This window comes from Lolium rigidum, unplaced genomic scaffold, assembly GCF_022539505.1.
Source record: "Lolium rigidum isolate FL_2022 unplaced genomic scaffold, APGP_CSIRO_Lrig_0.1 contig_12949_1, whole genome shotgun sequence".
Lineage (NCBI taxonomy): Eukaryota > Viridiplantae > Streptophyta > Magnoliopsida > Poales > Poaceae > Lolium > Lolium rigidum.
In genome coordinates, this window is record NW_025899830.1 from 266,366 (window position 1) to 338,454 (window position 72,089).

The 72,089-nt window shown below is 43.4% G+C and overlaps 3 protein-coding genes across 6 annotated transcripts; all 3 read right to left on the reverse strand.

The window, feature by feature from the left end:
• Positions 1–23,753: 23,753 nt before the first annotated feature.
• Positions 23,754–28,729, reverse strand: LOC124680326 (ankyrin-3-like). Its single transcript, XM_047215394.1, has 9 exons — positions 28,612–28,729; positions 27,675–27,809; positions 26,806–26,945; positions 26,006–26,116; positions 25,769–25,894; positions 24,965–25,066; positions 24,245–24,415; positions 24,080–24,159; positions 23,754–23,790 (listed from the first exon to the last, which is right to left on the reverse strand). Exons 1-9 carry the CDS (start codon positions 28,727–28,729, stop codon positions 23,754–23,756), a joined length of 1,020 nt encoding a protein of 339 aa, XP_047071350.1.
• A 6,033-nt stretch (positions 28,730–34,762) lies between these two features.
• LOC124680319 (phosphomethylpyrimidine synthase, chloroplastic-like) lies at positions 34,763–40,144 on the reverse strand. 4 transcript variants are annotated; one of them, XR_006995476.1, is made up of 8 exons: positions 40,050–40,144; positions 38,945–39,252; positions 38,708–38,835; positions 37,141–37,967; positions 35,827–36,502; positions 35,297–35,326; positions 35,106–35,195; positions 34,763–34,948 (listed from the first exon to the last, which is right to left on the reverse strand). XR_006995476.1 is itself a non-coding variant. In XM_047215391.1 (7 exons), the coding sequence occupies exons 2-5, from the start codon at positions 39,247–39,249 to the stop codon at positions 35,828–35,830; spliced, it is 1,935 nt and encodes a 644-aa protein (XP_047071347.1). In that variant the 5' UTR covers positions 39,250–39,252; positions 40,050–40,144; the 3' UTR covers positions 34,982–35,195; positions 35,297–35,326; position 35,827. The 4 variants fall into 4 exon arrangements, 2 of the variants coding, with proteins under 2 accessions (XP_047071347.1, XP_047071346.1); XR_006995475.1 differs by lacking the exon at positions 35,297–35,326; XM_047215391.1 differs by lacking the exon at positions 34,763–34,948 and having other exon boundaries at positions 34,982–35,195.
• An 11,070-nt stretch (positions 40,145–51,214) lies between these two features.
• Positions 51,215–52,282, reverse strand: LOC124680327 (probable galacturonosyltransferase-like 1). The gene has a single exon (XM_047215396.1). It carries the CDS (start codon positions 52,280–52,282, stop codon positions 51,215–51,217), a length of 1,068 nt encoding a protein of 355 aa, XP_047071352.1.
• Positions 52,283–72,089: the final 19,807 nt, after the last annotated feature.

The window sequence follows — 72,089 nt, forward strand, 5'->3', positions numbered from 1 at the left end:
TATGATGAGACCTTCAGTCCTGTTGTGAAGCCCGCCACTATTCGCCTTGTGCTCAGTCTTTCCACCTCTCACTCATGGCCCATTCATCAGAGGGATGTCAAGAATGCTTTTCTCCATGGTGATCTCCAGGAAACGGTATATTGTGAGCAACCCTCTGGCTTTATTGACTCCTCTCACCCCACACATGTGTGTCATTTGCGAAAATCTTTGTATGGTCTCAAACAAGCACCCCGCACTTGGTTCCATCGCTTTACCACGTTCATATCTTCCATTGGTTTTTTTGGCTTCCAAGAGTGATTCCTCATTGTTCATCCTTAAACATGGCTCTTCTCTCGCATATTTACTTTTGTATGTGGATGACATTATTCTTACCGCCAACACCACCACTCTCCTTCACTCCATCATTAATTCGCTTAACCGTGAGTTTTCTATGAGTGATCTTGGAGACATTCATCATTTTCTTGGCATTAATGTGCACCGCACAGGGCTGGTCTTTTTCTTTCGCAACAACAATATGCCTTGGAAATTCTAGAGCGAGCCAACATGCTTAACTGCAACCCCATACCCACACCCAGTGACACCAAATCCAAAATTTCTGCCCACGATGGTTCTCGCGTGAGTGACCCCACACTTTATAGGAGTCTTGCCGTGCTCTTCAATATCTCACACTCACTCGCCCCGACATTTCATATGCCGTTCAGCAGGTGTGCTTGTTCATGCATGATCCTCGAGAGTCTCATCTTCAGCTTGTTAAGCGCATTTTGCCCTACACCAAAGGGACATCTCATTTCGGCCTCCAACTGCATCGGTCTTCTACTCAGGAGCTTGTTGCCTATTCCGATGCTGATTGGGCCGAGTGTCTTGACACTCACAAATCTACATCAGGGTTCTGTGTGTTTTTGGGCAGCAATGTGACTCATGGTCCTCTCGTCGGCAGCACACAGTGTCATGATCAAGTGCGGAGGCAGAATACAGGGCGGTGGCCAATTGCATTGCCGAATCTTGATGGCTGCGGCAACTTTTGCATGAACTACATCATCCTCCAAGCCGGGCCACCATTGTATATTGTGACAACATCAGTGCTATGTACATGTCCTCCAATCCGGTTCAACACCAATGAACCAAGCATGTCGAGATAGATCTTCACTTCTTTCGTGACAGGGTCGCCCTTGGAGAAGCTCGAGTTCTTCATGTTCCCACGAGCTCTCAGTTCGCCGACATCTTCACCAAGGGGCTGCCCACCAGTGTGTTCCAAGACTTTCATTCCAGCCTTAACGTCGCCTCCAGCGTCGTTCCGACTGCGGGGGGCTGTTGAACACATGTACTCTGTCACGTTTATATTAGTTTTACCTAGTCATGTATAGGGAGATCAGCTTCAGTACTACAGAGTATCACCGATGACTAGGGACTAATCGTGATTTCGGAAGGAGCCCGTCTCCCAACCCCCAACCCTAGCCCAACGCACCCCGTCTCCCAACCCTCCCGCCGCCGCCGCCGCCGGCAGCGCCACCGGGGCAAAGATCTCGGGCGTGGCGGCGGCGGGGGCTTTCCCTCGTGACGCGTCGGGAACGGCGGCCATGGAGCCTCTCACCCGCGGCGGCGGCCCTTCCGCCTCCCGGGGCGGCGACGGTCGGACGAGGATGGAGGGGCGCGGCGGTCCTCCCGGGGACGATGCTGCGGGCTGCGGCCTCCCCGCCTAGCGGCGGCGGCCGTCCCCGCCTGGCGGCGGCGGCCCTCCCGGGGGCGATCCAGGTGCGGGCTGCGGCCTCCCCGCCTCCCATCGGCGGCATGCCGGTGGTGGTGACTGGTGGTGGCGGGCATCGCCTTTCCCTCCGCCTCTCGCCGGTGAGGGGCGATGATCTTGGGCTTCTCCCGCGGTACGAGGACGCCTAGGGCAGCAGCCTTGGGTTCGACGGTGGAGGTGACCCTCTTCTTCGCCGGAGAGGATCGGCCTGCGGTTGGTGGTGGTGGATCTATTGATCTCTCACCGCGTTCCGGCGGCGAGATGGAGGTGCTTGGAAGCCGGCGATGGTGTCGCCGGTGGAGGGTTGGAGTGGCCAGCCCAGGGTGGTCGCCGACGTGGGGGTCCGACCTGAATAAAGGCGGCGGTCCTAGGGCCTCTCTTGCGTGAAGAGAAGGACCTACCGGAGGCCTGGACTCGTGATCTGGCCGGAGTGTTGAGTTCCGGAAGGCTCCACCGGCGAATGTAACAGTGCTTTTGCCTGGAGTTTGCTGGATCGGTGGTATTCGGTCGTGCGCACCCATGCTTTTATTCCGACCGATTGGTTCTGGAGGGAGCGGCGCGAAGCTCTTTTTCTGTGTTGACATCAAGTGACTATGGATCCATGATGAAAGTCGGAAGAAGAGAATTTCATGAAGGCCGGAGGGGAGGACTAGCTAAGGGAGGTTCAAGTCTCCGCGCTGTTGAGGGACTTGCTTGGTGTTCCGGGCTTCACAGCAGCGGTATGAAAGTGGGGGCGACAACACAGGTGAAGTTCAGAGTCCTACCTTTCAGGGTGAAAACCCAATGTCTGGCCTTAATTGGTTGTGCCTGGCAATGACCTTCTTGGAGGCATTGTTTTGAGAGCGGGGACTATCTTCAGGGTGAAAACCTAAGATCTTTGATCGGGCGACGACGGTGTTAGAACACTGTTCCTTTCTTGGAGGCGTCGTTTTTGGAGAGTCTGTATTTCAGGTGTTGTCTTGGCGATGGATGTATTGCTGTTGTTAGGCCCGAGATACTGTAGCGGGACTTTTGTTTTTTAGTTTTCTTTTCCTTTTTTTCTGGCTGTGTGCATCCGTAGTGCCATTAGGGTGGTGCGTTGTTGCAGAGGCTGGGTGTAATTGGTATCTTTTGATATTAATATATTCCCTTTATCGAAAAAATGTATAGGGAGATTAGTGCCTGATATTTAGGATCGCACGATGTGCGTCTCTGTACTCTTATGATGTAACCCGCTTGACATGCAATGCAATCCCAACATTCTCTCCGTTCTGTTGAGGGGATAGGCGGCTTGCACTGTACGAGACATTGAGGAATACTATGAAGCTTTTTTTTTTTTACTCCGGGAAGATGAAGCTTGAGTGTGGCCAGACTGGGAGCGAGGAAGTGGTCTATTAGCTGGTGCAGGTCTTTTTCTTATCTCCACAACATTATACTGATTTTGGATAGTTCCTTGGAAGGCCAAAACATCGTTAAAATCCAACACCTGTTGAAATAGCTTAGCCAAGAAAATACTACCTCCATCCCAAGGCTTAAGACCTATATTTTTTTTTCAGAAAGTCAAACTATGCTAAGTTTGACTAAGTTTTTATAAAAAATTATTAACATGTTAAATAAAAAATTAATATTATTAGATAGATAATGAAATATATGTTCATGTGTTATCTACAAAATATCATATTTATTGATAGATTATTCTAAAATTTTGGTCAAACTTTACTTGCTTTGACTTTTTAAAAAAATATAAGCCTTAAACTTTGGGATGGAGGTAGTAGTAATTAAAAAACAACTCACTTAAGGAGGTGGCTTAGCCAAGAAAAGTTATTTTTTATTTTAAAGACGTGCGTGCGCACGTACTAGTACGGTCCAAAGGGCCGAGCTGGATCTCCGTTTGGACTGATGGGTATTCATTAAAAAAAAAGGACTGATGGGTATTCATGAGGAAGCTTAGGTGATGTCAGTTTCGCAAATCAGGTGGGATTAACGCCGTTAATTGTGGCCGTCTGTCTGCTTTGGAAAACATGCAAAAGAAAGTCTCCGAAAGCATAGGAGCACTCTTCTGATAAATTTACCCCAAAATTACTTCTCTGGAGGAAAATTGAGATATTGAGGAATCTGGAGGGATACAGGTAGGCTTGGAAACTTTTTTCTTCAGGCATCTAGAAACTTCTAGAGGGTTCTTAAATTTGCCTCATCATATGCAACAATCTGTCCATAAGTCAAGGTTTTCAGGTTTGACCATGTTATGCGACTGCTCCTGTCCAAGCCGATGTGCGATCCCGGCCACATCGGTGGCCCACCCAGCTTACGCCCCGCCCATCATGCCCAGCTCAGCCCCTCCCGCCTCCACGACCACGTCCGTGCAGGTATGCGGTATGCGCATGCGCCCCGTGGTCGCCCGCTTCTCACTAATCACTATAACATGATTCTTAATCTCAACTCTCAAGAGATGCATGTAAACTATGATGCACAACATACGGAATAGATTATCAACTAGCAAAAGTGCCCGTGCGTTGCACCGGGAGAAAACTAAGCGTTCTACAGTTCAATTTTATTAGGGTATTATGTATTTTTTTTAAAAATACTTTGACTGTTCATTTGATGAACAAAACCTTTAGAATTTTTTATTATTAGTCTAATAATATAATTTTTTTGTCATATATATGTCATATTTTTATTGACCAAATTAATGGTAGAAAATACAAAATATATCTGGCGTTTTCAGTTGCGTCCGGATCCACCAGAGCGTGGAACGTTCTAGAGATGAGAGAGGAGGCATCTCATGAAAAACCAATCTAAGGTTTTGTTCGTCTGCCTCGTCTCCGTTGGCCTTGTGTCCTTGGAAGTGCGCCAGACCACGATCTCTCATTGGCGAGATGTTTCAATTCTTTCTTTTAGGTATTTGCAGTGTCTTCTTTAAGATGGTGATGTGGCGGCTCCATCCTAAATCATAGTAATAAGGTTCTCCTCGCTCTATCCCTATTTCGGCGATGCATCTAGGACCGGTGGAGGGCGTGTGGAGTTGTCTTTTCGGCGGATCTCCTGGGATTCGGTCGGTTATCGTGTTAGTTGGTGTTGTTGCAAGTTTGACTCTTCTGATCTATTGTTTCATATTTGATGATGGTTGTTTCCCTGGTGTACTGATTCTTTTGGTCATTAGCACAATGATTTATCTATACTCCTATATAGTGTGCGAATATCCAATCACGTAGGCCGTTGGATCGTTCCAATCAAACGGCTCACATTTGCTACCTTTAAGTAGATAGCTTCGTGGCAATATGTATGCCGTCCGATAGGCCAATCTAACGGCCAGCAAAGAAGGGATTCGCTCACCCACCTCTACCCTGCCACCTCTCTAGATACTTCTATATGGTCGTGGTTCTGCCAGGCTCTCCAGAAGTTTCTCTACATCACGTGAGCGAGACCAGATGCAGTACTACAGTAGCAACCCAGCAGTCAACATTTGTTTGCTAGCGACCAGGAAACACGAAGACAAAAAAGGCATGCAGCCTAGGTACATGAGCGGGGATAATTGATTGGATGAGAAAGGGCAACTAATAAAAAAAGTTAAAAAATGTATAATTACATGGAGGCGATTGTATGTTCTTTTACGAACCTGCAAATGTGTACAACTAACTCTGATCCAATATATTTGTTCAAAAATAAGTGAATCTATAATATAAGACATGTTTACATATACATGTATTTTTAGATACGTATTTTAGACCGGATGGAGTATTATTTTATTTTGGATACGAAGGGGTAAGGCATTGATGTTTCTTCTTTTTAATAGAATGATGATCCGTGCACTTATTTTTCATTACTGAGCGTAGCGACTCTCACTCATCATAGTAAAAAAGCATGATGCTTACAATTTAGTATTTTTTTTTTGATAAAACAAATCAATATTTATGTTCACGCGTTTACTTTCACAAGAATTCCGTGTGATTATCATACTGTCTATGCATGCGTTAGGAGAAAGCACTTATGTATTCAACTTGTATTTGTCTCATCATGCGAAGCATGTACCCTTAACTAGTATGTGTTTAGTACAACAAACTCTACTACGACAAGCTTTGACCAATTGTAGTGAGGGAAGGGCGAGGAAAGTGGCGCGCCTTCAGCTCGCTCTAGTGCTTGTAGTCTTTGATAGATGATCCAATAATCTATTTTTAATTTGTTTAACTTTTAGAGCTCTTTATAACGTTGTTGATTATTAATAGATTGGTGGATTTTTCCCCGAAGAAAAACCCCATAAGATCGGAATAAAGAATGGTAAATGAGTGGCCATTTTTCTTTAAAAAAAGCAGAGCTACGTGTATCAAAGAAAGTGCAAAAATTGCTAGCTATCGCAACATTTCTCGTATTTAGGTACTCTAGATATACGAATTATCAATTTGTCTATTAAAGTTGCGCATAATATGAAGTCACAAACAACATCAACAAATTTAATCGTTTAATATAAAAACCCTAAAACGTCACAACAATTATCTACTTGATCATACTATACATAGAAAGTAAGAGATCGCTAGACTGTGGAAGTACATATATTCTAATTTATTAACTGAAAAAGGGAAGTATGATTCTGTACTAAAGAAAAGATTTCTCGCCCTATGCCAAAGAGTTTGATTTCTTCATCACAGGTAGGATCCATATCAATCAACACATTATCTCTCACATCATACTACGCCCGAACTTAGGTAGCTCCGGGGCCACTATATTTCCAGATTGATTCACATTTGCAATAGAAAAGCTCGGCATCAATTTAATCAGAGCTCTAATGTCTTGTACAGTCCCAGATATAGCTGACTTAGAGGAATTTTTTTTTTTGAAAGGTGACTTAGAGGATTCAGCTATACTGAGTTCAAGCACTGCACATTCATAAAGCCATAAAAATTATTCATCAGAGATGCATTATAGCTGCTCGATGGAGGATCTCCCGGAGCCTTGCTTGTTGTGCAATGACGAGTCAATGAACTAAACCGTCGCTATTCTGGATGTAGAAGCCCCAACTTCCCAGACCAGTAGAATACTGAAGGCACCGTCTGCGCTAATCTTCAGAAAACAAGTGGCCTGCACCATGAGCTTCCAACGGAGGAAGTGACACGCCATATCCACATTGTTCTGTATCTTCTGCTTTCCCCATCTTTCTCGTTAGTTCACCGCTCCAAGAGGGTATCAGTATCACAGCTCCTCATATCAATCATCTACGCATCAATGATAGGCACCTGCTGGTGCAGCTGTGCAGCATGAAAAGGATGCAGACGAAGGCGCCTGCCTGCTCTATGACCTCCAGCCGCCAGCCATGGCAACTGACTCCCCTGTTCCTGATGTTCCTCCCGAATCCAGTAACTCCCTGCGTTTTTCTTTACCGACAAACCTCTCCCTCTCTCTGACCAGATCGAGACCTGCCGGCGCTCCTATCCCGGCCGGCTGCGGCGCATAAAATCTCCTGAACCGCACGGGAGTTCATATAGAAGACGGAGAAGAAGGCTCTCCTCGAAATCCCGCTCTTCCCCGGGCCGCCTCGTCCCGTCCGTGTGACACCGAGCAAAGCGCCTCCCGCTGCCAGCCTCCCGCGGCGAGTTTAAACGATCAATTTGTTGGGAATTTTTGCTTTGTAGAATCGCACGCAGAGGGGAGGGGTCATATATATGAGCAGATTTTCGCGAGGAAGGAGCAAGAAATCCGGATTCGATTTTGTATGAATCGAAGATTGAGTTCGATACGAACTGGGTCTAGCTTTTTTTTTACACGACGGGAACAGAGGAAGGGTAGGCTGGACTACGGGTTGATATCCAGTTTTTCAGGGACTGCAGTGCAAATTGCCGGACGGACGACGGAACCCCTTTTTGCTTTATTATTAGGTATAGACTAGCAGAAGTGCCCGTGCGTTGCTACGGTGCGTCGTGACATTAATAAAAGTACCTAAACATAAAAAAGAGATTTAAAAGCTCCACTAAGAAAAACTGATAATTTATGAAAAACCTAAACACAAAGGATGCGTGTGTACATTCATGCGTCTTGCCTGCCGGTGCGACTCATAGATGGTTTATAGGGGTTTTGGTGGCGAAGCCTTGACAACTTTCCAACATGACAATTATTTTATATAAAAAATGTCAATTGTCACATAATTTTCAGTAAAAAAATAGCTTGGAAAATAATCTCTAATAAAATAGCACATACAATTAAAAATTGAACTTTGCATCCACACTCTTTTATTTAACTGCAAATTGAGTTGTCTTCAAAATAGAAAATGAACTGACTCCCATTCTTGTCCGAAGACCATGAAATGAAAGATCCAACGGCAAACTGTTTTTCCGTTTGTTTTTCTCAACCACATCCTTGCATGGGGGCACTGAACAAAAGGATTGCCATTTTCCACTGATAAGTTCAGAAAATATTCACAATACCACATCGAGGCATTATCGATTTGTTTCACAGCTCTGTAGTCGATTTGAGAACAACACCAGTCAACACTGTACTTTTCCACAAAAATAAAATACATGAATTGCTGCTACTTTATTGTAAATTTAGTTAAGTCTGATTTTCCATCGTCATCTTATTTTCCATCGTCAAATAGCTGTAAGCTAATCAGGATCTTCTAGATAAGAAGGCAGTCCTTGCTCAACCTCAGTACGCTAATAAATGTGGCACATTCAGTCAGCACATTACAGTTAGATATCAGAGCATTGCAGTGCTTTAGTGCTTCCTCCCTATACACATGATCGATTTATGCAAATAATAAGAAGTATACGCTGCCAAGCTCCAAGTTATCTATAACGTTTGTCAAGCAAATACATGGATCTTGCATTCTAATGAATGGGAAAATAAGTATGAGCGTTGAGGTTTGCCAATTACCACAAGATTTCCAGACCACTACTTTGTTTTCATCAACAGCAAGAGTGGGAGCCGAAATTGGCCTTCTCTAAGAAGAAGACTGACTCCTCATCTCCTCTAGTCATCCCTATTTTTTTTGTTCAAGTCCAAGATTTCGGAAAGATCACAACAATAGTAAAATTTATAGTGGAATGCACTCTCCTGAATTCAAGCATAGTTCTGTATCAAATAAAAATATTAACTTTTGAGTTTTCACTCCTAGAAACACATCAAGATGGAAGTATTCAACACTGTACTTCCCAGCAAAAATAAAAAAAACCATGAAGTGTTGCTCCTTTGTTGTCAATTTTAGTTATCTGCAAGTGTGGTTTTCCATTGTCAAATAGCTATAAGCTAATCAGGATCATAAGCATGCAGTCCTTACTCAACCTCAGTATACTAATCAACGTGGCATGTTCAGTCAGCAAATTAAGCATTCAAATTTTGTAGTCTGCGCACCAATATAGCAAACTACAACAAGAGCTTCAAACATTAATAAAATTCAGCAATGGACACCAGGTACGGTAAACTATGAGGTTTTACCTTATGATAGAAGATGGAGGGCCTCTTGGTTTACGCCTCACTGGTATTTTGCAGATTCAAGCTTCTTACTGCATCAAAAGTTTCCAGGTCAATTATAATGATACCTGGATTGGAATAAAATAGTATAGATGGTGTCAGACTCCAGGTCACTTTCAATAATGCCTGGATTTGAAATAAGCCTTCAAACTCCGAAAATCCAGAAAAGAAATCAAGTAGTATAATAATTTCCGCTCTGTGAGTAGTCTGATAGCTTCATATTTACACTGTAGCATCTGTTTTCGCGGTTCTAATTGTTCATAGATAAATCACATGAAAGCGAAAGCCAATATATCCATCATAATAATGATGAATTCACGGACAAAGAGTCAGCAGTGATAATCTGACAACAATAAGTTGTAGGGGGCAAATATTAGATCTATATTTGCTGCCCAGATGCCAAAGGCAGGACCAGAAGACCTGTACTAATATATGCCTGCATAAAGGTCATGAAAATAATCCAGTCCTTCATTTAATTCAGAGAGAAATTGGTCACCCCAAGAAAAGCAGGCAAACGAAGAGATCCTCAATTGTGCAGAGAGAGAGGCGCAGTTAACCCTGGTCATTGACGAATAGCATTGCAGAACCTCCCTGAGCAGGCATGGCCAGAGCACCGGACTCCAATTCCTTGCGCGTCGTATGTTACTGACAAATTTGACTGGCAAATTTGGTGCAGAGAGAAAGGGCGCAATTAGTCGTTTCAAGCAGAGCTCCTTGGCTGCATGAATCGAGTTGACTTCTCGTCGTTACCTGCAGAGGACACCGGGTTGAGGACCAACTCCAGTCTCCAGAACGGCCTTGTCGGAGGGAGGCGCTCTGGCTTCAGACAACGAAATCCACGGCGCGCTGGGTCTCCTTCACCAGCTGACGGTGCAGCGCCTCGCCAGCCTTCGGCGCCATGGCAGCCGTGTGTGCCAGCACCACCTACGTGGAGGCGAAGAAGGCCCCGAAAGACAGATGCCGTCGCCCATCGATCTGGCCGGACACCGCGGCCGTCGATCTGCCCCCCAAACAGGGCGGAGACGCGGGAGGCCAGAGACGAAAGATCAGGGGATGGCCCCAAAGACCAGATCAGAGTTTGAAAGAAATCAGGAAGGATTCGATTTGATCTTCTCGAGTGCTCGTTTGATTTGACGCGTCTTGACCTCGCGACGTCCTCCTGTGACCTTCCGTCGTGGCGGAGCTTCCACAGCTCGCCGCCCCGATCTGAGGAGCCGATTCCAATCGAAATCGACAGGAAGGAAAGGAAGGGAGGGATAGATTGACGGCATTGTTCTGTATCTTCTGCTTTCCCCATCTTTCTCGTTAGTTCACCGCTCCAAGAGGGTATCAGTATCACAGCTCCTCATATCAATCATCTACGCATCAATGATAGGCACCTGCTGGTGCAGCTGTGCAGCATGAAAAGGATGCAGACGAAGGCGCCTGCCTGCTCTATGACCTCCAGCCGCCAGCCATGGCAACTGACTCCCCTGTTCCTGATGTTCCTCCCGAATCCAGTAACTCCCTGCGTTTTTTCTTTACCGACAAACCTCTCCCTCTCTCTGACCAGATCGAGACCTGCCGGCGCTCCTATCCCGGCCGGCTGCGGCGCATAAAATCTCCTGAACCGCACGGGAGTTCATATAGAAGACGGAGAAGAAGGCTCTCCTCGAAATCCCGCTCTTCCCCGGGCCGCCTCGTCCCGTCCGTGTGACACCGAGCAAAGCGCCTCCCGCTGCCAGCCTCCCGCGGCGAGTTTAAACGATCAATTTGTTGGGAATTTTTGCTTTGTAGAATCGCACGCAGAGGGGAGGGGTCATATATATGAGCAGATTTTCGCGAGGAAGGAGCAAGAAATCCGGATTCGATTTTGTATGAATCGAAGATTGAGTTCGATACGAACTGGGTCTAGCTTTTTTTTTACACGACGGGAACAGAGGAAGGGTAGGCTGGACTACGGGTTGATATCCAGTTTTTCAGGGACTGCAGTGCAAATTGCCGGACGGACGACGGAACCCCTTTTTGCTTTATTATTAGGTATAGATTAGATGTGAGCGGTGCCTGTCACTAACAAAAATGACTTTACTGCACAAAGGTTCTCTTGCTACTACCTCTATACCGGATTATTAATCCTGCACTATGCATAGATCAGAAATTTGACCAACTTAATATTTCCATATTTATATATTACAAAAACTATCATTAGAAACTTCGGATATTATATTTTCTAATAACATAATTTTTATATTATAAAATTTATATTACGTTGATTAAATTGATGATGTAGCGATACGCGTAGACTTATAAAACGGTATGGAGGGAGCAGTTTCTTGAATATTTAGAGAACCAAGGGAAGTATATATTTGTCTTCGAAAGTGATATGAGCAGGTATTGCCATAGAACATGCTTTACTCTGCTGCGAACTACTCAAGGCAATGACCTGCAAAAAAACATCACTTTCACATGAGATTGTCATTTATCTCTCCTTCACCACGCTCTTGATAAATAGAAGATCGATGTGATATTCTTCCAAAAAAGAGGAGGATATATAAAGAGCACATGACCAGCCATACATTACACATCTCTCCCTTAGACAAATGAAAGAAGATTCCAAGTAGGGAACAAAGGAGGATAGTAGCAAAGACTAAACGAGAGCCAAACATGGGAACGGGACACAACGGAATTTTTGTCTGTAGGAAGTCAAATTAACCAAGCGGCGCCTTGGCTTGCGATGAACGAGGTATTTCTTACTCAGAATATCGTCGAGGGAAGGAAATCACTGGTCTCTAATCTGTGTGTTGTCAAGCTGTTTGATATCCTCCAATCGTTGGTGGTGAGGTGATGACGAAAAATTACTATAGTCTAGTTGGCACATCGAGACAGCTTGTCAGTGGAATTGACAGCGCTTCACAATCGTGTAACTTTTTTTCTTTTTCTTCAACTGTTACATGCAGCAATTGATGACATAAATTGACTATTTACTGTCAAAGTTCTTGTAATAGGAATCACTAGCCCGAAATTTTATCTCCAAAACAAAAAGTTTCAACGGATCTTTCACGTAGGTAAAATTAGCTACTCGCTTTGGCCCTGAATATTTGTCGGGAGTAGTTACATTACTCACACTAATAGTTGTATGCACAACGTTGCATGTTCACTCTTTAAACCTCTATAAGCAATTGGTCAGTTGTTCCTATCAAACAAACCTTATCAAAGTGATGATGCCTGATCAAGTTGTGTGGCTGGTGTTAACATTATGTCCGACTTTGTTCAGTTTGCATATCCCCCTATTTTAGATACAAATGAAAGATTATTACCTATCGATTTCAGTGGTGCTCATAGCTAAGGAGAATCATTTTACCACAAAGAGACGTTTTTACTAATTTTTTAAAAACTCAAGGACGTGATTGGTAGCCTGCATGGAGTCCAGCTATGCCCGGCGAAGCCAAAATCGGGGTGATTGGATGCATGCACATCTTACTTGGCCGCGCTATCCTGAAGCTTAAAGCACCCTACAGCCAAGCCTGCTAGGAACAACTAAATCAACCATTTCATGGAGCCACCGTCGCAAAAGCTAATATTCGGAATGTAGCGTACGAGCTGATGCAAACCATGGAGGTAGCGCAAGCTAGCGCGCTGCATTGAAATTGTGGTGGGAGAACTTTGGTCACCATCCGCCTAAAATCAGCCCTCTATTTGTACCCTTCACTCTCACCCATGCGAGCTTCTCCACCCTCAGAATTCCAAATCGACCATTTCACTCATGAGAGTTTCTCCACCCTCAGAATTCCATGGAAATGGCGGGAGCTTCTTCACGAGCTGCACCCACGAGTAAATTAGCAACGGTTGTTGGCGGCCAACCGATTTCTCCCTCTTGCTTGACCTATAAGCATGTGCTAGATGTTGGTAGATCTATAAGAACGTGCTAGATGTTGGTAGACCTGTATGGATTTGATGGTGCTTGTTGCTAGTGAGTGTATATTTAGGTGATACACAAGCAATTTTCATGCTTAACATTGTTCTCGCTAGCGATTTAGGTTATCTGCAAACAATTTTTTATGGTTACCATCGATCTTTCTAGCGATTTAGCTCACATTCTAGTGATTGTCATGATTACCGATGACCGATGTAGGATTTCAGATTCATGCTTACGATGTTAACCTATTTGTATGATATCATGCTAGCTAGCTCTCTCGATTTATTTGCTCCCTCGGTGTTGTTGTATGCGCTTAAACCCAATATGATAAGGGAACCTTCTCTATGAGAGTTTGTCCTGAATGAAATGGTTGAGCTCTTCAACACCGGGATCAAGTGTGACAATTGGTTTCCGAGAAAGACTCATGCAGCGTGTTTGCGATGATGTTCTTGACATCGCTAGGATCATAGTCACCACTACTCAGCTCTACAACCACCTTAGAAAGTGGAACATGATATGCAAGATTAGAGAGCAAAAAAATCATATTTTGTAAGGACACCATGACCATTAGGATGTATGATGATGAGAAGCTGATTAATTCGATAACATTGCACTATTCTATTTCCACTTGTTCATAGTCTACATATTGAGCTATATCTAGCACCCTATCTTGTCAATGTTAGATGTATCCAAAGCACGATGACTCCCTGAACAATCCCATTGTGAACTATGCTCGGATGAAGGCGATTCTCATGCCTAAGTATGTTAATGCCGACCAACTCTTCGATGCGCGCTTACCGATCCAAGCTATAGACTACCTTGTGGACAACAAAGATGAAGGTAGCAACTATACTGAGATGACAATAACTGGTAGAAGGTCCTGGCTGTGAAACCACTATTGTTAGTGCAACTAGTTTGCTGTGCATATGTTGTTTGATGGTGGTCATGATCTCTTGATGAGGTCATGTATATTTTGGGAGAAACTTGGATATGTTTGCATTAGTTAGGACGTGATGAAAACTGATGTCACGTCTGTAATATTGTGGGGGTGTTATATATTAACCAGTCTGATGATGAACTTATGATGCATTAGAACTATAATTGCTTATTTTGTGGTATACCAGTAATTAAGATAATTATTAGTTTGGACGGTACGTACTACTTAGTATCACCTCCTTTTGACAAATTTATTATATTTACTCCTTATTTGCTCTTTAGTATTAAATAATGAGTGTTGGATAGCCTCACCACTCTTATGTAAAAGGTTACCGCATCGGCTGCCTGCTTGCAGCCAATCACCTGCATTTGTTTTGTCTAGAATGAAAAAAAAGCAGCCAACCAAACACCCGGTCTCCCGTTCCTCTCTCATAATGCAAGAAAGTGGATTATGTGCAAGCAAATAAAATGAACAATATGAGCTCAATGGTGTTCAGATGGGACATATGATATGCCCATGCTCCAGGGAGCCCAAAAGTGCCTCAGTCAACCAATCACAACATCATGAAGGAAGATAAATATTTATTTTTCTAGGAAAGTGATGTCAGTAGGTGCATTGGCCACACAAAAATGATTTACTACTGAGCCGAGTTTTCAAGCCAATGGCATGCTCAAAACTACACTCTCCGTGTCGATTGTCATTTATTTCTCCTTCACGTGTCCCTGATAAATAGAAGGTGTGATACTCTTCCAACAAGTAGAGGATAAAGAGCACACGAGCGTATGAGTAATTGGAAAAAGAAAGAGCACACCAACAACCATAGCTTACACCCCGCTCCTTCAGACAAATGAAAGAAGACTCCGATCCAAGGAGAAAAAGAAAAGGGTGCCAAAACTTCAAGTAGAGTGTAGTAGCAAAGAATAGAGATGAGAGCCAAGATCCTGGTGCTTTGTAGTGCTTAATTAATTCGTTTTCTAGCGCCAAAAAATAGGAATGGGAGGCTACAGAATTTCAGCATGTCACAAGAGATGCCTACGATGCGGTGGCTCGAGTTGCCGAAGCAGACTGGCCTGCAATGGACCGGACAGTCAACATGAATTACCGAGAACATCTTAGAGAGAACGAAGGCACCGGTATCTCACTACCGCATTTTGACCTTGTTGTGCGTTGTCAACCTGTTTAACATTCGGATTTGTTTGCTTCGAAGGTGCAAGCAAGATGGAATTTAGTACGGTTTTAAATGCAGAAAGTTCGATATTGAGTAGTATTGGACTATCCGACTCTCAAATGTTACATCCATAAATGGGTGCCAAAATTGACTGCTCCTTGTGCCATAAATGTGTGCACGAAACTGAAACCAAATTTGGTCCACAAATGTGTCGTTGTTCGTTCTAACACAAACAGATCCGAGTTTTCCGTTTGCGTCGGACAGCTGGAGATACTCTTAGGCACCATCTATGTATTAGATTGGGATCCACTGAGCAACCTTTTGGCTAACAGATTTTACCACTATGTATGTTATAAAAATACTTCTTAAGGTAGACCCCATTCGTTAGAAAAGCAGCTAATAGAGCTCTATTGAATATTACTATTTTATCACTTTGTGTACCACAACTGTATAAGTAATATTATTATATTCCGTATGGGTAACCACACTTGCGGGTTACCCAAAGTTTTTGAGTTGCTGCAGAACTTATGGATAGGTTCCACTATGTATGTGGATAATATAGTGGATGCACTTAGGTGAAAGCCTAGAGTGACCTCAGTCAGAGACAATGACGCTCTTAAACAAGAAAATAGCATAAAACTACCATAATTTAGGCTAGTGCTTAAGAAGTTAAATATTGAAGATTTTCTTTGAAAATCACCATCCGTCCCTCTAATTGTTGCAGATAGCACTGATCCAACGATTTGGTCCGTTCGACGCTAACTTTGATGGGTGGGCCACCTGCAGGCTGATGTGGCTATCAATTTTTTTCGCAAAAAACACCTCCATAAATTGTGTCTGCGAATTATATGTCCTATCAGAAAAATCTAATGTTTAAAATAGCCAGCTACAGGATATAGCCGCGGCCTCCCAAAACATCTATAACCCGGCTATAGTCTGGCTATAGCCGGCTATTTAAGAATTTTGACACCTTTTAGCGGGCTAATGCAGTTAGCCACACCATGCGGGAAAGGCTATAGCGCGGGCTATAGCCGGCTACTTTAAACTATGGAAAAATCCCAAACCCCTTGCCCTCGATCCGAAGACAACGGCCAACGCAATAGCCACCACATCTTGACCTCTGCGAGCTGACACGCCAGCCTAGGTGTACAAAGTGATTAAGCTTGCTGAAAAAAGAATACTTTCATTTGCTGATATTTAACAGACTAATCTACTTTACTTCTGATAATTTATTTCAGTGGTCCTAGCTAGCTACTACTCCAAAAAGAGTAACTTTATGCTCGATAAAGGGAACATGGGATACAAGATTCTAGCTAGCTCCAATGAGAGAAAATGCAGGCCCAAACACTGAATACAGTTAGGCGAGAACTCCGACTAGACATTCTCAAGAAGTTAACCAAATGTGACAGTGCTACCCCATGAGCTACTTATGACGCCAAACCCTATAAGGAAGTTTTGTGCATATGTGCGGGTATGCCATTGCTTGCCGGGTCTCAAAGTCCAATGCCTCTAAATGGGAATGAGAGGATTTGGGAATAGCCAGCAGGTGAAACATGGCACATGTGCCTCGCCGCAAGCATTTCAGACCGGATCTTCTGCGAGCTGGCGCGACCTAACCTGCACTTACTCGTGATTAAGCCGACCAAAAAGTCACTGTTGGCAAATCAGGGTGGATAGGGACAAGGCACCTGTACGGACGGAAATGCACAATTGTATGTCTTCTTTTCAATTAAGATATGCTTAGCATGGTTGTCACGTGGTGTTTACTGATCTATCTCACTATATCAGAACCTATTCGATGGTGGCCGTTTATTGAAAGTCTTAAAGCCAAGGATTGATTGTTTGTATTATTATGCACATCAGGTAAATGATGTCCAACAGAATGATGGGAGGCACTGGAAATTAATCTAGTGACTAGCAAAAGTGCCCATGTGTTACCGGGAGATATATTGTCAAGATAAGATTGAGATTCTTCAAAAACAAAAAACATATGAATGGGATGAGAATCACAGGATCAAACAAATCAAATTCAGTAAAACGAGACAAAAGCATCTAAAATTTTATGGGGAATCAGTTCTCCAACACAATTTTAAAGTCCACGAAAATTAGTTGCAACCAAAAAATTTAATTTATTTAACCAACCCATGATCTTAAGCTTATCCCAAGATCAAATTGTTTTTACATTGGTATAGAGGAAATTTGCCTGTGCTTTGCGACGGGTTAACTTTTGTTGAATATTTTTTGACGGCTGAAAAGCTTTACTACTGGAATCAGAGAAATTCTATATTGCGAAGATGCACACTTATGCTAGAAATTAGCGATATTTTGTCATCCCGCGCAACTCTAAATTAGAATTAGTAGTGCATCTTGATAGGATCATGCAATTTCCAAAGCAAAAAACTCATTTATTTGGTGGCAATAATGAAAAGTGCATGAGAAATTCAATAGCTTGAAAAAACAACTAACGATACATTGAACTGCAAGGAAGAAATAACTTAATTCGAGCTGACTTCATAGCTTCAGTATAATGAGCTTCATAGCTTCAGTACATTGAACTGTAAGTAAAACAACTAACTGGACATCAGAAAGAACTGAGAGATGGAAGCCCGCACCTTGTTGGCTTTGTCAAATCCGACTTATGAGCACCAACAAGTGAAGCAGCACGAGCGTGGATGTCCAGCTTAATGGAGCAGAAGTGCCCATTCTCGTCACCCTCTTGTAGTCCCCAATCCCCATTACTGCTAGCCCACGGCGCAGTAAACGACCATCTCTGCATCAGTTGCCCGAGTCCTCGTGTGATTTAGCGTAACCATGCCAATTCGAATTGGCCAGCGCCTCCGATGCCGCACCAGCGCCGCGGCACCAGGCCGCTTGACGGTTCCGCTCTAGACACGGACGACTGCGAGGCGCCGAGCCAGGAGAGCCCGATGCCAACTGCGATTCTGCGAAGCGGTGGTGGCCAATTGCGTCAGAATTCGCTAGAGGTGGGATGGGCGGCGCCTCCAACTTCCCTTTTTCCTCAGCCACTGTCTTCTATCTTGAAGAACCCCCGATTCTTGCAGCCATCCGGGAGAAGGAACATCAAGGTGAGCTAGAATGTCCGGTCGTCGTCGGTCTCCATGACTCCATCGCTAGCGCAGCGCTTCCCGACACATCTCTGCCACCAGCCCTCCCCTCCCGACATCCCCTGTCAGTCTGCCACCGGCCTAACCCCGTCCCGTGGTGGCCGGCCAAGCGTTGGCATCCGCCGGGTATCACCGGCGCGCTGATGCGCTCTGGTACGGCTCGTAGAGCAGCTCCGGGCTGCGTCGCTGCGCGCGTCCCAGGCAGGATGCGGGAGGCCCTAGATACGTCGACGCCGCTGCGGCGGCCACCTCTCCTCCTCCGCATCCGCTGGATCCCCACCTTCTCCGCCGTGTGGGTCGCAGCCAGAGCCTCGGCCATCGCAGGCATCCCTAGATCTGGGCGCATGGTTCTTCTGTTTGAGAGGGTTTCGTTCACGGATAGAGGAAAAGAAATATCCAACCGGTATAATGGTATTTGGATGTATTATACGATTTTGTGGGAGGGCAAAACGGTCCAAAAAAAGCGTTAACGAAACTTTTTGGCAAAAACCTTAGCTCCTTTATAAATAGGTACTACCATGCGGCGCACGAAAAAAAATAGCAGTGGCATCGCACACGGTGAATTAGCATGTGGTCGCGCCGCATGATCAACGCCAGCTTCCCGGCCGCCTGACTGGATCCCCCCCCCCCCGATGGTTGGAACAGTCAGCCCGGAAACAAAATTGAGTGTCCCCTCCCCCCCCCCCGCCCCGATGGTTGGAACAATCAGCCCCGGAAACAAAATTGAGTGTCCCCCCCCACCCGATGATTGGAACAGTCAGCCCCGAAAACAAAATTTCCGATGGTTGGAACAATCAGCCCGAAAACAAAATTGAGTGCCCCCCCCCCCCCCCCCCGATGGTTGGAACAGTCAGCCCCGGAAACAAAATTGAGTGTCGCGTGGTTTTGTAATCTGCGCTTGTTTTCTGACGCTTCGGTACATGGTGTATGATGCAGTTCCGGACATGGTAGCAGTAGGCAATGGAGGGACAACCAACAACGAGTACATCGTGCACTTCAGCGTACGGCAATTCCAAAATCTGTGAAGGTCAACGATGAGTGCATCATATATGGATGCAATTGCCAACAAGGAGTGATCGTTGTCAACCAAGGTGATCTAATTCACTAAATACTCGAACCCATGTAGTTTCATGTTACTGCTTCAACGACGCTAGCGCCGGCAAGGAAGACAATGGAAAGATTAGTCTGCCACTCTGCCAGTGGGGGCGAGGAAGGCAGTGCAGGCATGCAGGAGAACGACCGCAACATGCACAAAGGGATGCCATGCACAGGGAGCAAGGATATCCAGGGATCAGGGACATCATCAAGGTCTGCAAGGACTCCCAAGAACTATGAGCCTATGAAGAGTCGGAATAACAAGGTAATCTGAGTTTCTTTTCTTCATGTCTTCTTGCCAATTTAGTTCTCTGAAGGTCATTGTGTGAAGTCCATCCATGGGGTTGTTATGACATTGAATTTTGCAATTGGACAGGGACGTATCCAGACTGGGCAGGAATATGCTGGTGATATGGTAAATATTGGCTAGGGGAGGTTGGACCTCGGATGCAGCCTCAATGTATTGTGCTATATTATCAAGTTTCTGCATGTGCTCTGTTTCCTAATGGTTGGTGTTTGTTCCTGGATGTATTATAAGTTCTGCAACTGAACATATCTCCATGTAAATCACATTTTAAAGGCTTCCAGGACATAGAGCAAAATATAAATCTTGTTTTCAACTAATCCGGATAATATGCAGATTGACTTTTAATTTGTACCCGCTGTTTTTAGTTTAGGTTGTGTCAGTTCTCATTCAGGTCGGTTTTAGGGGCATGTACAGGGCGAGGTTTCAGATTGTTTTGTTTTGTTCAGGTATGTACACCCCCAACCGAATTTTAGCCCAGCTCGCATCTCAGGCCATCCTCACACAGTTCTTAATTCTCTTTCAAAGTCTGATTTTATTATTCTCTAGAAGCAAAAACAAAAAACTCTTCCATCTCAAGTGTACCCAGATGATCATAGCAGGAAAGTACGGACCCAAGCAGGATTGATGAACAGACTGCAGGTTATTGAACATATCAAAAGGTTTGAAAGATTGCATTGGAATAATAACACGTTAATTATAATCTTCCTATCTTAGATTCCATATAAGTAGTAGCATACGGATAGAAAGATAATATTGGCTACCTTCTATCGATCTTTTAATTTGGGTTCACTGAAAATAGGTTACATGATAGGTAGACAATATTGTCTTTATTTTCTAGAGTTCAAATGAGGCAAGTAGATACACAAAGTCCCATTGTATTTTTACAGTTAATTTTCTTGGTACTTGGATGAAATTTTTATATCCTTTGTAATGCTTCGGAAGTTCGAACTACACTAAGCGGATCAATGTACAAGTGGGAAGAGCCAGCACGAAAATACGTAGTTCGGTACTCATGAACCCTATAACTTGTTGGCCCAAAATTTGTATTCCTAGAGCCCATCAAATTCTAAAAAAAAATGCAAGTAGAGGAGGTACGTATGTATGTATAAGTGCCATTTTTCATACCCAGATTCGAAAGTATCTAGCTTAGGAAAAAAAATCACAGTTTCAAATAAACAGTCTAAAAGAAACCCCCCTCCCGAAATGTGTGTAACTTAATAGTCAGATAACTATGTAACCGGAAATTCAATTCGGCTCCCGGGTGCGTATGCTCCCTCTACCAATAAAACATATTTCGAAGTGTGGAAAAATTTTGACAAAAATTTCTACATGTACATCTCCATAATATATGTGTATGCGTCAAGTTTCACGAAAAAATAATATTTTTTGTGGCCTATGTAAAAAAGAGAAAACTTATCCTGTGAAAAGCATTGTTTTCAGCACTGAATTTTGTTTTTTTTACACACGTCACATGATAAGTTCATTTTTTATGTAACGACTTTGTGAGCGCGTAGCACGTGAAGATGTACGTGCGGATTTTTTGTTTCATTTTTTTTGAAATTTAAAATACATGTAACATGCATTTCAAAATATAGGGAGCATATGCTCCCATGTTCCAAAACACCACTCCCGTAAGTAACTTAGTACTATAGTAAGTTTAATCGGGTTCAAGAGTACCCATGTACTGAAAGTTCTCTTTACAGAGCCAAAGACACAATCTAGAGGTGAGATAAATGAAAGAAAAACATGGTTTTAAGTTAAGGGGCTTTGAGCATTTGGGTGATCATGATAAAGGAAACAGAATATGGTCACAAGCTTGATTGTGTATCGTTGCGGAATCAATCAATTTTTTAGTTGTCTGCAAGTGTTCGTAGCAACGCACGGGCATTCACCTATATATAATAGTAAAGATATGATTTGTTATCCTTTTTTTTCTTGATTGATGTTAAATGGGTTTGTTTCCTTATGGACGTATTTTGTAAATATCCTTGATTGATGCTGAATGGGCATGTTTCCTTACATGTGTGAGATTGACTCTGGATGTGATTTGACATTGGATGTGATATGAACGGCTGGGATCTTCCCAATGTTTGATGTCAAAGTGACACCATCCCCAACTCGAATATAATAGTAAAGATTATTGTAGTTTGAAGAAAGTGTTCATGGATCTAGCGAAAACTTGATCGTGTTAAAACTTCTTAACTACTTTGGCTAGAACACCAAGCTAGCATAAGAAATTTCTACCATAATGGAAGATATACATGATCGTGCACACGCCACCGAACATGCCCTAAATACTGAAGTATTTAGAGGCCGCTTCTTAATTTTTTTGTCTAGTTGAGATGCTCTTTAAGCTTTCAAAACCAATACTGAAGTATTGTGTTTAAGCACACGGAGGGGACATTTTTTTAAAGGGAATATATTAATATCATAACGATACCAATTACACCCAGCCTGCAACAACGCACCACTCTAATGGTACTACGGATGCACACAACCAAAAAAAGGAAAAGAAAACTAAGAAACAAAAGTCCCGCTATAGTATCTCGGGCCTAACAACAGCAATACATCCACCGCCAAGACAACACCTGAAATACAGAATCTCCAAAAACGACGCCTCCAAGAAGGGAACAGTGCGCTAACACCATCGTCGCCCGATCAACGATCTTAGGTTTTCACCCTGAAGATAGTCCTCGCTCTCAAAACAATGCCTCCAACAAGGTCATTGCCAGACACAACCAGTTAAGGCCAGACCTTGGGTTTTCACCCTGAAAGGTCGGACTCGATTCACCCGTGTTGTCGCCCCCACTTTCATACCGCTGCTGTGAAGCCCGGAACACCAAGCAAGTCCCTCAACAGCGTGGAGACTTGAACCTCCCTTAGCTAGTCCTCCCCTCCGGCCTTCATGAACTTCTCTTCTTCCGACTTTCATCATGGATCCATAGTCACTTGATGTCAACACGGAAAAAGAGCTTCGCGCCGCTCCCTCCGGAACCAATCGGTCGGAATAAAAGCATGGGTGCGCATGACCGAATACCACCGATCCAGCAAACTCCAAGCAAAAAGCACTGTTACATTCGCCGGCGGAGCCTTCCGGAACTCAACACTCCGGCTAGATCACGAGTCCGAGCCTCCGGTAGGTCTTCCTCTTGACGCAAGAGAGACCCTAGGACCACCGCCTTTATTCAGGTCGGACCCCCACGTCGGCGACCATCCCGGGCTGGCCACTCCAACCCTCCACCGGCGACTCCGTCGCCGGCTTCCAAGCATCTCCATCTCGCCGCCGGAACGCGGTGATAGATCGATAGATCCACCACCACCAACCGCAGGCGGACCCTCTCCGGCGAAGAAGAGGGCCACCTCCACCGTCGTACCCAAGGCTGCAGCCCCAGGCGACCTCGTGTCGCGGGTGAAGCCCGAGATCGCCTCCACTCACCGGCGAGAGGCGGGGGGAAATTGGCGCAGGCCATGAGCCTGGCCGCCGCCCACCACCAGCCCCTGTCGGAGTGTTGCGGAGAGCCGACGGGAGGAGGGAGGCCGCAGCGCTGGCCGCCGCCGCCCATCCCAACCGCGCCGGCTGATCCACCAGGGGAGAGCCGACGGGAGAAGGGGGCGCAGCGCAGGCCGCCGCCGCCCAACCCATCCGTGCGCCCGCCATGCGTCGAGGAAGGAGATCCGGCCGCCGTCCACTAGGCGTCGACGAGGAAGGGCCCCCGCCGCCGCCACGCCCCGAGGGTCTTTGCCCCGGCGGCGCTACCGGCGGCGGCGGCGTTTAGGGCTGGGGAGGCTGGAGGGTTACGGGAGGCTGGAGGCCAATACCACACGGAGGGGACATGAAAAGTAGCATACGTCTATGGAAGTACTAACAATCCGAGGTATCGAAGCTTGCTCCGAATCCCAACGGATTTGCCGCCGTGTCCACCAAACGTACTATGGATGTGTTTTTATCTTTTCCAGATATACAGAACGAGAATTCTGAAGGAAAATACAGGAACCCGAACCAGCATGGACATCCCCGAACTAATCCACTGTGTAATGACTTGGTTCAAGAATGTTCCTTCCGCATCGCCTCAACTGCCTCCCTGCAAATGCCAACGAAATGAATTTAGAAATATTACACCTTGTCTGCAATCTGCAAGAACTCAGAAAGACGGAAGAAAAACATTTAAAATTTCCTCGTCCGTTAAGTATGGCTACCAATCATTCGTCACATTAAGATTGTTACATTTGAATGAAATATGTAAAACATATAAAACAAGTTAACGCTAGCATCATGATATCATAAAAGTACAAGGTCCCACGAAAACACCAGTGTAAGAAGGTAAATTAAGCATGCAATCGTTGACAAACTGTGGTGAAGAAATGCAGTACCAAAAAGCTTTCTTCATCTCCTTATTTTTAGGATCCAGTTTCACTCCAGCCAAGAATGCATCAGATGCCTCTTTGTAATCCTAAGAATAAGAATATAGAGCAGGATTATTTAAAGGAAGTGATATTTAAAAAAGAAGACTAGAAGATTGTTGTTCTTTATCGTACCAGGAGCAACATGAGGGCAGCTCCTTTCCGATAGTAACCCTTATGCCACTCAGGCCGCAGACTTATGCAAGCATTGGCATCAAGCAAAGCGTCATGTGCTTCTCCACACTTTAGATGGCACAGGCTCCTGTTTGAATACAACACTGCATCTGCAGGATCGAGCTTGATTGCCTGCACCAAAACAAATGTTAAGGGCCAAGAAACACAACCTGTTATTCCAGAATCAAGCAATAATCATGCTCTGCTCCATTGTGTCCAGACCATCTGAGTGGCTGATGATTGGTGTACAGGTAAATCTAAACTAGCCTTTGAATGGAAACCTAAGTGCCACAGTTAAAATTTTATAACTAACTGAACATAGTTACAAAAACACTCGGAAAAAGGCTTAATTGGCAAACTGGCGCGTCAAATGGAATGTGTTACACAAGAGATGCAGATTTTATCAGTTATATGCTAACCAATTTTATTTAAACAAATAATGATGAACGTGATTACAAAAAACATAAACTTCAAGTCAAAAAGATGACTGAAACATAACAGGTTCCTTTTGGTGGAGTATTGGAGTATGAAATCCATTTTGGACAAGTCTCCCTTTAATTTCTTACTTCTATCTCATCACAGCTAAATTCAACGAGATAATGATGTATCAAAATACAGAAAATGAAAATACTCTCCAATCTTTTTTCAGTAACAACAATTTTGGATTGCACAACAATATACCTCAGTATAGAATTTTAATGCGGTGGCATAGTTCTTCCCCTCAACTGCTTTTGCACCTTGTGATTTCAGCTGGGCCTTGCTATCTTCGTCACTTGACTTATCCTAAATGATTAAGAAAACTTATGCCAATATATAATACTCCCTCCGTTATTTTTTATAAGAAGTTTTGGCAAAGCCAATTAGTGTCTTTCCCAAATCGTCCTAGAAAAGGGAACAGAGGTCGTAGAAAAGATAGATGTCAAGCAGTAGAAATGTGGGAGTATCAACTGACGAAGCATCAGTAGAACACAACTAAGGCGTTTTCTTCTAACATCAGGAGACATGCCTAGACATACTCACATCCAAACGAATGAGCAGAGCTCTCGGCAAATGTAAACATAAAACTTGGATGAGAATTCTACATCCTTTTCCTAGGCCTTTCCCTTTGTTCCTGAAGAAAGCAAGATTATGACTCCTAAAAGGCCTCCTGCGAGAGGTCTTAAGCAGAGGAAATCCAAAACAACGTTAACCCCATGGGTGGAGTTCATAGCACCTATTTTATGGATACAACTACTGGGGCCTACAATCCCATTTTATCCTATTCTCTTTGTATCACCTCACATATAAAAGCATTAAAATAACATGCACTGAAGCAACATTATTAACAAATTATGGTTTCTGTTTGCTCTAAGAGATTGAACACATGCATTCATCACCCCCAACAAGTTTATCCAGCAAGTGCCGAGCATAACAACAATGACCTTAGGATATATCAAGTATCAAGGTTTATGAACTAACATGACTTACTTAAGAAAATACACTCACATGGTTTACTGGAAGATTAGCATTTCTGCTAACCTCCAACAAGTACTCAACACAACTAGTTAAGCCTTTGAAAGTTGCTATCTCCAGTGGAGTCTCAGGGTTTGTACAATTGACATCAGCACCAGCCTATGGATGAACATATACAAAACAAACATATGCACATTACAAATAATATTTTTTTACACGAAATCCTCTTCAGCAACAAAAATAATAGAGAAAGTGAACTGGGTACCAAACCTCGACAAGAAGTTTCACACACTTTAAGCAAGTGGATTCACTCATTCTTTCAGGAGCACCATAAAGAGTTGAAGTCAGGGGTGTACCAAAATCCCATGAGACCTTGTTTGGCTGCAATAGTTTTGAAAATAGTCACTCACAAGTTCCCATGTAGAATTAACATACTTATATAAATTAAGAAGTAAAGATAAAAATATATCATGACCTGTTAAGCTTTAGAAAGGGCATGTGCCACTATAAATTTGGCAAATGAAAAAAGAAAACATTTATGAATTCCTATTCGTAAACCTTGAACAGATTCTCCATCGATTTGTGCATAAAAATCATATTTCAAGGTTTCTGGAATTATCAGAAAAAAAGTATGGCACTTCGGACAAAAAAGAAGATGCAACAAATGTACGGTGGCACCATCCAAGTTGACTGCTTGAGAATAGAAAGAAATATATGCCACACATGATAAACATCCCCGCATGACTTTGAACCAGTAGTAGTCAGAAACATAAAAGATAAATGATGGAAGACCAACAAGCAGGACATTTGTACATGTAAAAAACTTGAGAAAAGTAGCAAAGAAAGCAAGTATGAAGGACACTAGACCATGTTTGGTATGCATTCGGCATCAGCTTATGATGGTGATAAGTCCCCCAGAAAGGATGCAGCTGGGGCGTAAGTACAATACTAAACCGAGATTGTGTAAAAGAATCAATGAAATTAGACGATGCTGAGCAATATCAAATCAAACCTTGAACTATGCAAAAAAAAAGGTAAACTCAAGTGAAAGAACATCATTTACTAATTACATCTGCATTATTCTCTAACAAAATCTTCATAACACTGAACTTCCCACGAACACCAGCAGCAACTAGAGGAGCCCCGTAAGAAGAAGATGCATCAACACTAGCTCCTTTTGATAGCAAAAGCCGTGCTATTTCATCATGCCCTAGACAGAAAAATATATGTAATTGTAGAACCGAAATACGAAATAAAATCCTAGTTATGTGTATGTTGGATAACCATCATTCCCGTATAGTCACGAATCTGGTGTGTACAATTAATGTAGTGTCAAGTAAAATAATTTATTCAGTAAAAGAAGGAAGCCATTGCATTTTCGAGTCGATCTGTCATGTTAGAATACACAAACTGGTCAAAAAATAGTTTTCATTCACAATAAAAGTTCATTTGGACAAGAATACCAAATGTTATGTAGTACACAACCTCCACTTATTTATTATCACCTCTCCCTGTTTATGTGAGCTGCAGCGCAATCATAAACACAGTATAGGGAGGCAATTTTGGAGTGAAAAAATAGGATAGAATGTGCCAACTACTCCCGGCCTCCTTGACACAATGTAGTGCATATAAGATCTTTTAAGAAGTCAAAAAACGTAAAAAGTTTGACCGAGTTTATTGAGAAAACTATCTATATCTACAATACCAAATGTATACCATAAGAAAATATACATCATGATTAATCTAATGGTATTGATTTGATCATTTAAATATTGATATTTTATCTACATACTTGGTCAAACTTTACATTGTTTGACTTTTCAAAAAACTTATATGCACTATTTTTTGGCAAGGAGGGAGTACGTTTTTCTGTATAGCGGAAGTTGGTAATTCTTTGTTATGAGAGTTCCAAATATATACATGAATGTAGACATGGCACCTGCTTCTGCTGCCTCATGCAGAGGAGTTGTGCCTCTAGAGGAGTTCTTCTTATTTGGATTAGCACCTTTGTCAAGAAAATACCTTGCAGCAATCACTTGCCCATGTGCCGCTGCAAAAGCCAAAGGTGTGAGACCTGCCAAGAGGATCACAAAGTCAGTTTAGTGAAACATCAACACCTTACATATTGTGACAAAACATAAAAGGCCCACTTCAACATACTTAGGGATGTATGTAATACTAAATTTTGAGAACGTCAAAATTGATGAAGTGCAGAAAAATTGGAGGAGCGAAAAATTATGAAAAGTAAGTACAGAAACAGGTGGAATAAATGGTGCTTACAAGAAGAAAAAAAATCTTTTGATATAACGGAATGTGTCACCTGTTGCTACAGGCTTATATATGTTTAGTATGAATATTAAAATAAATATCAATATCAACATCCTTTCAGGTTTTTAACTGAATCTGTTATACAACGCCTTTGCTCTATACTAAATCAGCAGAAAAACGCCTACCATCTACTTACAAAAGTAATGCATAGATGACTAACAAAGAGTCGGATTTAGAGTTGGGATTGATATGCAAATTTTGAGCAAAGGTTTCCATTAGGACTGACAAACAAATTTTGAAAAGTTTCAGTTATAACATATCCAGTCTACACAATAAATCAATAGAGTACAAGAAAGCAAAGGTACAGTGCTGAAAAAATAATGAAATGCCTGCGAATATAATACCAATAATTCACATCTGATCTAAGAAAATCAGCATGCACAATATTACTCCCTCTGTTCCATTTAGTTGTCGTAACTTTGTACTAAAGCAGCGGCAACTAATATGGAACGGAGGGATTACCATACTATTTTGCGTTGAATCCCACAAACAAAACTCATGAGTAAACATGAGATCACTTAATTTAGAGTTGGAAAGAGCGCATGTACCGGAACCATGATTAATAGCTTCAAAATCTACATCAACTCCGAGCTGCTCCACCAAGTACTTGCAGACTGCCATATTACCCGAGCCTGCCACCGAATGCAATGGCCCACAGCCCTCCATCCTCAGAGAGGGGAGTGACGCCCTGTCATCCTCGTCCAAGCTATCCACCACGGCTTCAGGGCCCAATTTTGAAAAGAAGAATGGTGAGATGCAAACTCGCACACATTTCAGTTTCCACCAAAGATTGATGCACAAAAATAAATCAAAGTACTCGGGCATCAGAGGGTAAATGCTACTCCCTCCGTCCCCACAATATAAAACGTTTTAGCAAGCTATTTTAGCTCACCAAAACAGTACAGTATAATATTACGAAAGCAACATTACAAAAACTAGCTGCCTTGGGTTGGAGCATATATAAGTTAAAGCAAACAGTCCACCCAACAGTAGCATGCATCATCAACATTTAGTCATGTATGCACAGCAAGAGTAAACTAAATTAAGAAAAAAACTAGGACCCTCCAGCAATTATCAGATAATTAAGAACAACAACTACGGATGACAATTCGCTCTCAGTGCGCGCGCACAAGGGCACAACGAAACGGGCACACCGACACCGCACGCTCAAAACCTACACGGAGCCCGCCACGGCTAAAACCCAATCCAAGAGCAACGCCATTTTAGAGTGGAAGGATCTTTACCCTTTATGCGGTCGACGTCGCCATCCGAACATGCCAAGATGAACTTCCTCTGCGGCGATGTCAAGCGGCCGGTGCCTACACGCGCGAAGAGGAAAGACACACCGCGTGCCGCCATTAGTTAAAAGAGACCTCGAGCGTAGAGCAAAACCTCGCCAAGAATGGCGAGGCAACAAAGGGGTCGATCGGGAGGGCTGCACACGTACCGACTCGCTCGACGCCGTTCGCGCTCACTGGGCCGCGTCCCCTTCCCCCTCCGCCGCCGCCGCGACCAGCAAAACCTCGCCCAGAGTGGCGAGGCGGCGTTGGGGTCGGAGTGGGTGCACGCGTGCCCACGTCGGTAATGATGAACCCGAGTTGGGTGGCGGCGTCGATAACACTCGCCGCAACTCGCTGGACGTCGTTCTCGGTCACCGCTACACGTCCCCTTCCCCCTCCGCCGCCGCCGCCGCGACGGTTGCCCTTACCCATGGCGAACTCGAGAACACTCCGGAAGCAGCAGGCGGATGGGTTTGGTAGTGGGGCCGGTTGCTTCTAGGGAAAGGAAGCGTCGGTGTAAGGCGTTCCCTCGTAGCTAGGAAAGTGGAGATTTAATGGCAGCGCAAGGGAGAAGGAAGCGAGGGCATGGGAGAGAAGGGCGCCGTCGCGGACGGATGAGACGGGACGGGAAGGGCGTGGGAGTGGGACGTGCGTGCCGCGGACGACCATTGACGACGGAAAATCCGGGAGACGTGTGATGATACCATACCAGGAGGCAAATGATACGGGGCGCGCCAGGCAATGCCATTGCCATGGAGGCCGATCCCACCATAAAATTGCAGAAGCTTAAAAATGCTCAATTTATGTATGCACAGAAGTCTAACTCCCAAAAAAAGTTCAAATTTTGGATTAAATTAGTTATAACTGCAAATTTTATATCCAGACCCCAATAGGCAATGATGATGTGTTTTCAAGCATTTCAAAATATTTGAAAGAATTGACATTCCCTTAAAAGTTGGGTCATTTTTTATGAGATATGTGGACAATTGATGAAAATTTTGAACTTTTAAAGAAAACAAAAAAAAAACAGATTATTCAAATAAAAAACCATCGGATAATCCTAAATAATTTTTGGATACAGATATCCGGCTGCTAATTGGCAATACCAAATACTATATCGTATCTGCGTGTCAAGTTCGAAATCATGTATCCTTACCCCGTCGGATTCCTTCAAACCAGATATGGACTCTCTAAAACAGATTCGAAAAGCGTATACAGTGTGGAAATTATCCTAACCCTTTACACCCCTACATATGGGACTCTAACGATTCAAAGGTGCACCGAAGTACACGTGTTTGGTTAAAATCCACGCGTTGCTCCTAGGACGGCTCGAGCGAAACCCTAGATGTCGCCCCAAAATTCCTCTCTCTCTCTCTCTTTCTCTCCCAACCTCCCACCACCACAAGAGGAAGCCGATGGCGAATCCCCACGATATGGACAGCGGTCGACGTGTCTAGATCTTCTCGCCTCCTTTGTGGTGGCGACATCCAGCCGGAGCGCGGTGCTCGACCTTGGACAACAGGCGCGCGAGGTAGAGCAAGGTCTCTAGGGTGGCGGCATGATGATGGTGGTTGGGCGAACGCGGTTCCGAGGGCAGTCGACGTTCTCCCGACAGCGATGCTGAGGTTGCAGGTTTGCAGCCAGGTTCCTCTAGCCATAGGGCCTACGGGGCGAGGCTTGCGGCGGGGAAGATATGGTTATTGGTGCCTAGTGTCGTGTGCAGTGCGGTAGCCGACAATGATTCAAGCGGCACCGATCTATCCACGATATGTACGTTGTGACATCAACCATTGGTGTTGCAGTAGTTGAACGCTTTGGGCAGCAGCCCCGGTCTTTCGACAGTGGCAGACATCGTGGCCGGGATGAAATAGTGTTTGGATCTTCGATTTGGTGATGGTCCTAACCTCCGTGTATCGTGGTCAGTCTTGGTATGGGACGTACTCTTTTGAGACCGTGGAGTTTCGAGCGGCGTTGTATGCCCCATCCACTTCCATATCGAGTTAGGTTTGACTCCGCATGTGCAACAAACGATGTCTTCGACGAAGGTGTGAAGGCATGCCGACCTGGCCATGACTACGCACTGTATTTCATGCGGAGATGTCAAGTCATGCCTGATCGAAGGTGCAATGCACGATATCTCTTCCAGCGTCATGCTTGTTGTTGCTCAATCGAAGGCGGCACAATAGTGGTTAGAGGTGCAGTGATATGGGACGTTATCACCTTTCAGTTTCTCCTACAACGGCAGCTTGTCAGCAAGGAGTCGTTAGAGGGGCATGTGATGAGGGTGTAAGAGGCTTCAACATCGAGTATGTGCACTCTAGTGGAAACACAAGATCTTTGATTAGTCTATGTTGACGCACTCCTACGCCATGTCCATGCTGAAGGTAGTGGACCAAAACTCGGTTTTTGGGATGAAAATCCCGAGATCGACCTATGATTCGACTCGTCGTCATCGACGCACATGCCGAGTTTTCCTCTTGAAGGATTAGCCTAGGATTTGTGTATTTTGTTTGTTTGTCCTTTCACCATAGGGTTAGTGATGCCTGCTGGAGTTACTACCACAAAGCATACGGCCCAGGTTTTTTTTTATGTGAGTCAGACACGTTTGGCTGCTGGATTTTGTATTAAGAATAAGAAAGGATGTGCGCATCACTCGATGCAGAGGCCGGACCGGTTCCCCATTTTCGATATAAAAGTGTCACACATGAAAATGCCCTAGCCCTTCATATGTATACTTTTTAAAATGAAAATAAACATTTTTTGGCATCACGCAGTAACTTTTCTCTATCACATGACTGCAACTAATTTTTTGCGCAGAAATGTTTTAGGGCACACCAATGCTTGACTTCAGCAAATTGTAAAAGTATACAAAGAACTCAAACATTTGCAAAAATAAGTGTGAATTTTCGTTTCGCTAAGGTCTCTCTGGACTGAAGGAAGATCATACAAATTTGGAACTGCAAGAAGTTTTTGTATGGAAACCCTTTAATTCATAGGATTGAGGTCATCTAATTTCTGTGGAATACGGTCCAAAGAGGCCCTTACCAGCAGGGAAGCATATGAGCCTGAAACCAGGTATCCGCTCTCCACAAAGCCCACTTTTTTTTAGCTTCGTATTGGTACTTGACTTTGCACCGGTGCAAGAAAAATGGGCTGGGATTTCATATGAATTTCGTATGATTCCATTTGATGGGAGTTTTCCCTACATACATCGCTTTGAAACTCTAGGAATGAACTTGGAATTCAACAAAGCTCTCATAATTTCCTTTCACTGCTCCGGCTCCACCAAAGCTCTTCTATTAGACTTCGTTTTAAGCCAGGGCACATGCGAGATGATCTGCTTGGAGTGGGTGAAAATGTATACCATCTTGAATGCCACATAAGTGGCATATCTAGATTGACATATTTTATAAATGTTATATCTCCTTTCAAAATTATGCTTTCACATCAGTATTTTGCCATCTTGACATATTTTATACACAGCTTAATTATGTCATTGCATTGGTATCGTCCTTAAATGAACATGAAAAGGACAGAGTCGTGGTTAACACGCAAAATCATGGTTTTCTGTAGCATGAGTTATGTAATCAGCTATTTTATTCAGAAAAATCAGCATATGAATTTCCACAGAAATTATGCAATCAGATATTTCATTCACAAAATCAGTGCATAATTTCAGGCCAAGCGTGCAAATTCTCAAACATGGTCCTGCTATTTCCACGTAGTATGAAGCTTGAGCGAAGCGAAACATCAAAACATAAAGCATCGTGAAGTAGAAAAAAGGATGAAGCGGCATGGCCTTGTTCCGCATCGAAATAAGCAAGACATATATCAGCATGTGTAAGACAAAGAATTGTTTACAAGTTGACATTTGAACTTGAAAGGAGTTCATTTATACAGTGAACAGAAGTACATAACTTCAAAGACGAAATAAGAACAGTGTGATAACCGGAGCCACAAACCCACAGGCCGCAACATCACATAAAACATGCACAATCAGAACAGAAACGAAGCTCTTTGCCATCTCTTAGAAAGACCCCAGATACTAGCACATTTCTGACATATTTCACCCATATGTCTCTCGATTTTTCATGTCAGCAAAGGTATTTGGATCATGAACCAAAATGGTAGAGTGGCAACTAAGTCAACTATGAAACATGTGCTTAAATGACCGAAGGTAAACATAAAGTTACGTTCTCCACCGATACAAAAAGTGACGTCGCAAGGATAAGAGTATGGGGCCCTATGGTTGATAGATAGTTGATAGGAGTGGAGATTTTTGGGTCCCAGCTCCAGTGCTCCTGTTATTCTTTTTAGAAAACAAAATCCAAAACAATATTTACAAGATTCAAAAAACTGAAAAAAAATCCGGATGTAGCCAAATGATGTATCCCACAAAAGTCTAAAATATCAATTCACATATTTTTTTTCTGAGCTACACAAAAATGAAAAAAGAGTGGATTTGAGCATGCATATTTTCAAATCTCCAACTTTTATCAGATTTTTTTATTTTTTACATAGCCCACAATATAAAGAATTTCTCATTGCGATTTTGCATGCTTGTAGGATACATCATTTGGTATGTTCAGATTTTTTTGAACTTGTAAATATGGTTTTTGAATATTTTAGAGTGAAGGGATCACTGGATCTTGGGAGACAGACCCTTCTCGAATTGATACCTACCAGACTTATGCAGGGAGTTTTTTTTTTTTTTTGCCACGCTTGTATGGCTGATAGATATGTATTTCTGTAGTGTGCTTAACTGACATCGAGAACTAAGCATGTAGGGAACGCCTTAACTTATGGGAGGAGATTTGTGGCTATAAACAATTCGAGCACTAAAAAATACTGCCAAGTTCTACAATGTACACAGTTTTATGCATGAATGATTAACATGAATTAACTGTCCATGGAGAAACAATGGTGTACTGAACCTATGATGCACTTGCTACATTTGATAATTCCAATGGGAAACACAAAGGGATAGTTGATGATAAAACTGTATCTTAGCCATTCTAAAAATCAATTCCTAATAGACACATTTCAAATAATCAAGTCGAGCCAAATTTTATTAGTACCTTTGTTCTACAAATGGCAGTTAGCACGCGACTAAAATTTCCAATCTGTATGACACTCGGAGTCCAGCCAGAGTTTGCATACTTCTAGTATGAAAGATATAGATGGATAGGTGTAAAAGTAGATTATATAGGACATGGTCAATGCTTTGCAAGATGTAACGGGCACACTGTAGTTTGACTATTTATCACACACATGACTAAATTACATGCATGCCATGATAAATACCTAAGATTCTCTCCGGGAAAAATGCCAATATGCAAATAGGTTCAAGAAATCATATACATTACCATGTAACCTCCGAGGTAAGAAAAATGCATATCCAGTTGGTGCGCTCCAGACATTCAGGAAAATATGATCCCTCGATTTCCGAAAGGTTGAGGATTGGGTGTGTCCTGGGAAACATGAAAATAGAAATGCACACTCCCTTCGCAGGCATTATCCTGATCAGGTTCAAAGGGACTTTCTCAGCCCATATCGCAACAATCCAGGCCAAGGGCCCTTCAGATTGTTGAGAATACAGGCACCCCTGGTGCTACTTTCATCACTAACAATCCCATAATGATACGAAAAGAGAAATATAGCAAACATAGCACAACAGAGTTTTCTTTATTACAATCCATAACGACATAAGAAAAACTGAAGCTAAGCGACACCAGCTTTATTGAGGCAGATATCCTGCTTACCACCTCCTAACAAAGGATGGTAGAAGTGCTGTTGACAAACAGCCTAGCCATCAGATCTGCATCACCTGGAACAGATGCTGCCAAGGAGATCTGCACAAAGTTTGTATTTCTGAATTATGATAAAATACCAAAGATATACAAACACATGTGTATTCACATCCATACAGCATACAATCAAAATGTTATGTTACCTGACAAAAAAATCCAAGTAAAAGTTGAATCTAACAGAAACAAAGGAATAAGTCACTTCAGTAGAATTACATTATGATATTAAAGTATTCCTGCATGTAGTTGGTCCAATAATCAATGGATTATTCAACCAAATTAATCGGGCTACTAAATGTACCCCTCTGTACAGACAATCAACAAACTGTTGGTTTACGACACTTTCTAATGGAAGTTAAAGCTTGTTCAATGCTGCAAAAGTTTCATATTGTGTGGACAGGAAATTAACCACATTGTATGACATGGCAATTTAGAACTATGATCAAGCAGATTATGCAATGTAATTATGATCAACCTAATAAGGTAAAAAAGGAGTATCCATGGTTTAAAAAATTAACTGGAGGAAAGAAAAACATATATGGCTCAAACTATGAATTGTGTTTTGTGATCCATGTTTAAGGATTACTGGTATGGTTTAATTCTTATTATCATGTATACTATTTGAAATAAAAAAGCTTCATGTGTGTTCTTTTACATGATAAAAAAACTAACTGACCTTATTTTTTAGCTAGGTAGCTTTCTGGAACATAGATTTCCCCTCCAGCTTCGCCATGTTGTTCGCCACTAATTGTTTTCCTTGCAGCCATAAATTCAGCACTCATATCACTCATTCCCTGTCTCACAGCTTCCTCTACTGTCCCATAACCATGTTCATCAGCATACTTCCTTATATCCTCCGTGATTTTCATCGAACAAAATTTGGGACCACACATCGAGCAGAAATGTGCTACTTTGGCACCATCAGATGGTAATGTCTCATCATGGAAAGACATAGCAGTTACTGGATCCAGAGATAAAGCAAACTGGTCTAACCATCTAAACTCAAACCTTGCCTTGCTTAGTGCGTCGTCCCATGCTTGTGCGTAGGGGTGACGCTTTGCCAAATCAGCAGCATGAGCAGCAATTTTATAGGATATCACACCTGTCTTCACATCATCACGGTTAGGCAACCCAAGGTGCTCCTTTGGTGTTACATAACAAAGGAGTGCAGTGCCAAGAGCCCCAATATTGGCAGCACCAATGGCTGAGGTGATGTGATCATAACCAGGTGCAATATCAGTTGTCAAAGGACCCAATGTATAGAAAGGTGCTTCATTGCACCACTCCAGCTGTTTCTGCATGTTTTCAGGAATTTTATGCATCGGAATATGCCCTGGACCTTCATTCATCACCTAGAAGTGAAGGAATATCAGCAAGACTAAATTATATAGCAGATAGAAATACAGCTGCAAGTTCAACTACTGAGCCACAAGGGAAAATAAAAATGATTTATCATTCAGGGAACTTTGCAAATCAAGAGTTTGAAAAATCGATCTTTAATATTTTCTCACTTGTTGTTCTTCCGAGAACTAATTTCTAGGTAAGCATAAGCTACATTGCACTATTAATGAATATCATTGCATATACACTGTTCCAAATAAAAATGACAATGTGCACATTAGTTATGGGCGCAGAAAAGATCAGATGAAAACAGTTAATATCTGTCCTATTTAATATGGTGTCTTTTATGCTCAATGTGCAATCTGCCAACATGGCACATATTCAATTTTAGTGCAAAACAAAATGTTTTTTCTACTTATTACCAGTTACTTTAAATATTCACTTCAATTTCATGTTAACAATAATAACTTTCTGAACGGATAACATAGTTAATAATCTTGTCCTTAGAATTTATATCAAAGTTTGATCGCAATAATCAAAGCTTACTCAGAACATCCTGTTATTGATCAATGGAATATGAAAACACATACAACCAATATAGCATATATTTGAATATATTTGGTTAAACTTTACTCATATTTATTCTTACCTGCACATCTTTCTCCCATGCTCGGCGTGTTAGCTCCCCTTGAGTCAGCAGTTCTGCAAACTGAGCACTGTCATTTGCATCATAAATAGAACCAGGCCTCAAACCATCACCAATTGATAATGCCACATCATACTGGTTGCATATGTCAAGAATGTCATCCCAATGCTCATAAGCAAAGTTCTCCTTGTGATACGTTAAGCACCACTTTGCATGGATTGATCCACCACGAGAAACAATGCCAGTCATTCTTTTTGCTGTAAGAGGAATATAACGGAGCAACACACCAGCATGGATGGTGAAATAATCAACACCCTGCTCAGCCTGTTCAATTAAAGTTTCTCTAAAGACTTCCCAGCTCAAATCTTCCGCAATACCATTAACCTTTTCAAGTGCTTGGTAAATAGGAACAGTCCCAATAGGAACTGAAGAGTTACGAATAATCCATTCACGGGTCTCATGGATATGGCGCCCTGTTGAAAGGTCCATGACGGTATCAGCTCCCCACATTGTGGCCCACTGGAGCTTGTGGACTTCCTCCTCAATGGAGCTCACAACAGCTGAATTTCCAATGTTTGCATTAATCTTTACCAGGAAATTTCTGCCAACAATCATGGGTTCCAATTCCAGGTGCCTCTTGTTGGAAGGAATAATGGCTCGTCCACGGGCGACCTCAGACCGGACAAATTCAGGAGTGAGGTTCTCACGTTTGGCACAGTACAACATCTCCTCTGTTATGATTCCCTGCTTAGCATAGTACATTTGCGTGTATCGAGGACTACCTAACTTCTCCCTCCTGTCAATCCATTCCTTCCTTATCTTTGGGAGTCCTGCAAGAATTGAATTAATAGTTACTACAAACAAACTGATATGCCTGGAATTTCAAGTTTGGGGCAACAAAACTGATTTGAATTATTCAGATGAACAAAAGAACTGTATTGCTATTCTGATGATATCTAACTGATGGAACTTATATAGCAAATTTCCCAGGATACTTTTGCCATTTTTAACTGCATCTATCTTTATATTTACTACTATCAAAGTTAGAAGTGGAAATACATTCATCCATTCATCTCCCAACAATATATCTACAAAAGGGTTAGGGAAATGAAACACCTCCGCCCAAATGATAACGAAAACATGGAAAAAACCAACCCTGGTGACGATGACTTAATGTGGTAACTAGGGCGATATGATTATTCTGTCCTTCGAAAAACACCAGATTCAGTTAGTTAGACATCTAGTGAGATATCCGATATATGACCAGAAAAATGAGATAGGTCTACTTGGCCTCTTCAACTATTTTGCAAGTCTGAAATCAACCCTCAACTTCAAACTATGTTACCACAAAGATTAAACCGTCTATTATTTGACTATAAAATTAACTTATTCCAACAAAGCTTAGATCAAGGCACATGCAGTAAGCACAAATGCATAGTTGCAAGAGAGCGTGCACAGCATCTATGTTTCTATGCAACAGCTGATCTAGATGTTAGGACTCACAGAGTAAAAGCAGTTTAAATGGGTTAAAAACAAAAACATGACAAGAAAGATGAGACCAGTGAGTTACCGATCCTTGGGCTTATGTTCTGTGGACCACTGGTGTCATATGTGTCGAAGTGCCCACTATCTCCAGTTAAATGGATTCTCCGAAACGGAACCTTGAGGGAATGACCAGATTCCTCATGAACAATTTCACTGCAGAACGTAACCACAGAAAATATATGGTACAATCAATATACTGGAACATAACCATGTTGGCAATCCCAGTACAGCTACTAGGTGAAGCAAAAAACAGGAAGCGTGCCTGGATTCCTTGGTGCTGCGTGGAAAGCATTCTTCAAACGCTGGGAGCGGCAGAAACTCGGGAGCAGCAGGATCAACAGTCTGTTTCTTCTGCCTGGGCTTTGCTGGTTCAGCTACAGACTGGTCAGTCACTGAAGCAGCCTTGGGCCTTGAAAGAGTGAGGCTAGCATTTCTGTCCTGCGCATCTTGAGTGCGCGAAATACCGCCGAAACCAGGCAGAAGTGCAGTTTTGGGGAACTTCATGGCGCTGCAGCTGTTGTTCATAGCCATCGTCGACGGCGAGAACGAGGGTTGCAGCGCAGCCATTTCCTGTTAAGGTACAGATCAGTGGCTGTAAAGAAGAACATGCATACTTTATATCTGTAAATGACAAAAAGTCCAGACAGTACTACTTGTATTCAACTATACGGTGTATGGCAGCTAGTAGTAGTATTTTTAACATTACAGGAGGCTGGCTGTATCTGAACTTCTGAAGTCTGAACCATACAAGTCCTACTGTCAATCTGGTGTGCGTTTCTGCAAGCACACACACCGATCCTGACATTTATACATGACACAATCGTAGTACCCAATTGTGAGGTCCCAGTTCCCACCATAAAACATGCATACTTATCTGTAAATGCCGATAAATAGACGTCTGAAATTTGTTTAAATTTGGACGTATCTAACCCTATTTAGTGTCTAGATCCATCTAAATTTTGACAAACCCCAGACATCTATTTATAGACTGAGGGAGTAATGAGAATTGTTGTAATCTTTTAACATTACAAGAGGTTGTCTGTATCTCAACTTGTGAATTCTGAACCATTACACGTCGTGCTGTCAATCTGGTATATGCGTCTCTGCAGCTACAGACTGATCTCCACGTTTATAGAAGGACAAAATCGTACTCAATTGTGACTTGTGAGGCCCCAATTCCGAGTATAAAACTGGATAACTGCACAAAATGGATTATAGCAGCGCAATTGCGACCGTAACCCGGCAATCACCTGGAACCAATTCAATTCCCACAGATCCCGACCGGAAAACAAGAAATGACGCCTAAACCCTGTAGCGGCAAGCACAATCGACTCGACCAGGTCTTCAGAGGAAGGTAGGGCGCTCACCTGACGCGAGGCGGCGGATCCCGCGAGGGTGCGGTGGGAAGGCGGAAGCGTTGCCTGGGGTAGAGGGGGTGGCAGAGCTGTGCTGTGCACACCTGGTGAGTGAGATTTTTTTATAGAGGAAGGCGATCGCGGCGCTGGGCCTGGGCCGGCGAGGGGAGGATAGAGGACGGGTGGCCACTCCTCGCCGCAGAAGAGGACAGCCGGCGTGTGTGGCCAAAATCCAAATGATGGGAAACAGACGGCAGTACCAGTGGCACCAGATATTTGTGGCCGCCCGCCCAGATATTCCAGTGTGCACGTCCACCTCTCGACAAAAGGTGCTACATGATAGACGATGACACACACGTCCAGATACGCAAAATCGCACACAGAGACAGCCAGACAGGACAGACGATGGCAACAACAGTGGCTGGCAGCAGATATTTCTGTCCGCAGAGCGCACAGACAGCAATCTTTGAGCAATAGCTGACGAGTGGGGTGCAGTCGCCGGCGGATCACCGCGCTAGGATCAAAGCCTGTCTGCGACGAGGCGGGCAGCGGTCGAATGTAGGCAGCGGCCGGCCAGCGATCGATGCCATGGGCGGCGCAGGGGCGGCGACGGTGCGAGTGTAGGCGTGGCGGTGTTGGTCGCGGGGGCTGAGCGAGCGGCGTCTGGCGAGTTGAGGCTTCCTGGGCCGCTCGGCTGCTTGAGGCCTGGGCTGGCCGGGCAGATGGATTGTCGGCGTTTCGTAAGTTTGTTGTAAGGTGGCCCAATAGCCAGTGGAACTCGCGGGCTTGTTTGTCAGTAAGCAATTCGCCAATTCCCTAAGCTAAAGGTCCACGAACCCTCAAAAGAAAAAGGTGGAGCAAGGTCGACGCCCTGGTTCCGGCCAGTGTGGCTTGGTGCCTAGACCGGGCACTTCTGCACCGTTATGCTTGGCAGCTGGCACGATTGTCAGTGTTAGGCTAGCCACAAAACTAGTATCATGCATATTGGTCTTACAAAATACTGATGTGATAGCTAATTAAGGAGGGGAGAGGTGATTAGAGTAACATGGGTAGATACCGTATCATAGCGCAAATAACGAGAAAAATTAATGCTAAACAAATCTTGTATACTCCCTCCTTCACAGTTTATTAGGCGCGCGCGTACCCCTAGGTCACCAATTTAACAATTATAATTTATATTATATAATACAAAAATTATATCATTAGAAAATAGAACATTTGTTTCTAATGATATAATTTTTATAACATATAACTAATGCTAACTTGATCAAATTTGCGACCTAGGGGTACGCGCGTGTCTTATAAACTGTGAGAGAGGGTAGTACAAATTTACATTAAGATTTTAAAAAACAATAAATATATCATGACTATGATACTACTCGATAATACTACGCTCTACTACTACATAATACTTAACACCATGACCAGCCTTAGTTGTACGAGACAACCTACTATATCGGTGCTTCAACGAGGTTTGGTCCACCACATGTTTCTGCAAGCCTTCATTGGCTGAAATTTACAACTTTGTTGTCATCGGTAACGATGAATTACTTGTCCTACAAATTATATGACAATATATTGTGAAGAAATGTGTATTAAATTAGCGGGGTATTAGAGCACATATTTATAAGTCCATATAGCTTAAGATGTTTAGCTTGGAAATAATGTGTGTAAATTTATATAAAATGGATTCTAGCATTTTTTAGGTTTTGTAATACAATATTTCAGAAGAAATAGCTAAGTCCTACTAAGGGGCGTTATGTGGTCCTGTAAGGCATAGTCAACATGGTCAAAAAAATTCCAAGTTTTAGCTCAAAGTCAACAAGTCAAAGAGTGAACAAGAAAAAGAAGCCGTTGAGGATAATGGCCCAAAAGGAACAAACCAAGATAAGAGTGAAAATACGTGATGAAACCTGGGTTCAACGGAACCCAAGTTACTATAGCGCCCCAAAATCCGTGCTTCTAAACCTCTAAAATTTACAAATAAATTGGTTGCATGTAGAGGATGATGTATGTATGTGTGTGTGCCAACTTTTATACCCAAATTCAAAAGTATGTATCTTATGCAAAAATTACAAGTTTCAGATTAATAGTCTAAAGAACCCCCTCCCCCCACACAAAAAAATTATAACTTAGTGATCGGGTAACCATGTAACTTAGTGACGGAGTAAGTTTAAACGGATTCCGCGGTACCAGGTGCCAAATAATCGCTTTATGACAATGGATGGATAGGTAGGCTAGTCCATGATAGAACATGCATCTTCCTTTCTCTCTAGTTCACAATGACCTAGTGAATCACAAGCGATGATGGTTAAACTCCCATTATAGAGGCGGGAGGTTATCCTTGGTCATTTGCCAAGCTTCCCTAGTTCATAAATAGCCTCCATGGGGTGTGTAATTATTCACTCTCGCTTGAATTCAACTCAAGGGGAGAGGGCTAGAGATCTAAGAACAAGGTCAGGAGAGCTATAGTGTTTGATCCGTGAAGTTAATGCAAAATCTGAACAACATAGGGCGAGAGGTGTGTCTAGAGGCGACAATTGGGAAGTTTGCGATGACCCGAGTGTTCTCCTCTCCGGCAGGTTGAATCCCTCTTAGGACACTCTCTCCACATAGGACCAAGTTTCAAAAAACATCACTGTGTCGGTTAATTATCTTTTAGAGTAAGCCGATCTTCGCTATAAGGCCAATGCACACAATCTCTATTACCCATGGAATTTTTTCTTCAGTTGACGTCGTTGGGTCGTTTTGAAATGAGTTTTTCTGGGGTAATGGGGAAATGGTGCAATGATGTTGCGTAAGAACGGAAAAAAAATCTGACGCCTAGCACGTCCCTTGTTAGAGAGAAGGGAAAAAACACTTGTGTGTTGAATATTTTCCATAAGACCATATGGTTGGTTTTCTCCTAAACAAAATTACGTGCAATATGAAATTCATTTGATTCAATCGTATAGTCTAGAAGGTATAACTGAAAGTTTCTTCTTACACTGGAATGTTTTTTTCTTCATCTAAAAATATTTCGATCTAAAGAGCCAACGGGACCGAAAATGGTGACCAGAAACTAGAGAGCCAATAAGGAAGCTCAGGCCAACCGAGACCGTGGAGCGATACCAGCAGACTGCACACATGGATAACGGATCAGGCCGAATTATTTTACGACTAGTTTGAGTGCTGAAACTTCTAAGTCTAGCTGTAGCAAAAGTTTTCGGCAAAAAGAAAAGCTATAGCAAAAGCGAGGAATTCACAAGTGGAGGTGACACTGTAATTGGAAAAGTGGACGCTACGGTGGGAGTAGCTAGTAGCAAAAGTGCAGGCTGAACGGCCGAATGTCACCCGACACGGCTCGGTCGTCGTAGGATTGTTACCAGCACTACACTATTACGCGTAGCAATCAGGTCTGGGTGGGCAAAGTTGCATACAACCATACAGTATCCGGATCAGCTTCAGCACTGCAAAGTCTGCAACCCCTTTTTGGCGCCGTTTTCAGCTTGTTCAAAGGGGGTGAAGTCAATAGTTTAAAAGAAAGACCGGCCCTGATCAAACAACATAAACCAACCGGTTTGAGCTATTTTTCTACGTCATTTTTCAGATTAGTGTTCAGCTGTGTTTTGCGTGATCACAAAATTGCCGTCGAGCGGTGGCGGACACAGCTGGGTGGCTGGCCCACCCTGAAAATTTGGAAAACTTTTTTATAAATTTGGGAAAAAAATTATCACGTATGGACATTACAAAAAAATTTAGGGGGGCTCTGCCAACCCGACAGTTTTTTTTTGCGCGTCCGCTACTACCGGCGAGAGGGGTTGTGCGTGCCAGGGTTGCGTGAAGGCCTTGTGCGGGGCAGTGGCCCAGGATGTGGGTTGCGGGTTGGGGGAGTCCAGGCGCTTCGTGCTCCTCTTCCATCGGCCTAGCATGCTCCGGGATTAGGACATCAGGGTGGCGGCCTCAGAAAGGTGACCGTGGCATGGCAACCGTCTTGGCGTGAGGTGCCGAGGTGGCTGCAGTGTAGGGAGGAGCTTGGTGGCTGAATGCACTGTCATGCTACCATCTTGCAACTCCTTGAGTGTTGTGGCCAGGTCAAACTCTAGGTGAAATCCCTCCACGGACTTTGGTCGATGCCAACGACTGCGTCATATATGGGTGTCGTTCTCCTTCTTGTTTACGCCGTTGTGAAGTTTCGATCCCGGCTGGTAATACGTCCCAAACGTATCTATAATTTCTTATGTTCCATGCTACTTTTATGATGATACTCACATGTTTTATACACATTATATGTCATATTTATGCATTTTCCGGCACTAACCTATTGACGAGATGCCGAAGAGCCGATTCTTTGTTTTCTCGCTGTTTTTGGTTTCGAAATCCTAGTAAGGAAATATTCTCGGAATTGGACGAAATCAACGCCCAGGGTCCTATTTTTGCACGAAGCTTCCAGAAGACCGAAGGAGTCACGAAGTGGGGCCACGAGGCACCGCCACAACAGGGCGCGCGGCCAGCAAGGGGCCCGCGCGGCCCTGTTGTGTGGGGCCCCCGTGGCGCCTCTCGACCTGCCCTTCCGCCTACTTAAAGCCTCCGTCGCGAAACCCCCGCATCCGAGAGCCACGATACGGAAAACCTTCCGGAGACGCCACCGCCGCCAATCCCATCTCGGGGGATTCGGGAGATCGCCTCCGGCACCCTGCCGGAGAGGGGAATCATCTCCCGGAGGTCTCTTCATCGCCATGATCGCCTCCGGATCGATGTGTGAGTAGTTCACCCCTGGACTATGGGTCCATAGCAGTAGCTAGATGGTCGTCTTCTCCCCATTGTGCTATCATGTTAGATCTTGTGAGCTGCCTATCATGATCAAGATCATCTATTTGTAATCCTTCATGTTGTGTTTGTTGGGATCCGATGGATATTGAATACTATGTCAAGTTGATTATCAATCTATCATATATGTTATTTATGTTCTTGCATGCTCTCCGTTGCTAGTAGAGGCTCGGCCAAGTTGATACTTGTGACTCCAAGAGGGGGTATTTATGCTCGATAGTGGGTTCATGCCTCCATTAAATTTGGGACGAGTGACAAAAAGTTCTAAGGTTGTGGATGTGCTTGTTGCCACTAGGGATAAAACATCGATGCTTTGTCTAAGGATATTTGTGTTGATTACATTACGCACCATACTTAATGCAATTGTCTGCATTGTTTACAACTTAATACTGGAAGGGGTTCGGATGATAACCTCGAAGGTGGAATTTTTAGGCATAGATGCATGCTGGATAGCGGTCTATGTACTTTGTCGTAATGCCCTGATTAAATCTCATAGTACTCATCATGATATATGTATGTGCATTGTTATGCCTTCTTTATTTGTCAATTGCCCAACTGTAATTTGTTCACCCAACATCTACTATCTTATGGGAGAGACACCGCTAGTAAACTGTGGACCCCGGTCCTATTCTTTACATCTGAAATACAAACTACTGCAATTGTTCTTTACTGTTCTTCGTAAACAATCATCATCATCCACACTATACATTTAATCCTTTGTTTACAGCAAGCCGGTGAGATTGACAACCTCGCTGTTACGTTGGGGCAAAGTTCTGTGATTGTGTTGTGAAGGTTCCACGTTGGCGCCGGAATCCCTGGTGTTGCGCCGCACTATACTCCTCCGCCATCAACCTTCAACGTGCTTCTAGGCTCCTACTGGTTCGATAAACCTTGGTTTCTTGCGAGGGAAACTTGCTGCTGTACGCATCACACCTTCCACTTGGGGTTCCCAACGGGCGTGTGCTTTACGCGTCATCAAGCTAAATTTCTGGCGCCGTTGCCGGGGAGATCAAGACACGCTGCAAGGGGAGTCTCCACTTCCAATCTCTTTACTTTGTTTTTGTCTTGCTTTATTTTATTTACTACTTTGTTTGCTGCACTTATATCAAAACACAAAAAAATTAGTTGCTAGTTTTACTTTATTTACTGTCTTGTTCTCTATATCAAAAACACAAAAAAATTAGTTACTTGCATTTACTTTATTTATCTTTAGTTTATTTCATCATGTTTCCTCCTAAGTTCACTGCGAAAGACATACCGGTAGGACGAGGGTCTATAATTGGGAGAGATAATATAGAAGATTTTTTCACTCATGTTAGTACCACTGAAGATTTTGAAGATAGACACTTGGTAGAACTTGCTCCTACTTATGAAATTGCTTGTTGCTTCTTTAGTTCACATGTTGGAAACTAAATTTGTTAATCTTAATCCTATAATCCAACACATGTTTCTCACACTCGGTGATATGGAAGAAGGGGAAAAGAAAGATTTTGTTTTAGAAACCCTTCTTAAAGAATTTGGTGGAGTAGCAAGAGAGGCTAGAAAGGTCTTTACTAAATACAATATGCTTGACTCTTATACCAATTTTGTTAGTATCCTTGAAAAGATGGACATGGAGAGAGTAAGGTACACTAATAATATTAATGATGGTGGGGAGATTAAGACAACAATACTTTGTAAGCTCCTGGGAATGAATGACGCTCTAGAAAATAACTATGGTTGGCTTGTCCCTGAAAATTTGTTTGACGAGGATAGCAAACCTAAGAATAATGAAAAGGGAGCCTCTGAAACTCACATAGATAAGATAAAATGCATAGTTGAGAAAACTCCCAACACCTATGTTGATGCTTCATCTCTCGACAATACTTGATACACACTTTCTGCGCCTAGCTGAAAGGCGTTAAAGAAAAGCGCTTATGGGAGACAACCCATTATTTTACTTCTGCACTTTATTTTATATTTGAGTCTTGGAAGTTGTTTATTACTGTAGCAACCTATCCTTATCTTTATTTTATTGCATTGTTGTGCCAAGTAAAGTCTTTGATAGTAAAGCCAATACTAGATTTGGATTGCTGCGCGTGAAACAGATTTCTTGCTTGTCACGAATTTCGACCTGCCTCTCGTAGGTAGCTCAGAAAAATCTGCCAATTTACGTGCGTGATCCTCAGACATGTACGCAACTTTCATTCAATTTGGGAATTTTCATTTGAGCAAGTCTGGTGCCTCAATAAAATCCGTCTTTACGGACTGTTCTGTTTTGATAGATTCTGCCTTTTATTTCGCATTGCCTGTTTTGCTATGTTAGATGGATTTCTTTGTTCCATTAACTTTCAGTAGCTTTGAGCAATGTCCAGAAGTGTTAAGAATGATTATGTCACCTCTGAATATATGAATTATGCACTGACCCTCTAATGAGTTTGTTTCGAGTTTGGTGTGGAGGAAGTTTTCAAGGGTCAAGAGAGGGGGATGATACAATATGATCAAGAAGAGTGAAAAGTCAAAGCTTGGGGATGCCCCGGTGGTTCATCCCTGCATATTTTAAGAAGACTCAAGCGTCTAAGCTTGGGGATGCCCAAGGCATCCCTTCTTCATCGACAACTTATCCAGGTTCCTCTAGTGAAACTATATTTTTATTCCGTCACATCTTATGTGCTTTACTTGGAGCGTCTGTTTGTTTTTATTTTTGTTTTCGTTTGAATAAATCGGATCCTAGCATTCTTTGTTTGGGAGAGAGACACGCTCCGCTGTTTCGTATGAACACATATGTTCTTAGCTTTATCTTTAATGTTCATTGCGAAAGTTGAACTACTTCATTCATTGTTATATGGTTGGAAACGGAAAATGCCGCATGTGGTAAATGGTTTAATGTCTTGAATAATGTGATACTTGGCAATTGTTGTGCTCATATAGATCTTGTTTAAGCTCTTACATCATGTACATTGTACTCATTAATGAATAACTACATAGAGCTTGTAAAATTTGGTTTGCATGATTGATCTCTAGAGTCTAGATATTTTTTGGTTGAGGTGTTTGAACAACAAGGAGACAATGTAAAGTCTTATAATAGCTACAATATGTTTATATGTGAGCTTTGCTGCACCTTTTATACTTGAGTTTGCTTCAAACAACCTTGCTAGCCTAGCCTTGTATTGAGAGGAATTCTTCTCGTGCATCCAAATCCTTGAGCCAATAACCATGCCATTTTTGTCCACCATACCTACCTACCACATGGTATTTCTCCGCCATTCCAAAGTAAATTACTTGAGTGCTACCTTTAAAATTTCTATTCTTTACCTTTGCAATATATAGCTCATGGGATAAAATAGCTTAAAAACTATCGTGGTGAAGAATATGTACTTATGTGTCTTATTTCTTAATAAGTTGCTTGTTGAGCGGTAACCATGTTTTCTGGGGACGCCATCAACTCTTTTACCTTTGTTGAATATCATGTGAGTTGCTATGCATGTTCGTCTTGTCTGAAGTAAGTGCGGTTTTCACAATCATATGGTTTGAGTATGCATACTGTTAGAGAAGAACATTGGGCCGCTAACTAAAGCCATGATTCATGGTGGAAGTTTCAGTGTGGACAGCTAATCCTCAATCTCTTATGAGAATAATAACTGTTGTTAAATGCTTATGCATTAAAGAGGAGTCCATTATCTGTTGTCTATGTTGTCCCGGTATGGATGTCTAAGTTGAGAATAATCAAAAGCAAGAAATCCAATGCGAGCTTTCTCCTTAGACCTTTGTACGAGGCGGCATAGAGGTACCCCTTTGTGACACTTGGTTGAAACATATGCTATGCAATGATAATCCGTGTTAACCCAAGCTAATTAGGACAAGGTGCGAGCACTATTAGTATACTATGCATGAGGCTTGCAACTTATAAGATGTCTTATACATAACTCATATGCTTTATTACTACCGTTGACAAAATTGTTTCTTGTTTTCAAAATGAAAAGCTCTAGCACAAATATAGTAATCAATGCTTCCCTCTGCGAAGGGCCTATCTTTTACTTTATTGTTGAGTCGGTTTGCCTATTCTTTCTATCTTAGAAGCAAACACGTGTATCAACTCGTGTGCATTGATTCTTACATGTTTACTTATTGCACTTGTTATATTGCTTTGTGTTGACAATTATCCATGAGATATACATGTTGAAGTTGAAAGCAACCACTGAAACTTTATCTTCCTTTGTGTTGCTTCAATGCTTCCAGAAGACCGAAGGAGTCACGAAGTGGGGCCACGAGGCGCCGCCACAACAGGGCGGCGCGGCCAGCAAGGGGCCCGCGCGGCCCTGTTGTGTGGGGCCCCCGTGGCGCCTCTCGACCTGCCCTTCCGCCTACTTAAAGCCTCCGTCGCGAAACCCCCAGTACCGAGAGCCACGATACGGAAAACCTTCCAGAGACGCCGCCGCCGCCAATCCCATCTCGGGGGATTCAGGAGATCGCCTCCGGCACCCTGCCGGAGAGGGGAATCATCTCCCGGAGGTCTCTTCATCGCCATGATCGCCTCCGGATCGATGTGTGAGTAGTTCACCCCTGGACTATGGGTCCATAGCAGTAGCTAGATGGTCGTCTTCTCCCCATTGTGCTATCATGTTAGATCTTGTGAGCTGCCTATCATGATCAAGATCATCTATTTGTAATCCTTCATGTTGTGTTTGTTGGGATCCGATGGATATTGAATACTATGTCAAGTTGATTATCAATCTATCATATATGTTATTTATATTCTTGCATGCTCTCCGTTGCTAGTAGAGGCTCGGCCAAGTTGATACTTGTGACTCCAAGAGGGGGTATTTATGCTCGATAGTGGGTTCATGCCTCCATTAAATCTGGGACAGTGACATAAAGTTCTAAGGTTGTGGATGTGCTGTTGCCACTAGGGATAAAACATTGATGCTTTGTCTAAGGATATTTGTGTTGATTACATTACGCACCATACTTAATGCAATTGTCTGTTGTTTACAACTTAATACTGGAAGGGGTTCGGATGATAACCTGAAGGTGGACTTTTTAGGCATAGATGCATGCTTGGATAGCGGTCTATGTACTTTGTCGTAATGCCCTGATTAAATCTCATAGTACTCATCATGATATATGTATGTGCATTGTTATGCCTTCTTTATTTGTCAATTGCCCAACTGTAATTTGTTCACCCAACATCTGCTATCTTATGGGAGAGACACCGCTAGTGAACTGTGGACCCCGGTCCTATTCTTTACATCTGAAATACAAACTGCTGCAATTGTTCTTTACTGTTCTTCGCAAACAATCATCATCATCCACGCTATACATCTAATCCTTTGTTTACAGCTAGCCGGTGAGATTGACAACCTCGCTGTTACGTTGGGGCAAAGTTCTGTGATTGTGTTGTGCAGGTTCCACGTTGGCGCCGGAATCCCTGGTGTTGCGCCGCACTATACTCCTCCGCCATCAACCTTCAACGTGCTTCTTGGCTCCTCCCGGTTCGATAAACCTTGGTTTCTTGCGAGGAAACTTGCTGCTGTACGCATCACACCTTCCACTTGGGGTTCCCAACGGGCGTGTGCTTTACGCGTCATCAAGCGGCATGAGTGGTTCCAGAATCTCCGAGTGAAAACCTAAACCCCATCAGAGCAGACGACGGTGACATCTAACTTGTTGGAGGCGTCGCCTTTGAATTCTTGGGCCTCATGGTGCGACAGGTTCGTGGCGGCTGGGCAGGATGGCTCTATGGTCGAGGGAGGGGGACGCCGGGGCAGCTACCTAGACACTTGTGGTACATCGAAGGGGCAACCTCGGTCTCTTATGCAACAAAGGTCCCTATGGGATAGGGTCGTGGCAATGCATGGTTTTGGGTGGGGTCCAAGTGCTGTGTGAGCAGTGATGTCGTCGATCCAACTAGGGTGTTTGCTGTCTGCGTTGTATGAACAACGAGTCTCCTCGCATACTTGGCTTTTCATCCCGAATTTCTTTATAACCCGAAATATAAACAATTTATATGGTTTTTTAATCCGATTTTCCTTATAAACTGGTTTTCTCATCTTAACAGCCTTTACCTTAAAAAATCAGTGTGTGATTTGACTCCTGTTAAAAAAACTGGTACATGTGATATATTTTGGGTTATTAGAGATTAGTCTTCAGATGTGATTTTGATCACAGTCCAACTGTTGAGGAATTTTGGATGCTTAATATAGTCGAGAAAGTAACTAACAATTCATTTATAATGTTCTTCTGCAGTTTATGTACATCTGTCACAAACATTCTATCTAGTGTGTCAAAACATTACAGGTTGAGAACATGAACAAACGAAGGAAATCATCTTGTCCTAAATCCTAATAATCTAACTGATGAAAAACGGGCGTTGACCGGATGGAACGCGATCACAAGCTGTCGATCCCGGCGTCCGGCCGTAGCAGGTCGTACTTGGCCCAGACGGCGTCGAGCGGGCACGGCCGTCCGGCGTCAAGCCGGTCCCACGGCTTTCCCTTCCCGCTCCAGTGCAGCAGGCTGACGGGGCCGGCGTGCAGGCCGCGGCAGAGGCCGCGGTAGTTGTCCCCGCCGAGGCCGTGCTGGTTCCAGCGGTGCTCGACCGCGGCGATCCGGCCGGCGAACACGAGCAGGAAGGGCGGCAGCGAGCCGAGGTCGTAGATGCGCACCCGCTTCTGCAGCTGCATCCAGCCCTCGATCTGCGCCGTGTAGCCGGCGCGGCGCCAGCGGGGCAGGTCCAGCACCATGACGCCCGTGTTGAAGTAGCATGCGCGCCGCCCGCGGAAGGTGGAGGAGAGCGCGGGGCTGGCCCAGAACCCCGCGGTGAAGTAGGTCGTGAAGTTGGCCCCGCAGTACTCGGGGGCCGCCACCGCGGTGTCGTCTGGGAGAGGGGTGGCGGCGAGGGAGGCGACGTCGTCGGTGAGGATGACGTCGGAGTCGAGGTACACGACGCGGCGCACGCAGGGCGGCAGCGTGGTGGCCAGGTAGGAGCGCGCGTAGTTGAGCGGGCGGTCGAGCGCGCCGCGGATGGAGGCGGAGATGAGCCCCGCCACCCGCGACTCGTCGAACGGGTATACACGGAAGGTGAGAGAGGGGAAGGAGCCCCGCACGGCGGCCGCGAGCTCGGCGGTGGTGCTGGATGGTGGGCCGGCGGCGGCGAGGAAGTGGAAGTGGACGGACTCCGGGCAGGAGGCGTGGCGCAGGACGGAGAGCACGGCGGCCATGGTGCCGCGCAGGTAGGAGGCGTCGAGCGTCATGGCCACGTGCACGGCCGCGTTGGGCGAGCACGCCGCGTCCGCGCCGGAGGTGGGCGGTAGCGGGGGAGGGCACCGGGCCGCGCCGCCCGCGGAGTTGGTGAAGTGAGGGGCCTCGCGGAACCTTGGCACGGCGGCGGCCGTGGCCGCGCCGGCGCAGAGGAGGAGCGGGAGCGCGACGAGGAGGAGCGTGGAGGAGCGCGACATGTTTTAATTTAGGAAGTGGGTGTGTGCGGCTGCGCGTTGTTTGTGTGCGCGCGCGGGGGCAGGGTTTTATACAGGGTGGCGCGTGGTGCGTGCGGAAATCGGGAGGATGCGTCAAATTTGGGTCAGAGGCTTGGAGGAGGGCTGCGACTGAGGAAACCGTGTTTGAACGTGTAACGTGCGCGCCTAAGAGCATCTCCAACAGGCGCTCTATCCCGCGCTGTATCCCAAAAAGTGACTGATTTAGCGCACGGACGCAAAATAATGCTCCAACAGATGCTGCAACCGGCGCTGTAAAATACAGCTTGGGGCAAAAGCGCTATGTGGTGCGCTATATCTACAGCGCCGGAAAGAGCGCGCTGTATAAGTCGCGCGCAGAAATAACTACAAATTTTTACAGCTCCAAAATTTAGAGCTTCCGCTGGAGGTGAATATATACAGCGCGCGCAGAAACAACTACGGATTTTTACAGCTCCAAGATTTAGAGCTTCTGCTGGAGGTGAATATGTCCTCGCGCGCAAAACATAGATAGAGCGCGCTGCAAAGCGCTTTTACAGCACCAAGATTTAGCGCGCCTGTTGGAGATGCTCTAACTGAGTTGCAGTAGTAAACGAGATGTCGGCGAGAAGTCTGTAGAACACTCTTACCGTGCAACGGTGGGCGCGCGCGTCCAGAAGCAAAATCGGCCTCCTCTCTTCGGCTCTATGTTCTCTACTTCAATATCGAATTTAAGTTTATGCATTTCAATATATGGTGACGGCTTTGCATTTCACTATAAGGTGACATCTTTTAGTGGATAGCTTTGTACATGTTTCCTGGAAAAAAAATCTCTTGTTCACAAGTAAGTGAGTCAGACTTTTATTTTTAGATTTGCATGCATCTAATATATCTACACATTAAAGGAGAGTGGCCAAATTACTCCCGAGCTACATGTAGCTCATTTTTTAAAACAATCGAAAAAGGCATTTTAAAGTTTTTAAAAAATCAGAGCAACAAATCTTGATGTAGATAATAATGAGATCTACTAGTGTGCATAAATTCGTTATATGTTGGCCTCGGCAAAAATAAAAAATCTTGATTTCATCATTGGTGAATAGTAATGAACAGTACAATGTAATCTAGATTTTGTTATTTTGTGAGATTTTTTCATTTTTATTGAGGGAAAAATACAATGTATTTTGATCTGAAAATTTACACATTGATAGATTCCAACATTCTCTCTACATCTATGTATTTTTGTCTAAATTTTTCTGGAACTATAAAATCAATTTTTTTATGTTTTTGGGAGAAAAAAGAAACCGGGCTACATGTAGCCCGAGCTACAAAAGAGGTTTTCGCACATTAAAGGGCATATGTAGAGTCGGGATATTTTATATGTAGTGTGCACAATAGTTATTCTACATACATCCTCTATCTTTGCAACCGTAAAATGATTTTTACGTCACGTAATTTTTATCTTACTTCAGAAGTGGAATTAAACATAAGAAGAAATAGCCATCGCAAACATAAAAAAACATTACATGACGTACACAAATGCGACGTAAAATACATTTTTTGGTGTTGTTTACACTGTAACGACTAATATAATGCATTTTTATGTTGATTTTTTATTGCGAGCCAATATAAACGTAATTATTTGTATAAAAACAAAATGTTATAAATTTACCAACATAATATTATGTTGGGTGCAAAATAACTTTTCTGCATCCTAGGAGTCAAATAGTGTTTCTATATATAGGTATATGTGTATTTAGATAACATGACCTACACCAGAACGCCATGGGTGTTAGGTACATTACTATGTAATCTAGATTATTGACTCTAGTGCAAGTGGGAGACTGTTGGAGATATGCCCAAGAGGCAATAATAAAGTGGTTATTATTATACCTTTGTGGTTATGATAATAGTTTGCATCTAATGCTATAATTGTATTGACCAGAAACATTAATACATGTGTGTTATGTAAACATAAAAGAGTCCCTAGTAAGCCTCTTGTTAAACTAGCTTGTTGATTAATAGATGATCATAGTTTCGTGATCATGAACATTGGATGTTATTAATAACAAGGTCATATCATTAGGTGAATGATGTGATGGGCATACACCCGTGGTAAGCGTAGCATATGATCAAGTCATTTAGTTCTTTATGCGTCAAGCTATAATTTGCATAGTAACTTAATCCTTCGACCATGAGATCTTGTTAATCACCTACACCTGATGGATGCTTTGATGACACCAAACACTACTGCATAAATGGGTTGTTATAAAGGTGGCATTAAGTGTTCGGAAAGTATAGGGTTGAGGCACTTGTATCAATAGTGGGATTTGTCCATCCTAATGACGGATAGATACTCTGGGCCCTCTCGGTTGAATGACATCTGATTAGCTTGCAAGCATATGACTGGTTCACAAGGGATACCATATCACGGTACGAGTAAAGAGTACTTATCAGTAACGAGGTTAAACTAGGTATGGAGATACCGACGATCAAACTTCGGATAAGTAAAATATCGCGAGACAAAGGGAATTGTTATTTTATGTGAATGGTTCTTTCGATCAAAAAGTCATATATAGGAAGTCACTTTCCAAGTTCGGAAATGATCCGGTGCATTTATGGAAGGCGCTAGAATGTTCTAGAACCTTCCGGAAGAAATAACCATGGAAGGTGGAGTCCCGTTGGACTCCACCAACCCTAGCCGACCACCCTAAGGGGAAGGTGGAGTCCATGGTGGACTCCACCACCATGGACGGCCATGAGGGAAGGAAAGGGAGGAGTCCCATTCCCCCTAGGTTTCACCCTTTGGTAAGTTTTTGAGTTGGACTCTTATTCGAATCTTTGGGCTAACCCTTGGGGTTCCACCTATATAATGAGGGAGAGAGGGAGCGGGCCGGCCACCACTTGAGCCGCACCACCCAAGGGCACCCAAGGCCGGCGGCCCAAGTGCCCCCTCTCCCCAAACCCTAGCCGCGCCCTCCTCCCGTTTCTCCCACGGTACTTAGGCGAAGCCCTGCCGGATATCTCCACCACCACCGCCACCACGCCATCGTGCTGTCGGGATTTTGAGAGGATCTACTACATCCGCTGCCCGCTGGAACGGGGATAAGGACGTCGTCATCAACACCGAACGTGTGACCGAGTACGGAGGTGTTGCCCGACTGTGGCACCGTCAAGATCTTCTACGCACTTTTGCAAGTGGCAAGTGATCGACTACATCAACTACAAGATTTATCTCGTTAACGCTTAGCGATCTTCGAGGGTATGTTGATCTTCACCTCGTTGCTACCATCTACTAGATTAGATCTTGGCTTGTTATTCGTTCTTGCGGTAGGAAATTTTTGTTTTCTATGCTACGAATCCATACAGTTCTTCCATAACAACAGTTTTTTAGATTTTTGGTTTTTCAAATTTTTATGGATTTTCGGGTATATAAGAAAAATAAAACTAGACAAAAATAAACTAGACAAAAGTAAACTAAACAAAACACAACTAAACAGAAATAAAGTAAGCAAAAATAAACCAGACAAGACAGAATAAAATAAAATAAAAACAGAGAGACAGGTAAAGTGTACTCCCCAGGTGAACTTATGAGTAGAGCTATGCCTCCCCGGCAACGTCGCCAGAAAATAGTCTTGATGACCCACAAGTATAGGGGATCGTAACAGTTGTCGACGGAAGTAAAACCCAAATTTATTGATTCAACACAAGGGGAGGTAACGAATACTTGTAAGTCTTAACAACGGAGTTGTTAATTCAGCTGCACCTGAAAAAGCACTAGTAACAAGGGTGATGTAAAATCAACAGTAATATGAGAGCAATGTAAATAGTAACACAGCAGCAGTAGCACAGAGGAGATGACACCAGAAAGTATTCCAGTGCAGAGTTGACTGTAGAGCAATGATGATGACAGAAGGACTGGGATTCCCAGCTATCTACACTAGTGGTAACTCTCCAAATAACATGTGTTGGGTGAAAAAATTATAGTTGGGGAATTGATAATTGTGAGGGCATGACAATTCATGCTATGATAAGATAAAGGTTAATCTAGTATTTAATTGGGCATTACAACATAATACATAGTCCGTAATCCAACTGTGTCTATGACTAATAATCCACCTTCAGGTTATCATCCGAACCACTTCCAGTATTAAGTTGCAAGCAACAGATTATTGCATTAAGCAATGTGTGTAAAGTAAACAATAGAATCATCCTTAGACAAAACATTTTTGTTTTCTCCCTAGTAGCAACATCACATCTACAATCTTAGAAGTTATTGTCACTTTTCGAGAAAACAAGAGGCATGAACCCACCATCGAGCATAAATACTCCCTCTTGGAGATACAGACAACTACTTGATCAGGGTAGAGAGCATGCAATATCTTAAATAACAGTAGTATGATAATATGATGAATAATCTGATCACAATTCCACAATTTATCGGATCCCAACAAAAACAACACCAATTACATCATATGGATCTCAATCATGTAAGGCAGCTCATGAGATCATTGTATTGAAGTACATGGGAGAAAGAGTACCAACTAGCTACAGCTGAGACCCGTAGTCCAAGGGAGAACTACTCACGAACCATCATGGAGTCGAAGTAGAGGCGGTGGAGTCGATGGAGATGGCTCCGGGGGTCAATCCTTGTCCCAGCAGGGTGCCGGAATAGGAACTTCTCACCCCCAAAACTTGTCTGGACGATGGCGGTGACGACAGAACTTTTCGTGGATGGAGGCTCTGGTATTCAGGGTTTTCCCGAGATCGTGAAGAAATAGGCGGATGAGATAGGTAGGTCGGGTGCCGGGGTGGCCCACACCACCCCTAGGTGCGGCCAGGGCCTGGGCCACGCCTAGGCCTGGTCTTGCCACCCTGTGGCGCTTCTTCGTCTCTCCTTCGGATTTCGTCTTCATTACGGTAAAATATTGAGTTCGGCTTTTGTTCCGTCCAATTTCGAGAATATTTCTTGTACAACTTTTCTGAAATAAAAAAAAATAAAAAACAGGGAACTAGCACTATGGCATCTTGTCAATAGGTTAGTGCTGGAAAATGTATAAAAGTGCAACGAAGTGTAAGTAAAACATAGTGAAATTGGTGTAAAACATGCATGGAACATCAATAATTATAGATACGTTTGAGACGTATCACCGCTTTGCATCTTAACTGCTGAGTGACGAACTATATGGCCGGTGGAATGGTCGGAGGTAGAGCAGAGAAAGGTCGGGTGTCACACCTAGGCTCAGCGCCGAATCCCAGATTTCAACATCGCAGCTACGTGATAGTCTGCCCATGGTTTGAGCAGTACTACAACCGTACAAACTAACCTACTCTCCGATGAAACGGATTCACCGGATACATACATTGTTCTGCTCGGACTTTATGATGGTAACAACCACAAAACACCACCCTGAAATTCTATGCATGCGCACATACGAATAAAAGATAGGCATAATAACACATTACTTTCCGGTGCATCCTATTCCAATCTTGTAACGAGATAATGGGGGAAAATGCTATGAATGAAATACATATGGCTAGTAACAAGAAAAGCAAGAATACAACCTCTACATAGCATGCCTGAAACTTATGCGTGAAGATATAAATAGTACATCGAGAGGACTGTGAAGGGTATCAAAGGACCCTATGAAAAGAAGAAGATTGATTTCCACTACAAGAAAAGTTCTGATAGACAACGTCTCAAAATCGTCCGCTAAGGGGTATTTTTCGTCGCCCATGGGCCTAACCCGACGATATGGGTTCTGTTGTGGAAACTGCGTCAGGCAAAGTCCAACGACGTTTTTTCGGTCCGTCGCGCTTGGGCGCCCTTCCGCCACGGAAAATCGGACCGTTGCGCAAGTGTTTCGGGAGCCCGTTGGCTGGCGACGTCATGCAAGCCGACACGTGGCGGACGCCGTTAGCGGCGGTTAACGGCGTTAGCCGGCTGAAACCCCGTGGTAGATGGTAGGCCCACACGAGGCACGCCACGTCTTAAGCGGGCCGGGCCAGTGACATAGTTTGACCGGTCAACTATATAGCTGGGCTCGGTCCATTAGTTACGTGGGCCGGGCCTAACCTCTAAGGTTGGCTGGTCAAAACTTAAATGGGCCGGCCCATTTAACATGTGGGGTCCACCTTACGGCTATCTGGGCGGCCCAAGAAGCAAGTGGGCCGGGCCGAAACACGAGTGGGTCCCACTTTCTGTTAAAGGGCCGGCCCATTTAGTGTGTGGGGTCCACCGGTGTAGCAAGTGGGCGGGCCAAAAACACGGGTGGGTCCCACTTTCCGGTTAAAGGGTCGGCCCATTTAGTATGTGGGGTCCACCATATAGCAAGTGGGCCGGCCCAACAAGATAGTGGGCGGGCCAAAAACACGAGTGGGTCCCACTTTCTGTTAAAGGGCCGGCCCATTTGGTGTGTGGGGTCCACCATATAGCAAGTGGGCCGGCCCAACAAGATAGTGGGCGGGCCAAAAGCACGAGTGGGTCCCACCTTCTGTTAAAAGGCAGGCCCATTTAGTATGTGGGGTCCACCATATAGCAAGTGGGCCGGCCCAACAAGATAGTGGGCGGGCCAAAAACACATGTGGGTCCCACCTTCTGTTAAAGGGCGGCCCATTTAGTATGTGGGGTCCACCATATAGCAAGTGGGCGGCCCAACAAGATAGTGGGCCGGGCCAAAAACACATGTGGGTCCCACCTTCTGTTAAAGGGCCGGCCCATTTACCATGTGGGACCACCATATACCAAATGGGTCGGCCCAACAAGATAGTGGGCCGGCCCAATAAGCATGTGGATCCCACTATCGTGTAGCAGGGCCGGCCTACTAAAGAAGTGGGCCGGCCCAAAATGAAAGTGGGTCCCACACTACGCTAAGTGGGCCGACCCAATGCTGTTGTAGTGCCCTACTTGTTTGACTAGTCAACATGCATTAAATTTCATGAGCCTAAAATCGATATCAATGATACACACAATTACATACACAAATAAAACAAGTAGGAAAATTACAAGGCAATTCATGTGCCCAAATAAAAAAATTACATAGAATCATTGAGGACTTCTATTAGCATCATCAATAACACGTTGACATTTGGCAATCGCCTTGATTGAATCTTGTGTACTCTTTGTCAACATATCGGCTACGAGATCTTAAAGCGGCAATACCATGTCTTTTATAAAGTACGAGCCTTGAGATATTTCTTGTTTGATGAAAGCAATGGTCTAGGTTGACGGCTATGAGAAGATGCATCAGAAGAAATATCAGAAGTTTTTGTGGGCCTCACTTCTAATGAAGATTGCTTCATCACAACTGCATTCTGATAATAATGCAAAAAGAGTTAAACGATAAACTATGCAAACATTTATTATGCAATGTAGATATAAGATAATAACAAGTTGCATAAATAAGACAATGTATGGAACTAGTACTAAGCACAAACTTACATCATAATGTTGCACAGGGTCGCTACAGATCCTTTTTTGACGACTATCTTCTAATGATGACTGCTTCATTAAAGCTGCATTACGGTAACATTGCAAACATAGTTACAACAATTAACTATTCAAACATGTATTACGCAATGTAGAGATCGGATAACGACATGTAGCAGAAATAAGCACAAGATAAGATAAGATGCATGTACTAAGCACATACTTGGCTCGTTGCGGGTCCTTCTCTTGCGTGCACTAGTCGTGGTCAACATGCACTGTCATTTTAGGTTCAGCCATCAAGTGAAATGCTAATCCTCCTGCTCCATTGTCCTTAATCTGTGTTTAGATATCACATTTAAGACCAAGTTAGTTGGTTTCAAATAACAAAAAACTTGAGTTGCCAAATGAATAAGCCAATATTTACCGAGATATCGGATTAAAACCAACTAGATGTTGCTTTGCATGAGATACGAATTTCGGACATTCGGATTTAGAGTAGGGTAATGCCAAGGTTTTCCACATAAAGTAAGCTGGCATTAAGAATGACCAAATGTCGGGTTCAAATCACCTTCGCAATTTCTCCAAGACAAGCATATCAAATAGGCGGAAACATAGTAAAGCATGAATGGCATTGCTATGGCGGGGTTCCAAGTGTTAATCTCTTGCATAAGGAACAATGCATATAGGTTATAGATAATAACGGAAGTAAGCGCCAAAATTACCAACCAAGAACTCAGATTCCAACCTTCCCTAGCGTCCCCGCTGTTAATGTTGGATGTTCTAATAAGTGGTTCGCATGATCAATCCCTAGGAAAAATAACATTGACAAGTCGAGTCTATGATAATACAAAGACCGAGACATGCACGCGAGCAATAACTATATAAGCTAAAGACGAGGTATAATAGAAAGCAGATTGGAAATGCACATAGCATGATTATAAAAGCGAGTGTGAGAATAGCGAGACACGAGAAAACGGCTAGCGGCTAGCGGTGAGCTAATGACGTGGTATAAGAACAAGCAGATTGGAAATGCCCATAGCATGACTATAAAAGCGATGCGACAATAGCATGCGGTACAAAAACGAGTTGGCGGCAAATGAATGGGTATAAGGCTATAAATATGTGGATGCACACGGGTGTCGGTAGAATGAACAGGATGGTAGCGACCGGATAATGCTTTTGTCTTGTACAATATTTAAACAAACTTCATGCGAAGCAACACATCAAGAAAGTTAACGGCATATGAGATCCGCAAATAACTACACAAAACATGGCTAAAGAAACACCGCGATCTAACGGGCCAGCGTACTAACCAAGGCTGCGGCGGGGTGGACGGGGCGGCAACTTGCATTCCGGCGGCGGCGAACGCGGGAGACGATGAATCGACCCTGTTTCGGTAGAAGCGGGCGTTAGTGAAGCGGATCTGGTTGGGCTGGCAAGGGATTCGGTGAAGTTGATACAGCTGCGCGAGGTAGTCGGTGGCGAGTCGCGGTGACGGTCCGTCGGTGGCGAAGTCGGCGGTGAAGCGAGATCCGTCGGTGGCGAGGTCGGCGGTGAAGCGGATCCGTCGGTGACGAGGGCGGCGGGGAGCGGATCAGGTGGGTGGACAGCCAACACGATCAAGGCTACTGCTTGTGGAGGAGTATGCCGGCGGCGAAGCGAGATCTAGTACTGTAGAGAGTCGAGCTTTGGCGTGTGAGAGTATTTTTGAGCTAATGGGGCGAATGGTTGGTGGGTGGGTGTGGGCTGTGGGGAGGGTTCGGGATCTAGGCAAGATATTTCATTGTTACCGAATGAGCCCTCCATGGTCGGTGGGTTGTAGCTTCGGACCGGGGTTAAAAGGGTAAAACTGGTCACGGGATTTTCGAATGGATGCGGCGGGATGATTTGGCGCGCGGCCGAAATTTTCGGTTTCAAGCTACGAGCGAACGACAAAAATAATGTTCTTCCCCGGGGAGCTCTCATTTCTTCCTCTTCTCTTTCTCTCTCGAGTCTTTCCCACTCCCCGGCTCCTCTCCCCCTTCTCTCCGGCGGCCTCGCCGCGCGGAGAGCGAGGCCGACTTCTCTCTGTATATTGTACACCCTCCGAACTAAATTAATTGATTCAACTTTCCTTAGACGTGTATGTATCTAGAGTAAAAACATGTGTGGATACATCCATATTTAGATAAGCAAAGTTGAGTCGGCTAATTTGGATCCGAGGGAGTTAGTGTTGTTGTAAGCTTAGATCCAGTGTTTCCCATGAGCGGAATGGCGCAATGGAGTCGGGGATCTCGTCATCGGCTTCGGATCCGGCTGTGGTGAATGCGGCGGATCTTGCCTGGCCAAACCCGATCTGGTGCCATCAATGTGATGGCGCTAACGGTGAGGCTTGCTTTGGTCGGTGCTTCGGATCTGGCCAATGGGGAAGTCAAGGCTGCTAAAGTTCACAAGCTCGGGGCATACGACGGCGTCATCCGTCTTGCCCGTGCACATCTTGGCCTTTCGGCGGCCCTTCTCGGAGCCAATATGCCGTTCGTTGAGGCCCTTCTTCTCCTTCGTCTGGCGACTACCGGCGACACCGTCCCAAGTGGTGCGTCCCCGGCGACGGAGTTCTTTGGAAAGGATGCGGAGCGAGAGATCGATGTGCGGTCGAGAAGGACTCGATTGATTTTCTTCTATATGTTTTGGGGTCCTTTTTGTAAAGTTGCGAGGTTCTATTAGTTATTGTCTAGTACTTTTGGTCCTCTATGTAATTTTTTGGACTAGTTTCCATTGGCAGCGATAAACTTGAATTTTGACAAGTTCACGGGGAAAAAAATTCCTTTGCACATATGGCCTATCATGTATAAACATTCTTGAGATTTAAACTATATGTAATGTGCCATGCATTAACCCTAAACCATATATATGTAACTAACCCTAGCTGATCAAACCCTACTTAATTAAAACAAATAACCCTAAACTATACGCATGCACTTTATGCGCAAAGGCGCGGATGCCTCTAATAATGTGTGTGCGCACTCGATCGATGATCCCTAAACCTTATACAACCCTGAAACCCTAATCCCTAATCCCTAAACCCTAAACACCCTAAACACTAAACCCTATACCCTAAACCCTAACCCTAACCCTAAACCCTAATTAAACCCTATATATAGGCCAACGACACTTAATTATGCATCAAGCAGGCCAGGGGTGCCTCGCGGTCCTCTAATTAAATTAAATGTGCCATGCATTAACCCTAAACCATATATATGTAACTAACCATAGCTAATCAACCCTACTTAATGAAAACACATAACCCTAAAGTATACTAGCTATAACCCGATCTAATAAAAACATGCTCTATATATAGCGGCTAGCTAGCAAACCTTAGATTAACACCAATTAATATATACATGGCCTATATCGATCATGTTGTATAACATATCCACGAGATTCATTAATTAATTATATAATTATCGTGATAAATTAATTAACTCTAATTTTGACAAGTTCTCTCGAATGAAAACACATTTGATTAAGTTGCCTCATAATATATATATATATAATTAGTGTGCATGCATGTCCTACCATGCATTCGTGCATATGTTTTAATGTATATTTGAACATATTCTTGGGGATTTCAATCTCTCTCTCTCGATCATCTATATATCGTTGGTGGCCAAAAAACACACATATATATGCATGCAATTTATGCGTAAAGGCGCGGGTGCCTCTAATAATGTGTGTGCGCACTCGATCGATGATCCCTAAACCTTAAACAACCCTAAAACCGTAAATATATAATCCCTAATCCCTAAACCTAAACACCCTAAACACTAAACCCTAAACCCGGCCTAGACCCTAACCCTAACCCTAACCCTAAACCCTAGCTAACCCTAAACCCTAATTAAACCCTATGTATAGGCCAACGACACTTAATTGTGCATCGAAGCGAGGCCGGGGGTGCCTCTCGCGGTCCTCTAATTAAATTAAATGTGCCATGCATTAACCCTAAACCATATATATGTAACTAACCCTAGCTAATCAACCCTACTTAATTAAAACACATAACCCTAAACTATACTAGCTAGCTATAACCCGATCTAATAAAAACATGCTCTATATATTGCGGCTAGCTAGCAAACTAGTAGATTAACACCAATTAAAATATACATGGCCTATATCGATCATGTTGTATAACATATCCACGAGATTCATTAATTAATTATATAATTATCGTGATAAATTAATTAACTTGAATTTTGACAAGTTCTCTCGAATGAAAACACATTTGATTAAGTTGCCTCATAATATATATATAATTAGTGTGCATGCATGGCCTACAATGCATTCGTGCATATATTTTATTGTATATTTGAACATATTCTTGGGGATTTCAATCTCTCTCTCGATCATCTATATATCGTTGGTGGCCCAAAAAACACACATATATACGCATGCATGCACTTTATGCGTAAAGGCGCGGGTGCGTCGATCTAATAATGTGTGTGCGCACTCGATGATCCCTAAAACCTTAAACAACCCTAAAACCCTAAATCCCTAATCCCTAAACCCTAAACCCTAAACACCCTAAACACTAAACCCTATACCCTAGACCCTAAACCCTAACCCTAACCCTAACCCTCTCGCCCTAGCTAACCCTAAACCCTAATTAAACCCTATGTATAGGCCAACGACACTTAATTGTGCATCGAGCGAGCCCGGGGTGCCTCGCGGTCCTCTAATTAAATTAATTAAATGCGCCATGCATTAACCATAAACCATATATATGTAACTAACCCTAGCTAATCAACCCTACTTAATTAAAACACATAACCCTAAACTATACTAGATATAACCCGATCTAATAAAAACATGCTCTATATATAACGACTAGCTAGCAAACTAGTAGATTAACACCAATTAAAATATACATGGCCTATATAGATCATGTTGTATAACATATCCACTGAGATTCATTAATTAATTATATAATTATCGTGATAAATTATTTAACTTGAATTTTGACAAGTTCTCTCGAATGAAAACACATTTGATTAAGTTGCCTCATAATATATATATAATTAGTGTGCATGCATGGCCTACAATGCATTCGTGCATATATTTTAATGTATATATGAACATATATATTCTTGGGGATTTGAATCTCGATCTCTCTCTCTCGATCATCTATATATCGTTGGTGGCCCAAAAAACACACATATATACGCATGCACTTTATGCGTAAAGGCGCGCGCGAGTGCCTCTAATAATGTGTGTGCGCACTCGATCGATGATCCCTAAACCTTAAACAACCCCTAAAACCTTAAATCCCTAATCCCTAATAGTCCCTAATCCCTAATCCCTAAACCCTAAACACCTAAACGCTAAACCCTAAACCCTAAACCCTAACCTAACCCTAACCCTAACCCTAAAACCCCAACCTAACCCTAACCTAACCCTAACCCTAACCCTAACCCTACCCCTAACCCTAACCCTAACCCTAAACCCTAGCTAACCCTAAACCCTAAACCCTAGACCCTAAACCCTAGACCCTAAACCCTAACCTAACCCTAACCCTAACCCTAAACCCTAGCTAACCCTAAAACCCTAATTAAACCCTATGTATAGGCCAACGACACTTAATTGTGCATCGAGCGAGGCGAGGGTGCCTCGCGGTCCTCTAATTAAATTAAATGTGCCATGCATTAACCCTAAACCATATATATGTAACTAACCCTAGCTAGCTAATCAACCCTACTTAATTAAAACACATAACCCTAAACTATACTAGCTAGCTATAACCCGATCTAATAAAAACATGCTCTATATGTAGCGACTAGCTAGCAAACCGTAGATTAACACCAATTAAAATATACATGGCCTATATCGATCATGTTGTATAACATATCCACTGAGATTCATTAATTAATTATATAATTATCGTGATAAATTAATTAACTTGAATTTTGACAAGTTCTCTCGAATGAAAACACATTTGATTAAGTTGCCTCATAATATATATATAATTAGTGTGCATGCATGGCCTACAATGCATTCGTGCATATATTTTATTGTATATTTGAACATATTCTTGGGGATTTCAATCTCTCTCTCGATCATCTATATATCGTTGGTGGCCCAAAAAACACACATATATACGCATGCACTTTATGCGTAAAGGCGCGGGTGCCTCGATCTAATAATGTGTGTGCGCACTCGATCGATGATCCCTAAAACCTTAAACAACCCTAAAACCCTAAATCCCTAATCCCTAAACCCTAAACCCTAAACACCCTAAACACTAAACCCTATACCCTAGACCCTAATCCCTAACCCTAACCCTAACCCTCTGCCCTAGCTAACCCTAAACCCTAATTAAACCCTATGTATAGGCCAACGACACTTAATTGTGCATCGAGCGGCCCAGGGGTGCCTCGCGGTCCTCTAATTAAATTAATTAAATGCGCCATGCATTAACCCTAAACCATATATGTGTAACTAACCCTAGCTAATCAACCCTACTTAATTAAAACACATAACCCTAAACTATACTAGATATAACCCGATCTAATAAAAACATGCTCTATATATAACGACTAGCTAGCAAATAGTAGATTAACACCAATTAAAATATACATGACCTATATAGATCATGTTGTATAACATATCCACGAGATTCATTAATTAATTATATAATTATCGTGATAAATTATTTAACTTGAATTTTGACAAGTTCTCTCGAATGAAAACACATTTGATTAAGTTGCCTCATAATATATATATAATTAGTGTGCATGCATGGCCTACAATGCATTCGTGCATATATTTTAATGTATATATGAACATATATATTCTTGGGGATTTCAATCTCGATCTCTCTCTCTCGATCATCTATATATCGTTGGTGGCCCAAAAAACACACATATATACGCATGCACTTTATGCGTAAAGGCGCGCGCGAGTGCCTCTAATAATGTGTGTGCGCACTCGATCGATGATCCCTAAACCTTAAACAACCCCTAAAACCTTAAATCCCTAATCCCTAAACCCTAAACACCCTAAACACTAAACCCTAAACCCTAAACCCTAACCCTAACCCTAACCCCAAACCTAACCCTAACCCTAACCCGAACCCTAACCCTAACCCTAAACCTTAGCTAACCCTAAACCCTAAACCCTAGACCCTAAACCCTAGACCCTAAACCCTAACCCTAACCCTAACCCTAACCCTAAACCCTAGCTAACCCTAAAACCCTAATTAAACCCTATGTATAGGCCAACGACACTTAATTGTGCATCGAGCAGGCCGGGGGGTGCCTCGCGGTCCTCTAATTAAATTAAATGTGCCATGCATTAACCCTAAACCATATATATGTAACTAACCCTAGCTAGCTAATCAACCCTACTTAATTAAAACACATAACCCTAAACTATACTAGCTAGCTATAACCCGATCTAATAAAAACATGCTCTATATGTAGCAGCTAGCTAGCAAATCGTAGATTAACACCAATTAAAATATACATGGCCTATATCGATCATGTTGTATAACATATCCCTGAGATTCATTAATTAATTATATAATTATCGTGATAAATTAATTAACTTGAATTTTGACAAGTTCTCTCGAATGAAAACACATTTGATTAAGTTGCCTCATAATATATATATATATATAATTAGTGTGCATGCATGGCCTACAATGCATTCGTGCATATATTTTAATGTATATTTGAACATATATATTCTTGGGGATTTCAATCTCGATCTCTCTCTCTCGATCATCTATATATCGTTATTGGTGGCCCAAAAACACACACATATACGCATGCACTTTATGCGTAATTAAAGGCGCGCGCGGGTGCCTCTAATAATGTGTGTGCGCACTCGATCGATGATCCCTAAACCTTAAACAACCCCTAAAACCTTAAATCCCTAATCCCTAATAATCCCTAATCCATAATCCCTAAACCCTAAACACTCTAAACACTAAACCCTAAACCCTAAACCCTAGCCCTAACCCTAACCCTAACCCTAACCCTAACACTAACCCTAAACCCTAGCTAACCCAAAACCCTAAACCCTAGACCCTAAACCCTAACCCTAACCCTAACCCTAAACCCTAGCTAACCCTAAAACCCTAATTAAACCCTATGTATAGGCCAACGACACTTAATTGTGCATCGAGCGAGGCCGGGGGTGCCTCGCGGTCCTCTAATTAAATTAAATGTGCCATGCGCGCATTAACCCTAAACCATATATATGTAACTAACCCTAGATAATCAACCCTACTTAATTAAAACACATAACCCTAAACTGTACTAGCTAGCTATAACCCGATCTAATAAAAACATGCTCTATATATAGCAGCTCTAGCTATTAGCTAGCAAACCGTAGATTAACACCAATTAAAATATACATGGCCTATATCAATTTTAATATATATTTGAACATATTCTAGGGGATTTCAATCTCTCTCTCTCTCGATCATCTATATATCGTTGTTGGTGGCAAAAAACACACACATACATATATACGCATGCACTTTATGCGCAAAGGCGCGGGGTGCCTCTAATAATGTGTGTGCGCACTCGATCGATGATCCCTAAATAACCTTAAACAACCCTAAAACTCCCCTAAACCCTAAACACCCTAAACACTAAACCCTAGACCCTAAACACCCTAAACACTAAACCCTAAATCCTAGCTAGACCCTAAACACCGTAAACACTAAACCCTAAACCCTAAACCCTAAACACCCTAAACACTAATTAATTAAACCCTAAACCTAGACCCTAAACACCCTAAACTAAACCCTAGACCCTAGCTAGCTAAACACCCTAAACACTAAACCCTAAACCCTAAACCCTAGCTAACCCTAAACCCTAATTAAACCCTATATATAGGCCAACGACACTTAATTGTGCATCAAGCGAGGCCGGGGGTGCCTAGCTCGTGGTCCTCTAGTTAAATTAAATGTGCCATGCATTAACCCTAAACCATATATATAACTAACCCCTAGCTAATCAAACCCTAGTTCATTAAAACACATAACCCTAAACTATACTAGCTAGCTATAACCCGATCTAATAAAAACATGCTCGATCTATATATATAGCAGCTAGCTAGCAAATTAAACGGTAGATTAACACCAATTAATATATACGACATGGCCTATATCGATTTCAATCGCTCTCTCGTATGTAGATCTCTCTCTACCTCTCTCTCTCTCTCTCTCTCTCTCTCTCTCGTTAATTGGTGGCCAACAACACACACATGCACTTTGTGCGCAAAGGCATGCGCCTCTAATAATGTGTGCGCAATCGATCAATCTAGTTTTGATTAATCATAGCACACAAATAAAGAAGTTGTATTTGAATCCACACAACCTAATCTAAAACACATAACCCCTAACATGGCCTAATTAATTAACCCCTTCTCTCTACCTAATTAGTGGAAATTGCACAAAATCAAAAGGGGTCCCTCACTAATTGTGCATATACTGCTAGATTGTGATAAACTTTTGCCCCATATATATTTGGTGGATGGGTGCATCTTGGCATGTAAAACAATTAGTGTTTGCAAATGGCGTTGTCAAAATTTATGTACAAATGATTTCTTTCCATCCAAAGTGCATAAAATGGGAGTTTTAATGAAGAAAGTACAAATAAAACAGCTCAACATGCTTCCACACCCCGATTTCCACACGAAGTAGAACATATTTAAAGGATAATTCCAGAGTTTTACTATTTTTCAAGCAACTTTGCTAATTTTCCCCCACTCACATGACTTTATGTCGATTTAACGAAAATATGGCGAATTTCAACTACATGGGCGGGATAGTTTGAATTGTGCGCGCGGCAAAGGGAACCGCCTATTCCTCAACCTTGTGCACGGCAAATTACACACGCAACTCCATTAAACGCCATTTAATTATCACCCCGGCGGCCCGGCCGCATGACCCCCACCCACCCCTACACAACTTATCCCCGTCGGTGCGAAGAGCTTCCCCTCCCCGTCCCGTCCGTGCGAAGAAGAAGCTTCCCCTCCCCGTCGTTCTTCTCGAGACGCACCGGCGGTCAAGTTGATCCACGGTAGGGCTGCTATCTCTAGCTCAATCATGTATCGGGCAAGACGGCCTAACGATTTATATTTTCTTGATGCTGCTAAAAAAATTCGTCGGTATGCTCGAACTAATTGGCACTTTATAGTTTTCCGCTCGATTTGTCATCGATCAATTTGTTCATTTGCGTGGGCATATAGAGTCGGTTACTGCACTCGATCCGTTAATTTGCTGAAATGCCATGGCCGAGTTTTGTACACGATCTGTTTGCTAAAATGTCGATGGGCATTTTTTGTTTTGTACTCGACATGATTGCTGAAATGCATAATCATGTAGTATAGTTTTGTACTCGATTGATATACATTTCCTACTTCGCCTTAAATTAATCACCAACCACTTTATCTCATAATTAAACAGATGGACAGAACTTGGATACTGCATGGACACTTATGTTCCCCTTCATATATAAATGGTGTTCAACCCTTTATGGGGTTTATTAGAGCTCATGAAGGTCACAACACTGGACGTGTATTGCCCGCGCTGCACATGTATGAATGGTGAGAAGAGGCCTCACCACTGTAGTGGCGAGATCATTTACACATTTTTGGGATGGACCGCACATATGTTAGGCGGGTTTAGCATGGTGAACCATATAATGATCCTTTAGCGGGAGAAGCGAGATCTTGCTCACCTTGTATGTGTCTTTGGCATATGTAGTTAATTATTTATATTGATGCTTGCCATTGTTTCAATCAATAGTTTGCATTGCTTGTGCAAGGTTACGTACTCAAATTTAACTTGTTGCGAGATGGATGGACGGGAAGGAGAGAAAAAGCGCTTGCTTCGGGAAACGGGTTTCAGCTACGGGACATGTCTTGTGCCGGATGAGAAGGTAAATATGTAAAACGGCATTTGTTCGGGTTGCATCCCTTAGATGTTTGTCTAATCGGTTGATGTACTAATTGCGAAGCATAGAGTTGAAGAGGTCTCTCGGTTTGATGGGAGATTTGAAGATGAATCTCGGTTTGATGCACTGTGGATGGTGCGATGACGAGCCTTTCATAGACGAAGGTCCTGCACCTGAGATTATCCAGCCTACGAGAAGGAGGCCGTGGACCAGAGTACACGGCTTTGCGTTGAAGTGGATGCACGCCCGGAGATCATCGAGGGCGTCCGGGTAGTCTCAAGACCAGCCAGCCACGATGCACTGTGGATGAGTGCGATGACGAGCCTCTCATAGACGAAGGTCCTGCACCTGAGATTATCCAGCCCTACAGAAGGAGGCCGTGGACCGAGTACACGGCTTTGCGTTGAAGAGGATGCACACCGGAGATCATCGGGGGCGTCCTGGTAGTCTCGGGACCACCCAGCCACTGATGCAAAATGTTGAGCTACTTTATGATTCGTACTCTTATGTTACGAGTGCTGTAGTATGTTATGATTTGTACGCCTTTGGCGCTAGATTAAGCATTCGGTGGATGATCGCGTTGCAAAATTCGACACCCACACAATCGGTTCATCGTATGAGTAGTAGCACAATTACTTCTACGGCGATTCACTGCCGGCGCATTAGTTGGTAGCATGAAACACTTTCGGGTACTCCCCTCGATTCATATTAATTGACTCAATTACTGTCTAGATATGGATGTATCTAGATGCATTTGTTAACTAGACTAACAAACTTGAGTCGGTTAATATGAATCCGTGTCTTCGCCCGATCCTCGAGCAGCTAGTTTATTGACTCTGGACTCCAAGCCTCTCGCGGCAAGCCATCGACGAAGCTTTGACCAGATCTTGGCCCGCAATTTTTTGTGTGTGGCGAATAGCAAAGCTTTGACCAGTTCCTCTCGGGATGCGGCACGCCGGTGAGCTTGCACGGTTGCCATGAGCACTTTCGGCGGAACTTCCTCTTCGAGCGCCCTCAAGCCGGCTGGCTGCGAGACGGCACGCGGTGCCTCGAGGTGGACGGAATTCTGGATCTCAGGGCGGGGGGTCCGCATCGTCCGGGAACGATCTCCAGAGGGTTAACGAGGACATGCATGGCGGCCAGGGGATTTTTTTTTGGTTTGAGCTTGGGATTTGGGGTTTTTTCGGATAGGGGAGGAGGAACTGCGGAAGAGGAAGGAACAGCCGCGTGTTTGGCGCGTGGCGGTGTGCTTGAATTTCGAATTTTTGTGAAATGTTTCATTTCCCCGCTACAATTCGGGGGTTTCTTGACGCGCCAATGCGTCCCGCCGGGCAGCTTCAAGTGAATTTGGGGTGCCACGCTATGGGCCCTAGTTTTAGTGAGACATGTAATGACTAGTCACATCAGTAAGTTCACTGTGTAATAAAATATGTTACCCCTCCCCTTT

Excerpts from the sequence above, each read along its gene's own strand:
- LOC124680326 (XM_047215394.1), bottom strand. The coding sequence starts at position 28,729 with ATGGAGGGCTGTGGGCCATTGCATTCGGTGGCAGGCTCGGGTAATATG. Across the intron at positions 24,416-24,964 it reads CATTAAAATTCTATACTGAG|GCAATCAAGCTCGATCCTGC; the intron begins GTATATTGTTGT and ends GTTTTGGTGCAG. Across the intron at positions 23,791-24,079 it reads GAGATGAAGAAAGCTTTTTG|GGAGGCAGTTGAGGCGATGC; the intron begins GTACTGCATTTC and ends TGGCATTTGCAG.
- LOC124680319 (XM_047215390.1), bottom strand. The coding sequence starts at position 39,249 with ATGGCTGCGCTGCAACCCTCGTTCTCGCCGTCGACGATGGCTATGAAC. Across the intron at positions 37,968-38,707 it reads GAACATAAGCCCAAGGATCG|GACTCCCAAAGATAAGGAAG; the intron begins GTAACTCACTGG and ends CAATTCTTGCAG. Across the intron at positions 36,503-37,140 it reads CATGGGAGAAAGATGTGCAG|GTGATGAATGAAGGTCCAGG; the intron begins GTAAGAATAAAT and ends CTTCACTTCTAG.
- LOC124680327 (XM_047215396.1), bottom strand. The coding sequence starts at position 52,282 with ATGTCGCGCTCCTCCACGCTCCTCCTCGTCGCGCTCCCGCTCCTCCTC.